Source organism: Gossypium raimondii, chromosome 1, assembly GCF_025698545.1.
Source record: "Gossypium raimondii isolate GPD5lz chromosome 1, ASM2569854v1, whole genome shotgun sequence".
NCBI lineage: Eukaryota > Viridiplantae > Streptophyta > Magnoliopsida > Malvales > Malvaceae > Gossypium > Gossypium raimondii.
Window position 1 is genome coordinate 49,658,174 of NC_068565.1, and position 72,089 is coordinate 49,730,262.

The following is a 72,089-nucleotide window of genomic DNA, read 5'->3' on the forward strand; positions in this document are numbered from 1 at the left end:
AAAATAACACGATACTCGAAATTTGGAATCCTCGAGAGAATGGAACCCTAATGTATTGGGTTCCATTTTTCCTCGTTGAATCTAAATAATCGAAAATTTTCTTCAATCAAAACACATAAACCAAAAACTCATTCTCGGGAATTCGATAAGTCGTGTCCTAATGTATTGGATGTGGCATGTCGTTTTCTCAAAATGAAGAGTTTAAAAAAAATAATAAGGGCGATATTCAATGCTCGGAATTTTGAGAAATTGTGTCCTAATGTATTGGGTTTCGATTTTTCATCTGACTTAAAGCAATTAAATATCCTTTTTAAACTTCACCACACAAGTTTTGAAAATCAAAAGACAAACTTATTCTCGAGGACTAAAAATGTCGCACCCTAATGTATTGGGTGTGTCATTTTATTACTCTGAGACAAGGAGGTCTTTGGCATCCGCATCAATTTATCCACGCATCTTTTATAAAATTAACATTAATAAAAAGAGAAGGATCGTATTTTAAAATCTTTTCAAATGCTCGACACTAAGACATTAAACAATCAACTCGGTACCAATTTTGGGCATCACGAGGGTGCTAACCTTCCTTGTGCGTAACCGACTCCCGAACCTATTTTCTCAAAACTCGCAGACCTAAAATTATTTTCAAGGTGACCCGATCACACCTCAATAAAAGATCGGTGGCGACTCCCATTTCTATTTTTAAAAGTCGATCCCCGTTTTTCAAATCAAACAAAAAAATGGTTTCGACAGCTTGGCGACGTCGCTGGGGACCATTTAGAGAGTCAAGATGTAAAATTGATTGCCTTTTTGTCTTATTGTCAAAAATTGAAATTTTGATTTGAAAAATTACGATCCTCTTTGCATTTGTTTGTATGATTACTGTAAATTGAGTTTTAATATCTTCACATCATATTGCATAAAGGCTATTCTGGTCTTACCCCTTTAAGTGGGAGTGAGAAGCTACTCCTTCGTGAGGTTTTCACCTCCGTGCAGGATAGTGGATCACTTCAGGGATACATCCGTACCTATGTCTTCGTGAGATTTTCATCTCCGTGCAGCCATAGGGAAATGTATTCCCCTGAACCGAACTCGGTCCGTATGAGCCTATAATGGGTAAGGATCGAGGAATCTGCTGGTTCGGGTACCTCAACTTTAGAATCGAGCTGCATGTAGAAAAACCTAGGAGCCCATCCTTGATCGTACTGCGAAAACCCTAGCGATTGCTCCGATAGGTGTTTGATTCTTTTTTTTACTTACTTAAAGTTTCGTTTTTTGTTGTACTAACTTATGGTGTTTTTTATGTTTGCATGTCATTTCATATTCAAAAGAGTGTCGATTCAGGTTCGATTACTAAATTAGAAAGCTTGGCATGGAGAACGGATTCTTGATAAAGTAGAGTACAATGCTGCTGTCCGTGTGTGGTCAGAGAAAACACAATCAGAGAAAGGAGATAGTCTAGTCGGGGGGTACACGTCGGAGTTATGGGACTACACCCGTATTAGTGTAACGCAAAATAGCCTTCAGGAATTAAAGGTAATATGGGACCATTGGAATGACGAAACTAAGCAATTGTTCAACTCTAGTTATGGGGATTTGTCGTATCTACTCATTATTAAGGTAGACGTACATTTGTTCCAGGCCATCGCTCAGTTTTGGAACCTCGCGTATGATTGTTTTACCTTTGGAAGGGTTGATTTGGTGCCCACTATAGAAGGATATACAGCTTTGCTACGTTGTCCAAAGATCCAAGTTGATAAAGTCTACTCTAGAGCCTTTAATGTTCCAACCTTTATAAAGAAGTTGATGAACATCACTGGAATGAGTGAGCAGTGGGTCACAGCACGGATCAAGCAGAAGGGGGAAAGAAAATATATCCCTTGGAAAAGCCTACAAGAGCTGATTTTGGGGCACCCTGATGCGAGGAAAAGGGTCGATGCCTTTGCTCTGATCATTTATGGGCTAGTAATTTTCCCTAAGGCACTACGGCACGTAGATGAAGCGACCTCAGATCTCTTTGACCGAATTGATAAGAGGGTTACACCAGTTCCGGTAATTTTGGCACAAACCTTCAGGTTATTAAATGCATGTTGAAAGGCCGGTGAAGGCAGATTCATTGGGTGTGTGAAGCTTCTACTTGCATGGTTCCACAGTCATTTTTGGAAAATTGATAAGGTTTCGTATTGAGTCTTCTCTGAAAATTATTCGACGTTAAAAGAGATAGCAGCTACGCCAAGGATAGATGACATCTCGGAAGAGAAATGGTTGGTCATTCTTCAAAATTTTCATGAGAATGACGTCAAGTGGAGAGCCCCACGGTTGCTTCCGGATGAGATCTTGTACCGATGTGGTAATTTTGATTGGGTCCCATTACTTGGAATCTGGGAAGCTGTTGGTTATGCTCCATTGATGGTGCTAAGACAGTACAGGTCAAGGCAGTTTATACCTGCAACCCAAGGCTTAACTGAGTTCGAATTCTCGTATAAAGATAATGGCTATAAAAAGAAGATTTGAGAGATAACCAGTGCATGAGACCAAACTCGATGGATGAAGAGATTAGTCGTAGGCCCGACGACAACTCCTAAATATAATGAATGGTGGGTTAGAAGAATCAATGATAACATCCCAAGGCCAAGTCAATGAGATAGTCAGTCAATAGAAGAACATTTGCGGGTTGTTCCCTCCGAATTGGAAATTATGAAGCAAGATTTTGAAAAGAGGAATACAGAGCTCGAAAAGAAGATCGAGCAGTTGGAAGAAGAAAAGATGCATTTGGGATTAGATGTGGATGTTCAAAAGTTAGAGACTGAGAAATTAAGAAAATGAAAGAACAAGACTGAGGAAGACTTGGACAGTTTGAAGACAGACTACAAGAAGTTGAGGTTATCAATAAGAACTGCTGGGCTAGGGAAAACTCCAGAACAATGGCGTTAAGAGATTCGGGAAAAAAAAGGCTAATGGATGGGAAAAGAAATTTCGAGAGGTTCAGACGTGAAATGGAGCTGTAGAAAAGAGTTTGTCAGAAAGCCAAAAGGAAAAATGTGAACTAAAAGATAGAGTGGCTAAGTTGGAAAGATCTTTTCATTAGTATCGAAGTCGAAATTCTGCGATGGAATTAAGGGCGAGCTTGGGCAAGATCGAAGAAATGAAAGGAAGAATAGAAGAGTTGGAATCGGCATTGCGAAGTTGTCAAATCCAGACTGAGTACTTGGAAACCAACGAAAGTCGTCAGAATGAGCAACTTCACCATCTTCAGAATCAAGTTTGAAAATAGAGATCGTATCATGGGAGAAGCCGTGGTTCAGATCCGGGAGGTAGCTCATCACCTGCAGACTTTGGCGGTACAAGCCGATGCACTGAGCGTAAAGTATGAGCTGGAATCAACTCGAGGACAAGAATTAGCTTCATTACTTAGGAAAATTAAAGTTCTGAGCATTAGGGCAAGAGCATATATGTAACCTGTTTTATGTAAAAAAATTTGTTTTCTAGTAAAAGTTTTCTAAAAGAAATTGAATCAGAATCGATGCCTCTTTGCATTCATGCATTGCATTACATTGCATCATATGCATTAAGGTCCACCAAAAGACCCTAATTGGTTAAAATCATTATAGTTAATCTGGAAACCAACAAAAACTCATCAACCAAGCACCGCTACGGTACCCATGCAAAATAAAAAATTATGGATCAAAGATTGGAAAATTTGGAGTGACTTCAAAAGGAAATGCAAGATCAGTTACAGATGCAAATGAATGAGCAATTGGAAAAAATTCAACATGACATGACAGAAAAGATGCTAGAGTCTCAAAAGGACATGATGACTGAGCTGACGCAATTACTAAAAGGAATAAATAAGGGGAAAAGTCCTATGATTAATGATGAAGAAGAAGACAAGAATGGACCCACCTATCCTCCAGGCTTTACGCCTCCGCATGCGCAGGTTCAGACTGAGGTGCATCCACGTAGATCCTCTGTTTCAATAAGGCCTCAACGGCTTCAAATTGATATTCCAATACCGATGAACTCCCAAGCTGGATCAGGTTCTAACCCTAGTGAGAACCCGGTTAATCTTACTGTCCCGGACTTCGATAAAGTAGCTGAGAAGGATAAAGAAAAGGAAGAATTACTAAAACAGTTTGAGGAGAAACGAAAATGGATTGAAGAGAAGTTTAAGGCAATAGAAAACATTGAAAGTTATCGTGGAATAGATGCAAAAGATCTGAGTCTGGTCCCGGATTTAGTGCTCCCATATAAGTTTAAAGTGCCAGAATTTGAGAAGTATAGTGGGACCAGTTGCCCTGAAGCCCATATTACAATGTTCTATAGGAGAATGACTGGGTACATTAACAATGATCAGCTATTAATACATTGTTTTCAGGATAGCCTCATTGGGGTGGTGTCTAAATGGTATAACCAGTTGAGCCGAACCAAAATCAGCACTTGGAGGGATTTGGCGCAAACTTTTATGATACAGTACAGTCATGTATCTGAAATAATGCCTGATAGAATCACTTTGCAGAACTTGGAAAAGAAATCAAACGAAAGTTCTAGACAGTATGCACAGAGGTGGAGAGAGATTGCAATTCAAGTTCAGCCACCACTTTTGGAAATAGAAATGACGATGCTTTTCATCAACACATTGAAGGCGCCATTTATCACGCACATGTTAGGAAGTGCCTCAAAGAGTTTCTCAGATATAATCATGAATGGCGAAATGATTGAACATGCTATTAAAAGTGGAAAAATAGATGGTGGGGAGAATAATCGAAGGTCAGCTCCAAAGAAAAGAGAAGGTGAAGTAAACAATGTGAACGCATACAGTAAATCAATTATAGTGAATCAACCAAGGAAGATGGTTGCTAATCAATAAGGCTCATCGAAACAAGAGTCGGGAATAAGGCAAAATACTGAGAAGCCCCAGTTCACTCCCATTCCAATGACATATAAAGAGTTGTATCAGAATTTATTGAATGCACATGTTGTTGCTCCTCGTTACTTGAATCCTCTACAACCCCCGTATCCAAAATGGTATGACACGAACGCATAATGTGACTATCATGCGGGAATTCAGGGCACTCAATAGAAAATTGTACTGATTTCAAGAAAGTAGTAAAGGACTTATTAAATTGGGTGTTGTCAAATTTGATGACTCACCCAGTACAGAAGGTCCATTGCCCAATCATGATGATAAGGGAGTAAATATGTTGAGCGAAGGTACGGGGGAAGAAGTCAAGACTGACATTGCTGAAGTAAAAACTCCATTGAAATGGGTCTGCAAAGAGATGGCAAAAAGAGGGTTATTTATTTCAGGTTTTGAAGAAGGGTATGAGATGGGAAATTATTATGAATTCCACCATAAAATAGGGCACGAAATCCCAAAATGTGAAGGATTCAGGGCTTTGGTTCAAAGCATGATAGATAACAAGGAGATGAGGTTCTATGAAGCTGCGGAAGAAAGGAGGAGCGTATGCGCGACAGAGTCGAGAATAGGGACTCCAAAAATAAATCATCCTGTAGTCATTATCTCACACCCTAGGAGTAATGAGGCTAGGGTTCAGGTAACACCAAAAATTGTAATCGCGAAACCGTCAAGTTTCACATATAAGGATGACAAAATGGTCCTGTGGAGTTACGGATGCAATGTGACAATCCCAGGAAAAGAAGTTGAGGGTAATATGGTAAAAGAATATCAGGAAATAGGTTCTTATATACGTAATGGGAAGCGTTATGACACTCAAGCAGAATTTCCAAGAGGAAAGACTCCGATGGTAGAACAGAGGAAAGTGAAGGCGGCGAAATCTGAGCCATTGGTTAATGAACCAATAAAAGAATAAGCAAAGGAATTCTTGAAGTTCTTGAAACATAGCGAATACAGTGTTGTAGAGCAACTGCATAAACAGCCAGCCCGTATTTCAGTATTAGCTTTGCTCTTAAGCTTAGAAGTACATCGAAATGTACTGATGAAGGTACTAAATGAAACATATGTGGCCAATGACATTTTAGTCAATAAGTTGGATCGGTTGATCAATAATATAAGTGCTGATAATTTTATTTTCTTCAATGATGATGAAATATCGTCTGGAGGTAAGGGTTTTACTAAAGCTCTACACATTACTACCCGATGTCGGGGGGACACATTACTGAGGTTTTAATCGATAATAGATCCGCACTGAACGTATTGCCTTTGTCCACTCTTAATCGACTACCTGTGGACAGTTCACATATGAAAGCCCGCCAGAATATAGTAAGGGCATTTGATGGAATGTAAAGAGGGGTTATAGGAAGAATTGAAATACCATTAAAGATTGGCCCAACTACTTATGAGGTGGACTTTCTAGTAATGGATATTAAACCTTCCTACAATTGTTTATTGGGAAGACCATGGATACATTCTGCAGGGGCAGTACCTTCATCATTACATCAGAAGGTGAAGCTAATATCATAGGGTCGATTGGTAACAATAAGTGCGGATGAGGATATCATTGCGATGGTAACGGGTGATACACCTTATGTAGAGACCGATGATGAGGCAGTGGAATGTTCTTTTCGGTCTTTAGAATTTGTGAACGCAACGTTTATCGCTGAAGGAAACATAACTCCGGTACCAAAAATATCAAAGACTACCGAGATGGGTCTACAGTTGATGGTAGGAAGAGGAGCTTTGCCAAGGAAAGGATTGGGAAAATACCTTCAAGGAAGGATTGAAGCACCCATGCTGAAGGGAAAGTTTGATTGCTTTGGCCTGGGTTACAAGCCAGATATGAAACAAAAGAGGAAAAAAGTAGAGAAAAGACAGGAGAGAAGAATGGCACGTTTGAGCGGAGAGGAAATCAAGTAAGAGCCTTTGACCTTTCCCCACATATCTAAATCCTTTGTGTCGGATGGGTTTATTTACCCTGAGCAAGGGGTGTCCAGAAGGGAAAGCATTGAAGAAATGTTGGAAAATGTTCACATCAATGCTATAGAGACAATGGAAAGAAGGACCTTGCTGGAGATTTGCCCTTACGAACCTGAGAGTGAGCTAAACAATTGGACTGCGGAAGAAATACCTGTAGTCTTTAGAGCTTATTCAAAGTAATGTTCAAAACATTCTTATTTTTTTTAGCCTAAGAATGATAAGAAATCCTTTGTGAAATAGGCTTAAGTCTGAATATCATTATTCTAATAAAATACATCTTTGCATTCATTTCGAGCAATTATTCTTTTATTCTTTCCAGGCAAGTAAATATTTTCCATTTGATTGATTGTCTTCCAAATGATTTTTTTCATTATATTTATAACCTGATTGTACAAATAATTGTTCATAAATTTATATATTTTTGTATATTCTTTGATGTATCCCCATAGGTCCTCAGATATCAATGACATGAGTGATGCTGTTTCAAATACGGGGTCTCTTTTTGAGCAAGACATGTGTTTGGAAGGATCTCATGACTTTGAAAATGACGAAGACTGTGGTGTATCTCCGGACTTGTTGAGAATGGTGGAACAAGAGGATAAACAAATCCTACCTCATAAGGAATCATTAGAAATTGTGAGCCTAGAGGAAGGAAAAGATGTGAAAATTGGAATTGATATCACTGCACAGACAAAACATGACCTCATCGAGTTACTCCGAGAGTTCAAAGATGTTTTCGCATGGTCATACCAGGATATGCCAGGGCTAAATACTAGCATTGTGGTACATCGTTTACCTATAAAAGAAGATTGTAAACCAGTTCAGCAGAAGCTTAGAAGAATGAGACCTGATATTGTGTTGAAAATAAAAGAGGAGGTCAAAAAGTAGTTCGATATTGAATTCTTACAAGAGGTCAAGTATTCAGAATGGGTAGCAAACATTGTCCCTGTTCCCAAAAAGGATGGAAAGGTACGAATGTACGTGGATTATAGGGACTTGAACAAGGCTAGTCCAAAAGGTAATTTTTCGTTGCCACACATTGATACTTTGGTAGATAACACAGCTGGCTACTCATTATTTTCTTTCATGGACGGCTTTTCTAGATACAATCAAATAAAGATGCATCCTGAAGATATGGTAAAAACCATATTCATTACCCTATGGGGAACATTTTGTTACAAAGTAATGCCCTTTGGATTGAAGAATGTAGGAGCAACGTATCAAAGGGCAATGGTCACCCTGTTTCATGACATGATGCATAAAGAAATTGAGATCTATGTTGATGATATGATTGCAAAATCTATAACTGATGAAGATCATCTCCGAGTCTTGAGGAAATTGTTCTTAAGATTGAGAAAATTTCAGCTCAAGCTTAACCCAACAAAATGCCTATTTGGAGCTAGATCAGGAAAGTTGTTAGGCTTCATAGTCAGTAAGAAGGGGATTGAGATTGACCCGGATAAAGTTAAAGCAATACGAGATCTGCCTCCTCCAAGCACTAGAAAGAGGTCCGAGGTTTCCTAGGAAGGTTGAACTACATTGCTCGGTTCATTTCACAATTGATTGAGAAATGCGATCTAGTATTTCATCTTCTGAAGAAACATAATCCAGGAGAATGGGATGAGGAATGTCAAAAAGCTTTTGACAAGATAAAGCATAATTGGCTAATGCTCCAATACCATCACCGTCTAGTCTAGATAGGCCATTGATATTATATCTAACGGTGTTTGACAATTCCATGGGATGCGTCTTAGGCCAACATGACGAAACAGGAAAGAAAGAAAGAGCAATATACTATCTCAGCAAGAAATTCACTGATTGTGAAATGAGGTACTCGTCCATTGAAAAGTTGTGTTGTGCTTTAATTTGGACAACTCGAAGACTAAGGCAATACATGTTGTATCATACGACTTGGCTGATTTCAAAGTTGGATCCTTTAAAGTACATGATGGAATCAACTGCTTTAAATGGGAGAATGGCTAGATGGCAAATTCTGCTCTCTGAATTTGACATAGTATATATAAGTCAGAAAGCTATAAAAGGAAGTGCAATAGATGATTTTCTAGCCAGTAGAGCCTTGGAAGACTATGAGTCTTTGAACTTCGATTTTCCAAATGGGGACTTAATGTATGTGGCAAACACTGAAGAAAACCCTCGAATAGACCACATATGGAAGTTAAATTTTGATGAAGCTTCAAATGCTATAGGTAATGGAATTGGGGCAGTCTTATCGCTAGCAAGTTGGACTTCGATTGCACAAATAATATGGTAGAATATGAAGCATGTATTATGGGTATTCGTGCGGCCATTGAATGTAAAATCAAAGTGCTAAAAGTGTATGGAGATTCCGTATTGGTGATATACCAACTCAAAGGAGAATGGGAAACCAGAGACCCTAAGTTGATCAGTTATAAAGAGCTGGTTCTTGAATTGATTGACGAGTTTGATGACATCACTTTTCGTTATCTCCCACGAGACGAAAACCAGATGGCTGACTCACTGGCTACTCTAGCCTCGATGATTAAGGTGAACAAATTAGAAATTATGAAGCCTATTCATATGAGCATATATGAAGTTCCGGCTCATTGCTACAATATTGAAGAGGAGGGAAAAGATGATCACCATTGGTATCAGAGTATACTACAATATGTGAAAAATCGAAAATACCCTGATCAAGCGACAGAAATCGACAAGAGAACACTGAGAAGAATAGCCATTGAATATGTCTTAGATAGGGAAGTGTTGTACAAGAGAGGGAAAGATCAAGTGTTGTTAAGATGTGTAGATGCCGTGGAGGCTAGAAAGATCCTGAAAGAAGTCCATGAGGGCATTTGTGGAACCCATGCAAATGGCTTTACAATGGCCAGACAGATCATGAGATTTGGATACTATTGGTCTACAATGGAAGGGGATTGCATTAGCTATGCCAAGAAGTGTCATAAATGTCAAATTTACGGAGATAAGATACGTGTACCTCCCTTACCTCTGCACGTTACGATTGCTCCGTGGCCATTCTCCATGTGAGGCATGGATGTCATTGGGCCAATATCACAGAAGGCTTCGAATGGGCATCGTTTCATCTTTCTGGTCATTGATTACTTTACCAAATGGGTGGAAGCTGCTTCATATGCAAATGTCACGAAATCGGCTGTTAGTAAATTCTTGAAAAAGGAGATAATTTGTCGATATGGAATGCCTGAAAGAATCATATCCAAAAATACGTTGAATTTGAATAATAACAAAATAGCGGAGGTTTATACTCAGTTCAAGATCAATCACCATAACTCGTCGTCATATCGCCCAAAAATGAATGGTGCAGTGGAGGCGGCCAATAAGAACATTAAGAGAATTGTGGGGAAAATGACTGAAACCTACAATGATTGGCATGAAAAGCTATCATTTGCTCTCTTAGCTTACCGAACATCTATTAGGACCTTTACTGGGGCAACACCCTTTTCTCTAGTTTATGGGATGGAAGCCATTTTACCCATTGAAGTGGAGATTCCTTCTCTTCGGGTATTAGCTGAATTGAAATTGGATGAAGCGGAATGGGTTCAGTCTCGATACGACCAGTTGAACTTAATCGAAGGGAAAAGGTTAAAAGCCATCCAACATGGTCATATGTATCAAAAACAGATGATGCGAGCCTATAACAAAAAGGTTCGTCCCAGAGAATTCCACGAAGGGGATCTGGTGTTGAAGAAAATTCTTCCTATACAAAAAGACTTTAGAGGAAAATGGATGCCAAATTGAGAGGGTCCTTATGTCGTAAAGAAGGCCTTTTCTGGTGGAGCTTTGATTCTAAGTGAGATGGATGGAAAAAACTTGTCAAATCCTGTAAACTCAGACTCAGTCAAGAAATACTTCACTTGATGGAAAGTGATCAAAGTGAAAACCCGCAAAGGGCGCTTTGATTCCTAAGAAAAAAGAAAAAAATGATGAAAAATGAAAAAAGTAAAAATGGAGAGGCTAAGGAGAAAACCTGCAAAGGGCACCTTAGTCCAAAGGGGATTTGAGTTGAAAATCTGAAAAGGGCTGCTCAAATATTGATCAGAATGGGGCATGAAGCGATCAGCGCAACACGAATCTTCAGGCATATGGTAATCTTGTTATACCTGAATCAACAGGGAAGGGTAGGCGACATCTTGGGGCATCGACAAAGCACTGTAGATCTCCTAAACATATGTCAAGCTCAAAATGGTCTTCAGAAAGTTTGTTAAGAGAAGTTCAAGTTGCGATAGCCGGGGCACCCAATTTTTCTATTACTTATATTGAATTTGTTGTTCTTGGAATACTTTTTTCTTTTCCAAGATATACGTTCCCAATCAATTTCTTTATTATCCTTCTTTACTATTTATGATAATTTATTCATTTTGAACTATGCCCAAAACCAACTTTGAGAGGATTGTGATAAAAACCACATATATTTCTACCATCGGGTTGCAGTGGGAGAATGATGGTACAATTTTTGCGCCCCAATGGATTAAACTTTGAGATTTACAGTGGGGGGCAACCTGGCTGGATATTTCTTCAGAAAAGCCAGTTAAGCAAGAAGGCATTGTAAGCACGTCAATGCTAAAGCCTTAATAAACTTCGAGTAATGACAAAGCGGAATCATTCTCAGAAAAATAAAATTTTGCATTCATGCAAACACCATTCACACATGTCTAGTTAGGAGCATTTGATTCATTTTGATCATGTCATCCTAATCATTAGGCATAATTAGGTTCATTATACAGGTTGTGTTCCCCAGAGAACAGATTAGTGAATATAACAGATCTTGTCTCCCTGAGCAATAGCGGAGCAGATCGAAGATGGTGAATCTTATCTCCCTGAGATTACAATGGAGCAGATTGAAGCCAGTAATCCTATTTCCCTGAGATTACAGTGGAGCAGATTAAAATAAATGATCTTATCTCTCTGAAGTTACAGTAGAGTAGATCGCATCAGGTCTTATCTCTCTGAGATTACAGTGGAATAGACCGAAGAATTACAGATCTTATCTCCCTGAGATTACAGCGGACAGATTGAAGCCAGTAATCCTATTTCCCTGAGATTACAGTGGAACAGATTAAAATAAAGGATCTTATCTCTCTAAAGTTACAGTAGAGTAGATCGCATCAGTTCTTATCTCCCTGATATTACAGTGGAATAGACCGAAGAATTACAGATCTTATCTCCCTGAGATTACAGCGGAGCAGATTGAAGCCAGTAATCCTATTTCCCTGAGATTATAGTGGAATGGATTAAAATAAAGGATCTTATCTCTCTAAAGTTACAGTAGAGTAGATCGCATCAGATCTTATCTCTCTGAGATTACAGTAGAACAGACCAAAAAATTACAGATCTTATCTCCCAGAGATTACAGCAGAGCAGATTGAAGCCAGTAATCCTATTTCCCTGAGATTACAGTGGAACGGATTAAAATAAGGATCTTATCTCTCTGAATTTACAGTAGAGTAGATCGCATCAGGTCTTATCTCCCTGAGATTACAGTGGAATAGACCGAAGAATTACAGATATTATCTCCCTGAGATTACAGCGGAGCAGATTGAAACCAGTAATCCTATTTCCCTGAGATTACAGTGGAATAGATCGAAGAATTTCAAATATTACTTCCCAGGCAATGCAGTGGAACAGAGTAAAACCACATCGGTGAATCTTGCTTCCCCGACATTGCAGTTAAAAAGATTAAAGCTACAACAGCGAATCTTACTTCCCAGGCGGTGCAGTGGAACATATTAAAGCCACATCGATGAATCTTGCTTCCCCGACATTACAGTTAAAAAGATTAAAGCTACAACAGCGAATCTTACTTCCCAGGCGATGCAGTGGAACAGATTAAAGCCACATCGGTGAATCTTGCTTCCCCGACATTGCAGTTAAAAAAATTAAAGCTACAACAGTGAATCTTACTTCCCAGGCGGTGCAGTGGAACAGATTAAAGCCATATCAGTGAATCTTGCTTCCCCGACATTGCAGTTAAAAAGATTAAAGCTACAACAGCGAATCTTACTTCCTAGGCGGTGCAGTGGAACATATTAAAGCCACATCGGTGAATCTTGCTTCCCCGACATTACAGTTAAAAAGATTAAAGCTACAACAGCGAATCTTACTTCCTAGGTGGTGCAGTGGAACAGATTAAAGCCACATCGGTGAATTTTGCTTCCCCGACATTGCAGTTAAAAAGATTAAAGCTACAACAGCGAATCTTACTTCCCAGGCAGTACCGTGGAATAGATTAAAGCCACATCGTGGAATAGATTAAAGCCACGACGGCGTATCTTGCTTCCCCGACATCACAGTTAAACAAGATTAAAGTTACGGGTTACGAATCCAATCTCCCAGACGTGGCGGCGGAGTGGATTGAAGAAATTCCTATACCTCTGAAGATGCAGCAGATGGAACGAGGCTACATAAAGAAGAAGCACCGAAGAAGTCAAGACCGGGCACAATTGGGCTTTTAGTCTTTGCTCCGTTCACGTTACACGACGACGAGCAAAAAGGGGCAGCTGTAATACCCAATTTATGCCCGGCCCATATTCATAAAAAAACAAATAATAAAATAAAATAGAAAAAATAAATGTCCAGTTTTGTTACAACAGCAGATCCAATTAATTTACCCAAACCCAAAATACAACAAACCCATTAAGCCCTAAATTAACCTGAAATACAAACCCAACACCAGCCCAATGGCCCAAATCTCAACCCAATACCTAAACTTAGACCCGATTATGAGCCCAAAACATAAGCAGAAACCCTAGCAGTTTAAAAAACGACCTCACCGCAGCAGAGCGAGCCTCCTCCTCACAAGCATGTTGCGTCCAAGACGCATGTAGCGCCTCCGTGCCAAATCCACGCGAGCCCCTTACACTCCAGCTGGCCTCCGTACCTGCAACAAACAAAAGTGGAAAAACAACAGCAAAGGATAGCAAGAAAATACAGTAAATAGTGAAGATTTTTCTGTAATTTTCTTTTGATTTCATTCTGTATTTTCGGCTATAAAAAGCCATTTTCCAAAATTTGTGAAGGGTTACACACACACAAAAAAAAATCAATACAAAAAAAATACAACAGCAGAAAATCAAAGAGTTTGGAAGGTGATCTTTTCTTTTCTTTCTTATTCGGTTTTTCATTACCGTTTTCTTCTTTTTTTATTTTTTAATCGTGTACAAAAAATGGTAAAAAGGGTCTTACCTGGTAACGCCTTCGGATCCGCGCGAGGAGGAGCTAAAAAGCCCCTAGGGGTGTAGCTCCGACCACCATGACGGTGTAATCGCGGCGAGGATCGACGGAGTTCCTAATGACGCTGAAGGCTAGGGTCGAAACCCTAGCAGAGGAAACACGAAGAAATTTTTTTAAAAAAAAACAAGGCTACTAATGTTTTTTTTAGAAAATATTGTTTAAATAATAATACCATACGACGCCGTTCTGGGCTAGGGTTCCTAGCATCCAAACGATGCCGTTTAGGCAACAACCCGAGGACCCGACCCAGATATTTGCGCGATCGGTCCATATATTTTTGATGTTTTCTTAAATCATTTTTTTATTCTTTTCAATTGAGCGCCATATTTTGCTTTTGTTTCGTTTTGGTCCAATGTTGCGTCTTGTTTCATTTAATTATTTAATATTCCTTTATTTTTAATACCATTATTTTAAATCTAATGTTATTTTACAATTAAATTTTTATCTAATATTGTTTCATGTTTTATATATATTAATGTTATAAGTTTTTTTTTTAAATTTAGGTATTATTACTTTATTTAAAATTCTATAATATATCATTATTAATAGTATAAATTTATCACATATCTTAATTTTTAAATTTATCATGTATCCTTATTTTGAAACTCAATGTATATTGGTATTATTTAAATTTATCACTTTATATATATTTTAGGTTTTATATTTTTTAATCCTACTTTATTATATATTTTATTTATTTCAACTTTTATTATTATATATATATATTATTTATATCAAGTTGTTCGCTCAATAGCTATTACTTATTTAAATTAATGTGTACTAGTATGATTATAAATTTTGATTTTCTTCTAAAATGTATTTAAAACTGTTACTTATATAGTGTCTGTTTTATTAACTTTATTTTGAATCTATTATGAATTCATATGAATTTATTTTAAAATTTTGTGCTTGTAATTTGTTATTATCATTCCTTCTCTTGTCTTTTAATATGTATTTTAGGGTTGATTGTTAATGCTTATGATTTTGAATGTTGATATTTGTGTTTGCATGATGTGTGTTGGATAATATGGCACACATATGTATTATATTATTTATTCGTATTTATTGGTTATTGATGATTATTAGTACATACTTTAGCTTATTGCTTCGTATTGAACATTATTATTCCATCGCGCTCCATTCGTTCAAAAGATTGTGTTTGATATGGCTTAAGTTTAGAAATCAAATTTTCAAAATAACACAATACTTGAAATTTGGAATCCTCAAGAGAATGGAACCCTAATGTATTGGGTTCCATTTTTCCTCGTTGAATCTAAATAATTGAAAATTTTCTTCAATCAAAACACATAAACCAAAAACTCATTCTCGGGAATTCGATACGTCGTGTCCTAATGTATTGGATGTGGCATGTCGTTTTCTCAAAATGAAGATTTAAAAAATAATAGTAAGGGCGATATTCAATGCTCGGAATTTTGAGAAATTGTGCCTTAACGTATTGGGTTTCGATTTTTCATTTGACTTAAAGCAATTGAAAATCTTTTTTAAACTTCACCACACAAGTTTTGAAAATCAAAAGACAAACTTATTCTTGATGACTAAAAATGACGTGTCCTAATGTATTGGGTGTGTCATTTTATTACTCTGAGACAATGAGGTCTTTGGTATCCGCATCGATTTATCCACGCATCTTTTATAAAATTAACATTAATAAAAAGGGAAGGATCGTATTTTAAAATATTTTCAAATGTTTTACACTAAGACATTAAACAATCAACTCGGTACCAATTTTGGGCGTCACGAGGGTGCTAACCCTTCCTTGTGCGTAACCGACTCCCGAACCTATTTTCTCAAAACTCGCAGACCTAAAATTATTTTCAAGGTGACCCGATCACACCTCAATAAAAGATCGGTGGCGACTCCCATTTTTATTTTTAAAAGTCGATCCTCATTTTTCAAATCAAACAAAAAAAATGGTTTCGACAGCGATGCATGCCAATTTTGTAGTGTATGTTTTTTTTTTTTTAGGATAGGTTTGGTAGTGCATGTTTATTTTAGTAGAATTGTTAGAATTTTGTATTAAGATAGATTTGTGTTGAAAGTAATATTAAGATTGGTTTGACTAGTGTATTTTTTTATTTTAATAATAATTTGTATGTTTTAAGATATAAAAGTGAATATTATATGTTTGTTTGAGTAATTAGATTTTTATTGATTACGAAAATGGGCTTCAAAAAGAAGTTGTCGTTATTTTTATATTGTTTATTTATTAAATCGATGATTAAAATTTTAATTGTTTGTGCATATATCGATATGGATTCTTTAATTACTACATAAGATTACACAGCAAGAAAGATCACACGTCGGTCACAAGTCCGAGTTCCAATACCCAATAAAATTTTATATTCATATTTATATATTTCAATAATTAAATTTTAATAAAAATATTTAATTTAAATTTAAGCCGGACTAATTCAATATAAAAAAAGAAATTTGTCTAAGAACAATCCAATCAAAGTCTGAATGAATGGATCACGACACATGAAAAGACAAACACTATTTTGGCTTTTATAAAATGTGCCGGTGATTCCAAAAAAAAGGAAAAACTTCACGTGTGGTTGCAAATTAGACCTGTCCATGGGCAGGTCTATTGCAGATTTTTTTAAAAGTGTAAGCCACACAAATTTCCTTTTTTGTTATTCCTTCATTTCTTTCTTTCGTTCTTTTCCACGTTCTCCTTTTGTTATTTCTTTCTTTTTTTGTATTTTATTCCTTTTCTTTCCTTTTTTATTCTCAACTCAAAACTTTAGTCGTCGCATGTTGCCATTCACAGTTGCCTTTCATGCTGATGTCTTGTTCACTTTTACGATTCAAATTTCCTATAAGTCGACTTCAAACCCTCTAAAACAATGACCAAAGCTTCAAACTACTCTTTCTTCGATATCTATTTTACACCGTCGGATCATTGTTAGCCAGAGACATGTTGTTTCCCGCGGTTAAATATGCCACCTCACCGTTCAGATCACCAAACGAAGTCTCGAAACTCCAAACCCAAACTCAAAATTCTCTTTTTCTTTTTTTGCTTGTTGTTGATTCAATCTAAAAAATAAATTATTTTTTCTTTTTTAATTTTTTTTAAATTCAAACCGGTGCCGCCTGATACATTGGCGGCACCACCTTAAAAAATAATTTTTTCCTTTATTGGTATGTGATCTGAATTTAGAGGGAGTATGGGTATTTTTTAAGTGTTGTGACACATTAGCAGCACCACTTAAAAAGTTTTTCTCTAATGAAATTAATGAAAAGTTGAGGGAAATTTAAGAGGGTGCCACCTAACATAATGACTCAATCCATAAATCAACTTAAAATATATTTCATAAATATTTTATATATATATATAAACAGGAAATCAATTGTACAAAAACATCAGTCTGCACACATCTCCACGTGATTCATATTTGGATAAGCAATCGATTTCAGGTTGAGTGAACTCCTTGCATCACCTTTAGCGGCTTAGGCTCGCTCAATGGGACCATCACCATTTACATCGAGCTCAAATTGACTTTGGAAGCAACTAAAACGTGAAGTGCCAAAACATGCTACCCACACGTTTTTCATCTTACATGCTAATCAGCAGTGTCTTTACCCACATAAGTTCAATGAACCTGAACCCTATCCTTTGCAATGGGATTTTAGGGGTTAATGGTTCATACATATTAAAACCAAGTATGGTTGCATTAATCTGCTCCGATCTTTGTATGATTTCAACAATCTTCCTTTTATTCGATGTATTAGTGTTAATTGAAGAAGCTTTCGAGTTTTGTTTCCAAATTGTACTTTCATATTAATAAATTTTAATATGGTTTCTTTTGAGTTTTTTTCTTATATTTCTCAGCTGTTTATTTTTTTTTTTAAAAATACTCCATTATAAGTTAAAACAAAGAACAAAAATACAAGAGTTAGTGAAATGTAAGGAATTTCGGGCGCATTATTTGAAGCTTTAAGTCAAAAAGAGAGACAGTCTCTTCCTTTTGGTCCCTTCCCTCCACCCACCATTTCTTTTTACTTTGCTTCCTCATTTATACTTATTTTTCTCATTGCCATCAAAACTAAAATAATTAATAAAATAAAAATAAAAAAGTGTTGAGGAAGGCTAACTCTTTGAGAAAATTCTTGGAAGTTTTTGTTCATCGGTGCTAATAAACCTCTTCATCAAATGGTATTATCTTTGGTAAGGGTTTTGTCTATTGATATATTATCATTTGGGGCTAGGTGCTTTATATGTTATTCGGTCTGAGCCCTTTAAGATATCATTAGCTACTATTTCTATCTAATAATTATAGATTTTGTTAATTAATTTGAAGTAAAAAAAAACTTCAGATTATATGATTTTTCAGTAAGTCCAATCTCTTCTCATCACTTTAACGCATTAGATCTGCATGTTTTTGTCAATTTATGTATAAAAATTGCACTTGAAGCCACATTTTTCAAAGGCAGGGCTTAAAACAAACTTAAAAACCTATAGATATTCACGTCTGCACAGTTTAAAATTTTTTAGGTAGGCTTCCAACCACAAATTTCTAGATATTCTCAATAATTGAGGGCAATTTTATTATTATTATATAGAAACACCAAAGAAAGAAAATTATGCAAAAATATATTTTTCTTGCCACATCAAAATGCTTAAAATTTAAATTCTATAAAATAATAGGCATCATAGTTTTTATACCTCCAACTTTACAAAAAAATTAGTCATCCATGTAATTTTTCGCTTCTTTTAGCCATTGAATTTGTATTTTTGTCAAATCATCCCAAAAATAGATGAAAAATTAACGTTTATTAACTTTATTGATGTGACATACACATTTTAATAAAATTATAAAATTATAAAATAATATAATAATAAAATTGTATTTTGATTCTCACAAGATATTATAACTCAGTTTCAACCCAAAAAATCTAGCTTCACCCATATACTAATTAATTATAAGATTATATATTATAAAAATAACATACTTAATCAAATATTAAAAATTTCTAAATATTATATATATATATATTAATGAATTAGATTGTAAAAAAGAAAAGAAAAGAATTAGACTGTATATTCCTTAAGATAATTCAATAATAAATACATATATTATCTTAATAAAAACAAGATTAGGAAAAATGAAAACACATATTATTTTACCTCTTAGCTACCAAAGACTTAGTAGCTACTCATAGTCTCTCCCAAATTTATAAATAAGAGAATAATGCGCATTAACACACTCGGCAACAATGTCCATACCAATTGAATTAAGACTCAATTGATAATTTAATTGAGTTAAAGAGAAGATTCTATATAGATGGATGTATAATAATATTTTATATTTATAAAATTGATTACATGGTTTTATTTTGTTCGTGCCTAAATCTTAGTTTTAGGATGATCTTAATATAAGTTATTTTCTTAATACTACTAGTTTCTAATGTCACATGCATTATAGATATGATTTTACGCGTTTAATATTTAATCAAGGTTTTAAATATTATATTTTAATTGCAGTAATTAATTTAAAATAATACTTCTTATTTGAATTATTGAATATGATTAAAGTATATTAACTTATCAATTCAAATATTATAATAAAAAATTTTGAAATCATAATTAAAACATTTTTAACATATTCAACATATAACATAATTTTAATTTATGTAATTGATGAAAAGTAACATTTTAAAATGATAACTAATTAACATAATTAACTTTAATATCAATTTATTGATAATTAAGATGCTTAGAATTCTATTTAGTAATAACTCTAATTAATATGAATAAAATTAGCACAACTTTTTAGTCAAATGTTTTAACTAATAATTGTAATTATAGTTATACTTAAATTTTTCCTATATTTTAGGATTAGATTTCTATTCAAGTATTAACTTTATTTTAAAATTAGCACAATATTTTTAACAAATAATTTTAAATTAAATTATAATTATTTTTAAATATGTAATTCTCACTACTAAATTGAATAGTACATCCAGAATAGTCCTAAGAAGACATGATCCCAAGCAGATACTTGGCATGTCCCCCCTCTTCCAGGCCCTTCACAAGGGAAACAAAAAATTGAGATTTACTTTATCCGATATCAAATGCGAGCTGCGAGCAAATAGAACACCTTTCAGGAGTATCAATACCATCACATGAATCGTAAACGCATGAATGTGATGGACCAAAAAATATGCGGTTCCTAATGGAATAGATAACAAAGCAACTTTGTCCCCTGCCACTAAATCACCACCTTCCCAGATCAAACTGGTGCTCGTTATTGCACTAGGTGCCTAATTATCCCTAAACCCAATGTGAGTTTTTCAATTTTGCCTTGTCCCCCGCTATGATCGAATAAGAATGGATAAAAGGCTTGTGGGATTGACATGGGATTGACATGAGGGGGTAGAGATGGCTATATTTCTAGGAGTGAACTCCAGGCGAATATGAAGCGCATGGATACAAGTTATGCCTTGGAATGAAAGACAATTCTGAATCGGCTTTGATGTGAGATGGGTCCAAAAAAATGGGGGTTCTAGTTATAATCTAGAAACGATTCGTGTATATATTTCACAAAAACGTGAAATCAAAATAGGCAACAAAATAGCCGAAAGGCATGGAAATAAAGGGATCATTTCAAAAGTTTTACCTAGACAGGATATGCCTTATTTGCAATACAGAAGACCATTTGATATGATCTTTAATCAATTAGGAGTACCTTCACGAATGAATGTAGGTCATGTAGGAACAAGGTTCAAGTCTACCAGTCTATTAGGATGTCTCGGTTGTATACAAATGATCATCTATCTATGCCCTCATTCTTGTTTTGGTCACCCCACTTTAAAAATATTCAATTTAGGCACTAACGTTTTAATTTGTTCGTGTTTTGATCACTTGCAGTTAAATTGATAACGATAGGCCTTTTTCTAATTGGTATAATAACACATTTAGTCCTCAATACTTACATATTCTATCAATTTAATTCTAGTTCTACATAATTCAATAAATTTAATCCTTCAACTTTACAAATTCTATCAATTCGCTCTTATTTCAGCTTGTTAGTCGAGAAGTTTTTTTGGGGGTTTTACAAATTAATATGTGGAATGCCGCTGCTTTAGAAGTTGAAAGCTTTGGTTAGAAAGTTTGAGTATCAAATTGATAGAATTTGTAAATATGAAGGCTTAAATTTACTGAATTATTTGGAATTAGGATCAAATTGATTGAATATGTAAGTATTGACGCCTAAATGAGTTATCGTACCAGTTAGAAAAATACTTGGCATCGAAGAAACTACCAACCACATTGACATCAATGACCTTCTTAAAGCTGTCACCATTTGAAGCAATGACTCTCAACTTACCCTCGCTTCCAATACCGTCATTATTCAACATGATATCAAGCTTTCCATACCTAGAGACTGCTAACTCCACGACATTTTGGACGTTGGTTTCGCATGTCACATCGTAATGGATATAGCTAATGATATATGGGGTTCTGAGTTCTTTGCAGAGATATTAGCCTAATTCATCTTGGGTATTGTTAAGAAAGTTGTTGTTACTAGTTCCATGTCCTGTTATAATGAAATTGTTTCTATACTTGGGCCATCAAATTGGGTCTTGAATAGGTTTCGTTTGTGCTAAGTTCGATCCATTTGAATATGGCATATTTGACAAAACACAAAACATGGTTCAACTAGGATTTTAAAGACTCCCAACCGAATTGCTTAATGTGATTGGATAAGTATGAAAGCCTTATTATCTCCCAATTGAATTGCTAGAGGTGATTGGATAAGCATGTAAGTCTTCTTATCTCTTAGTAATTAAAATGCTAGTTCTTAGAGATAAATATCACATTCATTTAAGGGAGTTCAACTATGACTCTTCAGCTTTTAATTAACTGGTCATATTAAGAAGTTTAAAATGAAGATAGTGTTTATCCTTATCCTTATTTCTTGAGAGAGTTTTGAGTTGTTAAAAGATTGATTCATGAATACTTTTATTTGTTAAATAATCAGGATAATTAATGGATAATTTCAGTTTTTAAATAGGAGTTTAAAGTTTATCAAAACTCTGTTGGATGAACTCTTGTATCAAACTATAGTGACACTTTTTTAGGTATTATTTGGAGAGGTTTATTTACAATATTGTGAGGTATTTGGGTGATTGATTTGTGGTAATTGGGGTTGATATTGGGCTTACTAGTACTTCTTTGTGTAAGAGTAGATTGGGCTTAAACCAATAGGTAATTTGGACGATTGTTAAATAAAATTATTCGCTAGACAAGGCTTTGCAAACGTAGGATAGTTGTATTAGAACTGCGTTAACAAACATTGTGTATTATCTCTCCTTATATTGCTCATTGCATTACTTTGCATTTAATTTTTCTATTCATTTCTGTTCTAACGAAAAATAGAACGAAATTTCTATTCATTTACGTACCTATGTCTTCGTGAGATTTTCATCTCCGCATGGCCATAGGAAAATGTATTCCCCTGAACTGAACTCGATCCATATGAGCCTATAATGGGTGAGGATCGAGGAATCTGCTAGTTCAGAAGGTAGAGATAATCTGTAAGCTACATGACCAATTCTTTTAATAATTTCATACGGCCCTATAAACCTCAGACTCAATTTTCCTTTTCTGTCAAATCGTAGCACTTTTTTCCACGGTGAGAATTTTAAAAACACTTGATCGCCAACAACAAATTCTATCTCTTTTCTTTTCAAGTTGCATCCGATTTCTAACAATTTGAAGCAGCTTTCAAACAATTACGAACAACACGAACTTTGTCTTCAGTTTCACGAATCAAGTCTGCTCCAACTAACTTGGATTCACTCAATTCTAACCAGTATAGCGGTGTTCTGCATTTTCGTCCGTATAAAGCTTCAAATAGTGTTATTTTAATACTGAACTGGTAACTGTTATTCTAAGCAAATTCAGTAATTCTAACCGGCAGCTCAATGGAAGCACTTGCAAGAATGCGTAGTTTACGTTATATTTTTTATGTCACAAAACCCAAAGAAACAATACTTGATTATTTTTATTTTGTTTAGTGACAGAATTTGATACAATAACATATGAAGATGCAATTGAAGATGTCAAATGGAAGAAGGCTGTAACACCCCTTACCGAGACCGTTGCCGGAGTCGAGCACGAGGCATTACTTAGCTTATCTTACTAATTCGAAGCATAAAAATTTACTTTGAAAATTAATTTCACTGTTTATAGCAAACTTGTCCAATCGCGTAGCAGTTAATAAATTGATTATAACTTGAGCTACAGGACTCGAAATTTAATTATGTAAATTTTCCCTGAAGCATAAAAATTTACTTTGAAAATTAATTTCACTGTTTATAGCAAACTTGTCCAATCGCGCAGCAGTTAATAAATTGATTATAACTTGAGCTACAGGACTCGAAATTTAATTATGTAAATTTTCCCTGAAGCTAGACTCATATATCTTCCTACCATAAAATTTTTAGAATTTTTAGTTAAGCCAATTAGTACAGTTTATTAGTTAAAGTCTCCCCTGTTTCACCACTCAACTGTCCTGACCTCTTGTCACTAAAAATAAGCTTTCTCATTGTAGGATTTTCATATGGTGTTCTCACTTATTCCTACAGAAAATAGACTCAATAAGGAATCTAGGAATATAAATTAAAACTCATAAATATTTTTTTAAAATTTTTAGTGATTTTCTAAACTCAGAACAGGGGACTCCAAAAATAGTTCTGACCCTGTCTCACCAAATTTCACATATCTCAAAATATAAAATTCCTTTTGCTAAACCGTTATTTTTCCATGAAAATAGACTCAACAAGCTTTCATTATATATATCATTCACCCTCTAATTCATTTTATACTATCCTAGGTGATTTTTCAAAGTCACGTTACTGTTGCTGCTTGAAATCTATTTCTTTGCAAATTTTACTCTTTCAAGATTTCTATGCATAATTTATCACCTAAACTTTTATAACAACAAACACCTTCATACTTAGCCATTTTAACAACCATTCATCATCAATTACTTACATATCATTCTTTAGCAAAATCATAAATACAAACATTCAAAATAACCAAGTCCCTATACATGCCATAACCCAAACATGGTTCATCATAAAATATCGAGTTGTTGTCGTTGATAGTGTGGACGATCTCCGACGTCTTTAAGTTCCCGAAAGTAGCTTTACAATACTATAAAAGAAATAAAAATAAAATAAGTAAGCATATAGCTTAGTAAGTTTACTAGCAAATAAATAACAACATTTAACACAAATAATCAAACTCAAATGTCAAGATCTCTAGATTACTCTTTATTTAATCTCATTCTCGTTCTCTTGCTTGTTTACTTAGTTAACTCGTGATCGTAACTTATTCTTCTCTTGCTGAAACATTGAGTATCAATTGATAATATAACAAGTCCTTAACTCTTATTACTCATCTGAGCTTACCATTTATGCTTTTAAGTGAACTTTCATTAACATGATTCGTTTACTAGCCCGTTGAACCACATTGGAATAATAAGGATTCTTGGGTCTTTTCTGATAATAACATGTCAAAGCCATGTCCCAGACATGGTCTTACATGGGATGTTCTCATATTGGTGTCCATGCCATGTCCCAGACATGGTCTTATGGGGGACCTCTCATCTCGGTGCCAATTTCATGTCCCAGACATGGTCTTACATGGGACCTCTCATCTCGGTGCCAATGCCATGTCCCACACATGGTCTTACATGAGACCTCTCATCTTGGTGCCAACGCCATGTCCCAGACATGGTTTTACATGGGACCTCTCATGATCTCAAGGATGCCAATTCCATGTCCCAGACATGGTTTTACATGGGACCTCTTTACCCAAATGTCATGACATTCGTATCCAATACCTTCCTTATGTTTCAACGGGACTTTTTAACACTATTTCTCTATCATCTCATACTTGAGTCAACATTAAATAATTTTATAAAATAAATACATAATTTCTGGAAAATAGCAGCATTAATAATAATTATTTAAATATTGTATTTATTTACAGTAAACTTACCTCGATACCAAATATAGCCCAATTCACCAACTTAGTGTTCAACTTTATTCTTCCCTTTGTCTAACCTCGAGTTTCATTCTTCTTGATCTAAAATAGAAAATTTAAATTATCTAATACTCACATTTATCAAAACAGCCCTCGACTCTAACTTTGGAAAAGTTACGATTTTGCCCCTAAACTTTTACATAATTACATTTTTTGCCCCAAGGCTCGGAAATTAAACTTCATCTCATATTCTTATGTTTTATGACATGATGAACATTTTTCCCTTCTATGGAAACATTAAATTACCACTCTAACATGTACTTATGAACATTAGGTATTTTTACCGATTATGTCGTTTTACTCGTTTTCACTTAAAATAGCTTAGCAAAAGTTGTTTAACATAATTTAAAGCTTTATATTATACCATAAAACATCAAAATAAACACATTTCACCTATGGTTATTTTTCCAAATATGAACCCTAGGTTAATTTATTGCTAAAATAAGCTAAATTAAGTTACCGGGATTCCAAAAACGTAAAGAACATTAAAAACGGGGCTTGGGATCACTTACTATGGAGCTTGGAAGCTTGAAAACCCTAACCATGGCTTCCCCCTTGCTATTTTCGTTCATCATGGAGAAGATGAGCACATTTTGCCATCTTTTTCCCTTTTTAATTCTTTTTATTACTAAATTACCAAATTGTCCCCAACTTAAAATTTTCCTATTTCACTTATCTCATATTCATTTTTGTCTACCAACTTAACCAATGGTCTAATTACCATATAAGGACCTCCAATTTAAAGTTTCATAACAATTGGATACCTCTAACATGTATAACTCAACTTTTGCACTTTTTACAATTTAGTCCTTTTGACTAAATTGAGTGCCCAAACGTCAAAATTTTTGAATGAAATTTTCATGAAATCTTTCCGTGAAATTGTAGACCATAAAAATATAAGAAAAATAAATTTTTCCTCATTGAATTTGTGGTCCCGAAACCACTGTTCTGACTAGGCCCAAAATCGGGATGTTACAAAGGTAATGAATGGAGACATTGCAACAATAAGAAGAAATGACACATGGGAGCTAATAAGTCTAGTAGAAAGACATAGTCCAATTGGAGTCAAATAGGTGTACCAGAAAAAAGACCAACAAAGAAGGAAAAGTGGATAAATACAAAGCAAGACTAGTTTTAAAAGGCTACAAGCAAAGACATGAAGTGGACTATGATGAAGTATTAGCTCCAGTCGCCAGAATTGACACTATAAGGCTTCTCAATGCAATTGCAGCACAAAATAAACAACAGATTAATCAGATGAACGTGACCATTCCTTAATGGCTACCTAGAAGAAGAAGTCTATATCAAAGAACCACTTGGATATAGCAAACAAAGATAGAAAGACAAAGTCTATCGCTTGAAGAAAGATTTGTACGTACTAAAGCAAGCCCCGAGAGCATGGAACACAAGAATAGATGAATACTTTTAGAAGAACGGGTTCATGAAAAGCCCATATAAGCATGCCTTATATACGAAGAAAAATGGAATTGGTGACATTATGACCGTGTGCTTATACGTGGATGATATGATTTTCACGGAAAACAATCCAAGTATGTTCAATGACTTTAAGAAAGTTATGACTAAAGAATTTGAAATGAAAAATATTGGTGAAATATCATACTTTCTTAGAGTCGAAATGAAACAAATGAAAGATGGAATATTTATGTCTCAAAAGAAGCATGCATAAAAGATTTTAAGAAAATTCAGAATGTAAGATTGCAAGCCCATAGCCATGCCAACAGAACCAGGCATGAAATTAAGTATTGATTCATGTAGAGAGCCGGTAAATCCAACGTTGTTTAAAAGTATTGTTGGAAGTTTAAGGTACTTGACTATCACGCGACCAATAGTTAGCAAATACATGGAGAAGCCAGAAAAAGATCATCTGATTGCAGCAAAGAGAATTTTAAGATATGTTAAAGGTACGATAGATCATGGTTTATTTTATACACACTCACAAAGTTCAAAATTGGTTGGTTATTCATATAGTGATTATGGTGGTGACTTGGATGATCGCAAAAGCACATCTGAATATTTATTCCAATTTGGCTCCGCGGCATTTTCATGGTCATCGAAAAAGCAACAAACAGTAGCCCTCTCAACATGTGAAGCAGAATACATGCTTGTTGCAACATGCACATGTCAAGCAATTTGGTTGAAGAATATTTTGGGTGAATTATCTATTATATAAAAAGGTCCAATCACAATTTATGTTGACAACAAGTCCACAATATTTCTTGTAAAGAATCTAGTGTCTCATAGTCGAAACAAGCATATCAATACAAAGTATCGTTTTATTCAAGAGCAATTCAAAATAAAAATGTAGAGTTAATTTACTGCAAAACGGAAGATCAATTGGCAAATATTTTTAAAAAGCCATTGAAAGCAGACGTACTCCACAAACTCAAAAAAATGCTTGGAATGAAAAGCTTGATTTGAGGGGAGTGTTAGAAGTCAAACCGAATTCTTAAAGTCAACAAAGATTGAATTGATTGAGGTAGCAACCTTATCTTTGACTAGGTTGACTAAGCATGAGTTTTAATCATTATCCATGATAAATAGATAAGCTTGACGACATGGAAGTTTTAGCAGTAGCTACTATAGAGAGAAAAGAAAAAGTTGTATTTGTATTGTATAACATTTGTGTGTAATAAAATTATTGTTTCATCTATTATTTCTCTATTATGCTTCCAACAAGGCAAATATAGGCAAATATCGGGTTTCAATAATAAACACAATTTTTCTTTTCACCTCTTAGCCACCACAGACTCATCGTATATATATCTCTAAATAAAGAAAAACTTAACTTTCAATTTTTTTTCCTTTTCTGTGAACGTTTCATTTCTTTGCCATCGATATTTTCTTTATACATAGTTCTCATACGTGCACAACATGCAAAAATATATTAGTTTAGTTGATTGAGTCTTAATTTGTTTGGTATTAATATTGTTGTTAGTGCAAGAATATGTAAATTTGAGTACACTAAAACGCATTATCTTTCTTTCAAGGACTAGGAAATGACTATAAATAATTCTAAATATTGTATAAAAACAGATATAATAAAACCTTTAATAAGATTAATGTTTTAAAAATTATTAGGTACATAGTACATAGTACACCTTATCCTTTAATAAATTTGACTTTTATTTAAATGATTGTACTTAAATGAGACTATTGAATAATCGTACGTGGATGTCTAGAATTGTTGACAAATAGATAATCTAAAAAGAATGTGTGGTTCTATTATTTATTACCAATATTTATAATATTAAATAATAATTTAGTTTGATTTATTTTAGTATAAATCATAATGTATATACATAATTATCTAAAAAAGGAAATTTTCAACTTTCTTTATATTATAACTTTTTACATTTGGCATTAAATTAAGTTAACACATGTTTATAATTTTTTAAATCATAAATATTAGAATTTTTTATCTAAAAGGAAAATTTTAACCGTTTTCACATTTTTTACATTTTCCATTAAATTTATAATTATTATGATAATTTATGTAAATATAAGATATATTAAGAAATTTAAAAAATGAAATAATTAAAAACCCTGTACAATTTACTATTAAAGTTGTTCCACATTGAGGATGCATAATTTAAATATGGATGCCTTCATTATTTTTTCGTGCAATAATTTTGATGCTTTCAATTATAGGACAACAAAGCAATAGATTTTTACTATGGTGGGGCAATTAAGTCATTTTGCTTTTTGTTAAAATAAGTAAGGTTAAGGATATAAGGAAGATAATTATGATGTTTACATTAATCTACCACAAGTGAATTACAATAAGTTAAGAAATCATATGAAAACATGAAATAATTAAAAAGAAAAAAGAAAAATGCCAATTTAATGATTCAAAAAAGGAAAACAAAGAATCAATCAAACTTTGGATGACAGGCTCTTGATAACATTGGACAGGGAAGGATTGGTGGTACTATAGCCTCCATCGATGATCATATTGAGTCCACTTACGTACTTAGCATCATCACTTGCCAAATACAAAGCCGCTTGAGCCACATCTTCTGGTTCCAGCACCACCCCTTTCAAGTTCGACCCCATGGCTATCAGTTCCTCCACTTTCTCCTTCTCCAAGTTACCGAACGGTCTCGTTACCATCGGAGTCGCCACACCGTGCGGCGAAATACAGTTTACTCTTATCCCATATTGCCCCAACTCCACCCCTAGATTCTTAGCCAACCCCACCAACGCGTGCTTCGATGTCACATACGCATGCCCAACATCGGCACTACCGATCACTGACCATACGCTTGTTGTAAACAGAATGCACCCTTTCTTCGCCGGTATCATCACCCTAGCAGCATGTTTAGAACCCAAATACCCTCCAAAGATATTGATATCAAGAACCCTTTTGAATCTCTCATCGTTTGAAGTAACTATATGCTTATCGGGACTGGATATACCGGCATTGTTGAACATTATATCAAGCTTCCCATGCTTCGAAACGGCGAAATCAACGGCGTTTCCGACATCAGAGTCTAATGTAACATCGCAATGAACATATGAGATGTTTTCTTCTCCAAGTTCTTGAGAAATAGCTTGTCCTAAATCATCTTGAATGTCTGCAATGACAACCTTAGCACCATGTTGAACAAATAACCTTGCTGTAGCCTCACCTATGCCACCAGCACCTCCAGTTATCAATGCAACCTTCCCTTCAAGCCTGTAATGGAAACAAAGGGTTAATTGATGAAAAATGTATATATACATATGAACAAATCTGGGTTTTTTTGGTTACCTTTTTTGGGTTGAAACAGCCGAAGAACTGGTACTCATTTTTGCTAAATGAAGAGTTTATTAAGTGCTTGCTAATGAAGCTTAAATTCCACTCTGGTTTTTATTGAAGGTAGATATAATAAACAAAGGCAAGTTGGATTACTATAAAAGTTGATTTATTCAAAGCTTATACACTTCCTCGCATGTGATATTGTCAACAAGGCTACGCAGCCTTTGAATAATCTTATTCTTTTGCCGGAGATGTTTGAATAATCTATATTATGTAAAAGTGGGTCAATTGCATTGCGTGTTGTTGTTTTGACACGATGATTGTGCCGAAGGTTTAGGTAACAGTTTAATCAGTGTTTTGTTTTTCTTTGCGGTGATAATCATTGATTGTATATCCAACGAGCCTTTGACCTGAACATGTTGAATGCTAAAAAGGTTATCTCCATCAGACACTCTCTTTTCGCCCATTTTTCATCCATTATCAAAATATTTTGGTCCACATTCAAAGAAAGGCCCATTAGAGAATTTTATAGGCTTTAAAACCCTAAGGCTCGTTTTAAGCCCACTAGAGACAAATATTCATTTCCTTTCTTTTTTGGAAAATTAACAATTTTGGAATGCTTATCATTTTTAACCCTTCTTTGCTTTGTAGGTTTCTCCTTAACTGTGTCATTCCAAAAGTTCATCTCCTTATTATAAGCAACTTCTTCCATTTCAATCCCTCATTAATTCTCGTTGAGAACATTAAAACGAGATCCTCCACCATTATCGTGTTGAATATTGTTCACCTTTTCCCCCATTCTTCGCCCTTTCCGTCATTGTCAGCGTTTAACTAGCATCCAAAGCCCATAGTTCTGATCTTCCACCCTCCGCTGGAGATCGTGAATCTCCAAAATCAATGAACTATGAGCAATATCGTTCATTGGCGGTGAGGGTCGATTCTTTGGACACGAATCAAAGCTATGCCCATGAAGACCACATCGAAAGCAAACATTGGGGTAGAGATTTATACTCAATTCATTACACTCGCCCATCAATTCTAACTTTTGATAACGGAGGTTTCCTAAGATCAACACAAACAGTCATTCGAGCAAATCGTCCCCTTTTAGCACTATATGTATTTTCTTTAACACTGGTCCAATTGCTTGACCAATAGCTCTCAAGATATAGTTTGAATAATAGCCTTCTGGTAGTCCAGGTAGCCTTACCCAAACAACTTGAGTGTCAACCTCATTCTGGGAAGTCGAGAATGTAGGTGACCATGGACGAACAATCAAGTATTGTCAAAAAATCACCCATGGGCCATTGGTCAAAACATTATTATGATCCTCTTCATCATTAAAACGAGCAAGATAATAATCGTTTTCCAAATCCATAAGTTGAAAAGGATGTTTGGAATTCCATAACATTGTGACCTCGTTCAACAAAGCATTGAAAGCAATCTTTCGTCCCAAAAGATTGACGATGATTGTCCTTGTCATTTTCCTTTCAATATATTTATGAACCCTTTTAAAGAAGGTAATCGATCAACCATCTTCGTCGTCACATCACCCTTTTGGAGCTCAAAATCCTCCACCTTCCGAGATGAATCAGAGGTGGTAGAAAATCCTATCCGGGTGTTTTTGTAGGACACCTCGGCCATAATAGCCTCCGGTATCTTCCTCCCATTCTCATCCACCGTTGGATAATCAATATCTGGTAACAAGTTAGGTTGCCATCTTACTTTCTTTGTAGCGCGACCGATGCCGGTATTCGAACCAACAAGATTGACACCAATCACAAAATTCGTCACAAGCAACATTTCACTCATCTTAAGTTGATAGTATTATCAATGAAATATTATTAAAATAAAACCATGTTGACCGTGTGAAACGAACATTCGTGAAATATATATTCTTTCAGTATTATACAAATATTGTAATAATGATTTTGTCTTTTATTATATAATACTTAAATTCCTAAAATAATTGACATGTTTTAATCATTCTTATTATTTTGAGAAAGGTTACTTTAAATGACGTAAAAATATATTATTTAATAAATTAAAATATATATACTTATATTGCAACGATTTTGACTGATAAAAAATATCAAACTTTCAACTTTTCAAAACTCAAGTATTCAACAACAAACATCATGCATGATGCATATAGGGTCAAAGAAAAAAAATGTGGCAGCAACAAAGAGAATACTGACGTTGAAAAGTACAAAAGAAAAAGATATTCAAATGTATATATATATATGTTTGTGTGTGATTCAAAGGAGAGGCCTGCTGCTTTAACCAACAAAAAAAAAAAGAAAAAAAGAGAGAAGCCTGCCAAAGGGGCCTCGTATGAAAAGTGAAAACCCCCTCCTGCAGAAAACCCATGAGTCACTAATGACCCAAAATCAGAGCATTCCACAGCATGATTTCATTCATGGTTTCATAAACCCACCACTTTACACCCCTAAAACCCTATGAAAGTGGAAAGGGTTCTGAACTTGATATCTTTCTCTAGGGCCTGAGCTCTTTTTTTAAGTTAGACCCCGAATTTTACAATAATTTTCACATTTAGGCCTGAACTCTAAGGCTTTCAAAAATTAACGTGGACAAAAAAACAATTCTAACCCCAATAAAAAAAATAATTGTCAATTTCAAAGGCTAACTTGGAGAAAAAAATTTCAGACTCCAATTTAGACGTAATTATCAAATTCAAACCCCAATATAAAAAAATTACCAAGCTCAAGACTCAAAAAATGATTTAACGCAACTGAAAAAAAAAATTAAAGAGGAATCCCAACATTTAGCCTATTGCCCATAGGTGTTCATCTCATATATCACAGGTCATGTTGTGAGTTTAAGTCGCAAAGATCTGTGAGTAATGATTTGCTGTAGGTGTACGAGTTCTACCAAAGAGAGAGAGTAAGTATAGGCCTATGGAAGTTACAAGATAATGACTTAGAATAAGTTTTCCTATTCAAAATCTATATACCTAGAACCTTTATTGATTCTGTAGTTCTACTTTGCCAAAACCACATCTAGTATTTGTTGTCAGCATCACTCAAGAGAGAAATGAATTAATACTTGAAACTAGATGGAACATACAAAATTGACCCTTAGTCTCAAGTGAAATTTTCTATAATTTGCAGTCATTTTCCAGCCCTAAGAAGGCTTGAGAGGTGTAACAATGCTAAATGCTTCACCCTTGTTCAATTCCTTTGAACCATGGGAGTATTGGTCAAGTTCTTCAAACTCAATCCAACAATTAAACCTTTGGGAACCAAAATTGCCCTTAGGGTGTGTCAAATTGCATGACAATTTGTAGTTTAGGAACAGAGGGGGCATAGCCAATAACAAATTCACTTAATGAATTAAATCCAACTGCAACCAGGTACTTTTCTTAGACCCCGCTCCTTCATTTTATTCCTCAAACGAGAAACATTCACCCATTGCTCTGCAGCCGCGTATATGTTGGACAACAGCACATAATTAGCAGCATTCAGTGGCTCCAGCTCATGCAGCCTAGCAGCAGTCAACTCCCCTAACTCAACATCACAATGCAATTTACAGGCCCCAAGGAGAGCACCCCAAGCACCAGCATGAGGTTCCACAGGCATAGATTTTATAAGATCGTAGGCTGCTTTTAGCCGTCCTGTTCGACTTAAAAGATCAACCATGCAAGCATAATGATCCGGCGTAGGAACCATGGAGTATTCGTTTTTCATGATTTCAAAATAATGCCAACCTTCCTCAACAAGGCCAGCACCGCTACAAGCATTCAGAATAATAGTGAAGGCTACTTCATCTGGAACCAGCCCTTCACTTATCATCCTGTTGAAAAGCTCAATAGCTTGAGCCTCTTGGCCATGGATAGCCAATCCTTGTATCATTGAGCAATATGAAACCAAATCCCGTTTTGGCATCTCCTCAAACAACTTAGCTGCTCTAGCCATGTTTCCACACTTTGCATTCATATCAATAAGAGCTGCCAAAACGTGTGCTTGGCTAACATCAATATCACTTCGGCTTAGATAACCATCAACCCACATAGCCAATTCCAAACTACCCACCTGAGAACAAGCAGACATCAAGCTAACCAGAATATATTTATCCGGTTTAACATCCATTTCTGACATTCTAATAAACATCTTGACAGCCTCATTAGGTTGACCATTTTGTTCATATCCCGAAATCATTGCTGACCACACAAAGATATCTCTCTCCGGAGCCTGCTCAAACAAAAACATTGCTGATGCCATATCGCCAGCCTTTGCATATCCATCAATCATCATCGTATAAGAAATCACATTTCTTTCAGGCATCTCATCAAACACTTTCCGAGCAGTCACTAAATCCCCTGTTTTGACCCACCACCCCATCAAAGCATTCCATGTAGCCACATTCCTCTCCGGCATCAAATCAAACACTCTCTTAGCTTCCACAATATCACCAACATTAATATGCCCAACAACCAAAGCCGTCCAAGACACAACATTTCGCTCAGACATTTCATCAAACACTTTCTTCGCATTCAATATTTCCTTAATTTTCGCATAAAAACCAACCAAACTTGTCCCAACAAAAACATCTTTTTCGCATCCACTTTTTAAAGCTAACCCATGAAGCATTTTCCCTTCCCATGCCTTAACCTCACTCGAACAAGCTTTGATCACCAAAGGGTAGGTGTACTTATCAGGAAGCCCACCTTCACTCTTCATACGGATAAAAAGCGACAAAGTTTGAAAAAAAGAGGAATTTTTAGAGTACCCATTGAGAAGACAGTTCCAAAGGAAAGTGCTGGGCTGGAGAAAGCTATTGAAAATGGAAGTGGAGAGAGAAAGGGAAGTGGAAAGGGAAATACAATGGCTGATGAGATATTGATCTTGGTGCAGGCCCTTCTTAATTATGTGGGCGTGGATTTGGTGAAGCTGGTTTTGGGATTTGCAAGACCTGAGAAGGGTTGGGAGAGAAGGAAGAGTATGGGGGAAGTGATGGAGAGAAATTGGCATGGGAGGGAACAGGGTTTACTCATTAGCGTGTGGCAAAGCTTTCTTTCCCTTTCCTCGAATTCGATCGAAAGAGTGCGGCTTTGCGCCTTTTCTTTTAGGTCTTTGTTTTTCCTATCCGGACGAAGAGTTAATGTGTATTTTGCAAAATAGAAAACCCAAGACTTGTCTCTCCATGTTTTGAAGTATGAACCTTTGTCATTATGATCATAAGACGCAATTGAGAGATTAGAACCATAAAATATGAATCGGTATTTGGTGACAGGAGTCGACTCTCTTTTAGGAGAAAGTTTTAAAATGTTATCCGTCCACTAATTGATAAGACCTTTAAATTGAGGTATTGTGTCTGAGGTATTAACCATCAGTTTTAGCTTCGGTTTTATCTCTCGACTCTGAGGAGGCCCAAAGGAGTTCACAGAGTTTGAATAATATCTCACCACTAAGGAAATGTTTAGCATTCGGCCAGGTTCAAATTCATGCCCTTAAATGACATTATTGGGTAACAACAATACCACTTAGTTGTAAGGGTAAGTAAACTTTGATTCGATTCAAAAAAATTGAAAAAAAAATTAAATTTTCAATCATTCAAATCGAATTAATTGAGTTAATCAGATCAACTTGAATTTTTTTTAGAATTTCTAGTTTAAATTAAATTAAATTTTTAAATTCAAATAACTCGAATAATTCGAATAAATTAAATATCAAACTCTTTCCTTCCCTTCCCTCCAATCCCCTCAAATCCTTTTGCTTTTCCTCCAAAATTTTAATTTCCTCAAACCCCAAAACTTTTTTTCTTTTAACTTTCTCCTCAAATAGAAGAGAAAGATGGGAGAGAAGGAGAGAAGAGAAAGAAAGGAGGAAAGGGAAAAAGGGGGGTCGCTGGTGACCGTCGCACCACCGGGGGGAGACGGCTGCGTGAGTTTAGAGCTAGACTTCTAAGAAAAATTAAGGAAAAAAAAAGAAAGTACAAGGAAGGAAAAAGAAGAAAAAAAGAAAAATAAAAGAAAAAAATATAAATATAAATATAACAGTCGAGTCGACCCGACCCGCGCAGCCCGACCCGGGCCAACCCAGCAGGCCACCAATAACAGGCCTGCAACAGGCCCAGCAGGCCCAAAACAGTAGCCCAGCAGAAAAAAATAAAAGCAGGCCGACCCAACAACCCAGCAAACCGACCCGCAACCCGACCTGACCACCCAGCAGCACCCAACAGCAGCTAGGCAGCACAGCAGGCCCACACCGCGCAGCCCAACAGCAGGCGGCCCAACAAAAAGAAGAGAAGAAAAAAATAATAGCAGGCCCAGAAGCACAAGCCTGACCCAGCCCAACCGGCCAGCCCATTGCTCAGCAGCAGGCCTCAGCCTAGTGCCCAGCAGCAGGCTCAGAAGCACCCAGCCCAATAGCAAGTAGGCCAGCAACAGCCAGTAGCCAACTGCAGAAAAAAAAGAAAAAAGAAAAGAAAACAAAAAGCTCGAGTTGTGTATCCCGATTCGGTCAAACCCATAACTTTGGGTTTTCGATAAACTCCTGTTCTTTTTTTTTATATTTTATTTATTTAGTCCCTATATTTAACTATTATCTCATTTTAATTAAATTAGCATTTTCATGGCCTTTTTTAAATATTATTTTGTTTATTACATTTTATAATTTTAACTTTAAATAATTTCAATAAATAAGGCAACGAATCGATTTGACATTAAGCAATTGATTTCATCGCTATATTGGGTGAATATCATCGGTTCGTGTTAAATACGAGACGCCCTTTTAAAAAATCAAAAAATTCAAAAATTTTCAAGTTTTAAAATTAAATGTTTATTTTTCTGGTTATTTGTGATTATTAAAATTTCGTTTTTAAAATGTATATGATAATATGTAATTTATCAAAATTCTCGTTTTTTTAATAAAAAATTGGATCACGACCAAATATTAAATTGAACTCGTATTTTTAAAAATTAAGACAACACACGCTTAATGAGATAACAATTTTGGGCGTCACGAGGGTGCTAATACCTTCCTCGTGCGTAATTGACTCCCGAACCCTAATTTTCTTTGGATTTTGATGTGGACCTAAAATTGACTCTTTCTTTTTTAGAAAATTTTAAAAATAATTTTTCTTCTAAAAAGAGAATTTTGTAGGTGTCCGATCACACCTAAAGAAAAAGAATCGGTGGCGACTCCCTTTTTTAAATAAAATCGAGACTCTATTTTCAAATTTTTAATAATCACTTCGACTAGCGCCCGTGCAAAAATTTTTAGGTCGCTACACCTAGCTTTTTGCATTTTGTGTATTTTGTTAAGGGACAATCAAGGTTCCACTGTTGCTAGCCTATTTGATCGTGATTAGCGTCTTTTATTAATAATAAAAATAAAAGTTTAAAAAGATGAATATGTGATTACTGATCCATTGTATCGATTTACTGGACTGATCATCGAATCGTCTTGGAGCTTGTTAATCGAATTTTTTTAATAAAAAACTTAACAAACCAATGACTTAAATAAAAAATTTTAAACAATTCAATTATTATTTTGTAATTTTTTAAAAACGAGTGATCAAAATATAAACTTACTAATAATTTAGTGATTTTAAATGTAATTTAACTTTTAAAAAATTAAAACCACAAATTTCTTATTTTTTTTATTTGATTTGTGTTGACACCTTTTTTTTGTGAAATGGGGTCGACTTGGATTTTGAAAACGAAAACGAACACGGGAGTCGCCACCAATCCTTTTTGATAATGTGTGGTCGGGGCACCTTGAAAAGTGGTTGTTTTTAATAAACAATTTAATTTTATTAGAACAACGATTTTTGTCCACGAAATTTAGAAAAACGGGTTTGGGAGTCAGTTACGTACGAGGAAGGATTATCACCCTCGTAACGCCCAAAATTGGTACCTAGTTGATTAATTAATGTCTTAGTGTCGAGAATTGGAAACTTTGAAGAGATTCAAAATACGTTCCTTGTATTAAAAACTTGTATGAATCAAATTATATGTTAAGACCCTCTCATTTCGGAGAGAGAAAATGTCATACCCAATGAGTTAGGGCATGATATTTCACATTCTCAAAAATGAGCTAGTCCTTAAAAAAAATCATGCAATAAAATTCAAAAGGATATTCAATTGTTTAAGTCAGATGAAGAAATTGTAGTCCAATACGTTAGGGCGCGATTTCTCAAAATTCCAAACATTGAATATTGCCTTTATTATTTTTTAGAAAAATCCTCATCTTGAGAAAACAACATGTCATATCCAATGCATTAGGACACAACGTATCGAACTCCCGGTAAAGAACTTTTTATTTATGTTTTTTGATTAAAGAGTATTCTCGATTATTTAGATTCAACGAAGAAAATTGGAACCCAATACGTTAATGTCCAATCCTCTCGAAGATCCCAAATACCGAGTATTACCTTTATTTTCAATTTTTTTTTTACAAATTTGGGTAAAAATTGATGTAATATTAAATTTGATATATGAATAAATGTCGCATTAATAAATGACAATAATGAATACGACAATGTGAACATAAATAAACACAAGCAATCACAACAGAAAATAATAAATAAAGAAAAAGGACAAATCGATTACATATAAAATAACAAGTAAATAGACAAATAAAACTAAAATGTTTCTTTTTTAAAATGATAATGGACATATAAATAAATGAATAAATAAACACCAAGTGAAGCAATTATAACAACAAAGAGAATAGATAAAAATTATAAAATATAAATATATATTTGTACATTGTACAGGCCCTATTTTGCCCATGCCCAAGCATAAATAAATAAAACCCAAAATAACAAAAATATTTATAAAGCCCAATATGATCCAAATCAGAAAAATCATAAACGGCCCAATGGAGCCCAAAACTAAATTTTTTTTCAGAAACCTTAGGGTTCCCTCCCCTCCTCTTGTGCCGTTGGCCCCTTTCGGGTCACCTGAGGTGCCTCGTCCCGAGGTCTGCGTCTGTCCTCTGGTCTCTTGCACCAAAATGGCAAGGTCACCTCCGTTGACCTTGCCTAGCCCTGCAAAACAAGATGAAGAGAAAGAAAAAGGAAGAGAAAGAAACAGAAAAAGCCAGTAACACAAGAACAATGTAATACGGCTATAAAAGCCAAACAAATTAATGTAATAGATACATTTTTCGGAGAATCGAATACAAAAAAGAGATCAGTTCAAGGTTGATATTTTAGTTTTTATTTTTGCTAGTCTACTGTTTATATATATATTTGTTTATTATTGGCATACTAAAGTAAATAAACAAAGAAAAAAGAAAAACTGACCGGATCTTCGAGCCTGTACAACCGAGGACGACCGAGGGAGCCACCTCCGATGATAGGTGATCGGAAACCGAAAGATTTCTTGAGATTCGGGGTCTTTTTGTCAATATTTTAGAGATTTTTGGGGTATAATTAGGTTTAAGGGCTTTAAAGGAATCAGACCGAAGGTTTAAATTTTTTCCGGCCACCGCATACAATGGTGCCGGCGCCGGCGACTAGCTGCCGATGCGGCGGCCGATTGCCGGAGCCCTCGTCAGAAGTTGGCCGATTTCTAAACAGGGGAGAGGGCATGAGAGGTTTTCTGAATTTTTTTTTAAAAAAGTGGGGGAAGAATGAGTTTTTTTCTGAAACCTTTTTATTTATATAGCCTCACTAAACGGCGCCGTTTTGGGCCAAAGGTTTAGGCGCCAAAACGGCGTCGTTTTGGACTAACCCACACGCTGACCCAACCCACTTCAGGGGATCCGCGTGTTTTTTATTAATGGTCTATTTGCGCGAATAGTCCTTCCGCCTTAAATAATTTTACAATCAAGAGCCTTTTGTTTTTTTAAATTGACACATTAATTATTTTGCTTTACAATTTGGTCCCTTGAAGCTGTGCGTTTTGGAGGAGAAGGGAAAATTCCCCTTCCAGTCCCTCTATGTTATTCGTGCATTCAATGTGGTCCTTCCTCTTTCTATTTATTTACGATTTGACCCCAAATTTTATTTTTTAATTCAATTTAGCCATTTGTTTGTATTTTGGTTATTTTATTATTAAAAATAATAAATTATTATCATCATCATCATTATTATTATTATTATTATTATTATTATTATTATTATTATTATTATTAATTTTATTGTTATTATCATCAGATTTTATTTATAGTTACTATGTATATTTTAAATATATGTATCTTATTATATTATTATTATATAATTGCTTATATTATTTGTTTTTTATTTTATTTTCATTTTTTACTTCAAATTGTGCTATATATATACATATATACATGTTTAATATTTACATACATGTACACGCTTACATTTTTCATATATATATTATAACTTATATACATGTATATATTTATATACATATTTTAAATTTATATATATATACATACTTACATGTATCCTATTTTATTTTCATAAATATATATATATACACATATTTATACATATTCTTTATATTTTAAAATATACCCCTCTTTTACATACATAGTTTTTATATTTTATAATTTGTATATACATATTTTTAGTATATTTTACAATTCACACACATATATATACTTTATATTTTTATAACTTTGTTAATCTCTTTTATTTATGTCTTTATTTTTTTAAAAGAATATTTCAATCTAATTTATTCACATATTTGTTATTCGCATGTTATTAATTCGTCCTTTTTATCCATTCATTTTTATTGTTGTTGCTCGTATTAATTTTTACTATCGCATTCAATATTGCTTTGTACGCATATTAACCTCGTGTTTCATTTCTACTGTTTCGTATTAGATTAATTTGTTTCAATACATAAATTACGATTTTTGAATAAGCAAAATCTCGTATTTAGATTCGAGAAGGTCGTACCCTAACTTACTGGGTCTCGATTTTCACAATAAATTTAAATACACGAATCCTTTCAAACTCAAGTTTTAAACGATCTCGGGAATTAAGAGAAGATCGTGTCCTAACTTACTGGGCATGATCATCTTTTTTCAAGTTTTAAACGATCTCGGGAATTAAGAAAAGTTTGTGTCCTAACTTACTGGGCATGATCCCTTTTCTATACCCGAGATAATTAATATCTTTTTAAATAAGTAAATTTTTGGCATTCATTCGCGCATTGGGAATTCAGGACATTGTGTCTCAACTTACTGGATATAATTCTCTTTCTCGAATAACGTGAAATATGCCCTTTTCCCGAAAATTTTCAACATTTCAATAAAGGATCGTATTTTAAATCTCTTCAAAGTTTTCAATTTTCGACACTAAGACATTAAGTAATCAACTAGGTACCAATTTTTGGGTGTTACGAGGGTGCTAATTCTTCCTTGTACGTAACCGACTCCCGAACCTGTTTTTCTAAATTTCGCAGACCAAAAGCATTGTTTTAATAAATCTAAACCGTTTATTAAAAACAATTGTTTTACAAGGTGACCCAATCACACCTCATCAAAAAAAAGATTGGTGGCGACTCCCATTTTCGTTTTATTTTCAAAAAAACCAAGTCGACCCCGGTTTATCAAAAAAATTGTGTCAACATACATATAAGAAAAATATATGTATGTGAATAAAAGAAATAAATATAGATATATATGTAAAAAATATGCATATTTTAAAATGTAAAAATATATAAGTATGTATATAAAATTATGAAGCATAGAAAATATATAAAAGTATGTGTATATATATATTTATAAAAATTAAGAAATATGTACGTATATGTATATATTTTAAAATGTATGCATGAATATATATATATATAACAAAATTTGAAATTTAAAAGGTATAAATGAATAAATAATAATAACACAAGATTAATGGTATCATATAATAATGATAATAACATTAAAATACTTAATTAAATAATAAAATAGCTAAAAAACATGGACTAAATTGAAATAAAAATGAAAAAAATGGGGCAGATTCGAAAATAAATAAAAGGGGAGGACCACATTGAATGCGCGAAAAACAAAGATGGACCAAATGGGCAATAATCCTGTCCCTCCAAAACGCACAGCTTTAAGGTGGATCGAATTGAAATCTGAAAGAAATTCCAGGGCCAAACTAAAAAAAACTAAAGGAAACTTGATTGCAAAATAATTAAAAAGTGGAAGGGCTGAATGCGAAATAGACCCTTCCACAAAAACACGCAGATCCTGCTAGCGGGTCGGGTCGGCTGGATCGAGTTAGGTCAAAAAGACGCCGTTTTGGGCATCTGAGACCACCCCAAAACGGTACTGTTTTGGTATCCTATAAAAACCCTAAAATTTCCAAAAAAATTCATTTTAACCTCTTACTTAAAAAGAAAAAAGAAAACTCTCCAAAACTCTCCCCTTACCCCCTAAGTTCGGTCCAGGGTCCGGTCATCTTTCGGTCACTGGTCATCATCTCGACTGCAGGCCGCCGGCGACGGCGCTACCGTATGCGGTGGCCGAAAAAGGCTAAAATCTCCGTTCAATCCTTTCAAACCCCTAAACCCAAATCTGAGTTCAAAAACCCCGACACATTAACAAAAATGCCCTAAAAGCTCAAGAAACCTTTCGGTTTTCGATCGCCTATCCTCGAAGATGACTTCCTTGGTCGTCCACGATGTTGAAGACCCAAATACAAGTTCGTTTATGACTCCCTCTTCCTTTTTGTTTTACTTTTATATATGTAAATATAATAAAAACAAAATAACTGTAGATAAAAAAATGAAGCGAATATTTAAAATAGCGGTAAATGTAAACCTTTCGGGCTTTGTATTGATTTTTGTTCTTTTTCTATTCGATTTTCTCCGTGTAAAAAAAAAACATGACTTTTTCGTGGCTTTTATAGCCACGATTACATTGCTATCACTGTTCTTTTTGCTTTTGCTTTCGTGCTATTATTTCTATTGCCGTTCATGTGTTTGTCTCCCTTTTGGCTTTGTTTGCAGGTCTGTGGCAAAGTCAACTTGCCGTTTTGGTGCAAATGGACGCTACCTTGGGCGACGAGTGCGCTACGGAGGCACATGGGCAGCAATGGCGCATTAGGGCACTAGGGTTTCTGCCTTACCGAAATCAATAAGGTTTTGGGCATGTCGGGCCCTGGGTCTTTGGGTTTTGATTTGGGCCATGTGGTTTAGGCTGGTATTGTAATGGACTTATTTTTATTGGTTTTGGGTCTTTAGACCCAGGTCAAAATTGACCTGTTACAGTTGCCCCTCTTTGCTCGTTGTTGTGTAACGAGAATGAAGCAAAGAGTTTTGAAAGGTCAATTTTGCCTGGTCTTGTCGAATCTTGACTTCTTTGCGTGCCTTCTCTCTTCATTTCAGTCCATTGTGTCTTGTTGCTTCGATCCACTCCACTGCAACTTCAGAAAGAGGTACGACTTGTAGCTTCAATCTACTCTGTCGCAACTTCAAAGGGGACGATATTTGTTGTTTTAGTCTGCTCCACTACAACGTTACGGAGATAAGACTTGTTGTTTCAACCTACTCCACTGTGACTTCAGGGAGATAAGGTTTGATATGATAAGATCCGTTATCTACAGTCTTAATGTCAGGGAGAGAAGATTCGCTGCCTTCAGCTTTAATCTGTTCCGCTACAACGCTAGGGAAAAGAAGACTCGCTGTCTTCAGTCTTAACGCCAGGGAGATAAGATTCGCTGCCTTTAGCTTTAATCTGCTCCGCTACAATGCCAGGGAAAAGAAGACTCGCTGTCTTCAGTCTTAACGCCGGGGAGATAAGATTCACTGCTTTCAGCTGCTTTGATCTGTTCCACTACTGCTTAGGGATACAAGATCTGCAATCTTCAACCTACTCCACTACTGCTCAGAGAGATAGGACTAGTGGCTTAAATTTGCTTCTCTACTACCTTGGAAAGATAAGATTCGCTGTCTTCTCCGATCTATTTAACTGCAATGTCGGGGAAGCAAGATTCACTATTGTAGCTTCAACTTGTTCCACTGCACCGCTAAAGATGTAGGATTCGTTGCCTTCAGCTTTAATCCACTCTACTTCAACTTTAATTTATTCCACTACAATGCTATGGAAACAAGATTCGCTACATTCAACTTTAATCTGTTCCACTACAAAGCCAGGAAAATAGGATCTGTGGTTTTACCGATCTGCTCTCTAGGGACCATGACCTGTAGAATCCATTGCATGGACCTATTTGTACCTAGTGTTTAGGATGTCATAATTAAAATGACCCAAATGTTCCTAACTAGATGTCTATGTATGATATTTGCATGAATGCAAAATGTCATTTTTCGAGAATGATCCATTTTTAATGTTTGAGTTGTCATTCCTCTTTATTCATCAAGGTTTTAATCACTGATGCCTACTTGTTCAACTGGTATCTTCAACAGAAAAACCAAAGAATTAGTCACAATTTAGATTATTCTTTCTCAAATGCTTCCAACCCCTAAGTTTGGTTAGTTCTAAATAATAGCCCTGTTTCAGGTCCTCGTACTATTTAGAAGCTTCTAGAGTAATATGAAAAACTTCTTTTGCTTGAATATTATCAGTCCAGTAATCGTTATTTGAATAAAAAATGCTTGAAAAAGATTATCAAAATGAACAAGATGAAATTTTGTTGAGAGCAAAGCTCGAAATGAATGAATCAATCAAGATAGCAAATTTTGCTAGAATACAAAATGAGAATAAATTAATCAATATGGCTTATTTTTTCAAAAATACAAAAAATGAATAAAGTGGAAATAGGTGCCCCAGATATCGTAGCATAAGCTTCTCTGCCCTAAACTTCTTGATGACCCTTTTAAACTTGATATGTGTTTAGAAGTGCTAGAATACTTTGTTGATGCCCCAAGATGTAGCATCTCTCATTCTTATTAATTTGGAGAGGACAAGACTACCGTATGCCCTACCTTCGATCAAAAATTTGAATTGCCCTTTTCGTGTGTTTTCAATTCAAAACCACTTTAGTCTTAAGGTGCCCTTTGCGGGTTTTCACCTTGGCCTCTCCTTTTTCTTTTCTTTTTTTTCTTTTTTTATTTTTCTTTTCTTTTTTCTTTTTTCTTTTTTTCCTTTTTTTTTGAAATATTCTTTGATTGAATCTGAACTCATAGGACAGATAGGTCCTTGTTACCCTTTTCAGTCAAAATCAACACTTTTCCAGATAAGCCCTTCCTCGTAAGGTTCTTCCCAGTTTGACATCCACTTCATTCTGAAGTCTTTTGTAAAGGAGAGGATATTTTTCGATACCAGGTCCCCCTCATGGAATTTTCTAGGGCGAACTGTCTTTGGTGAGCTCGCATATTTTATTTTTGGTATATTTGACCATTACGGATAACTTTGAACATTTCTCTTTAATCGGGATCGGATCTAAAAGACTCAAAGATAAAGAATCTCGACTTTAATGAGCAAAACCATAATAATCCAAAGCAAAAGGCATTGCCCCAGTAGGTCTCTTTTTTTATTTTCTTTTTTCTTTTTTTTTCCACCGCGCCATTCATCTTGGGGCGATATGGTGTTAATCTTAAACAGACTGCAAAATTCTGATGTCGTGCGGTTGTTCAAATTTAATGCATTGTTTGATATGATCCTTTTGACATTCCATACCAACAAATGATTTCTTTTTCAAGAGTTTGCTGACCATCAACTTTGTGACATCGGCATATGAAGCAGCTTCTGCCCACATAGTGAGGTAATCGATGACCATAAAGATGAATTGATAACCGTCAAAAACCATAGGTGAGATCGACCTAATGACATCTGTGCCCCACATAGAGAAAGGTCATGACTTCCATTGATTCTTTGTTAGATAGGATCTTGTTCTCCAGTCCTTAACAAATCAGGAGATAAGCTACAGTCTCGGTTGTCTTCAAAGTCCTAAGGTTCCTCTGGACACATATCTTGTTTAAAAGGAGGTTCTGAGTCAATAGCAATGTTGCTTATATCATTGACATCTAGAGACATGTTATAGGGACAAAAGTATATCTAAAGAATAAAAGAATCTAAGAATATTTGTCTGTATAGTATGATTATGAATGAAATGGAAACAATACAAGAATATTTGCTCGAAGTGAAAAACAAAAATACATTTTATTGAAATAAAGATATTGAACATAAGCCTATCTCACAAAAGGATTCTTATTGCTCTTAGGCTTAGAGCAATAAGCGTGTTTTAGACATTACTCAGAATTAGGTCTAAAAAGCATAAGGATCTCTTCCACAGTCCCATTGTTCAAAACACTCCCAAGTATGTAAGGACCAGTGCTTGATAATTTTTTTCCCTGGCCCCTTCTTCGGATACGACGTTAACATTCAAATTCCCCAACCTTCCTTCTGGGCCTTTAGTCTCTTCAAGGAATTCAAACTCCTTATTATCCAGTAGGCTCTGCACCAAAACTTTGAATTCAGCGCACTCTTGGATTTGATGGCCCCCTTTAGCGTGGAACTCACAGTAGCTCATCGCTTCTCCGAGTTTCTCCCCTAAACCCTATGTGATTAATCCTTTTTCTACCATATTTTTCCAAACCTCCCTCAGCGGGGTTTTCACTTCTGCTACATCTGTCTTGATTCTCCTCCTTGCCTTCTCGATTATCGCGTTTAAGGGTGTTCATTTGGTTAACCAACCGGTTAACCGACCCAAAATAACATTAACATAATTAACCGACCTTTCAAAATTTTTAACCGTTAATCGAATCAAAATTTTTCGGTTAATTTGGTAACCGAATTAATCAAAAATTATATGTTTTTTATTTTTGGTTAAAAATTAACAGAATTAACCGAATTACCTGAATTAACCGAATTACTTGAATTAACCGAATTACCCGAGTTACCCGAATTAACCGAATTAACCTAATTGAATCATACATAATTAAATTATTTTTAGACTTTTATACTTTAATTTTAGTCTTAGTTTTAGAATTTTATTTTTATTTATTAAATTATTTGTAATTTTTATGATTGGGTTAGATTGGGTAATTGGGTTGGGTTGAATACTTGGGTTTGGATTGGGTTTAGGTGAATAGTGGGTCTATTTATATATTATAATTTTATTTATTAATTTTTCAGTTAACCGACAGGTTTCAAATCGAATTAACCGTTAACCGAAAAATTAAAAAATAATTAACCGACCCCGACCGAAAAAATTCGTTTAACCGACCGATTAACCGAATCCGGTCGGTTAACCAAATTTTTTCAGTTTTACCCGAATTTTGCACACCCCTAATCGCGTTTACCTCTTTGTCAGAATGGTTGGGTAACAGATTTTTTACACTGGATGGATCACTGAATTTCACAATACCCATTTTGATGAGTTTTTCGACCATCTTTTTGAAAGCGGTGCAGTTCTCAATCGAGTGCCCTATGATTCCCGCGTGGTACTCGCATTGGGCATTCGCGTCGTACCATTTGGGGTACGTGGGCTGCATAGGTTTTAGGTAGAAAGGAGATACCACATGTGCGTCAAATGAGCTTTGATATAGCTCTCTATATGACATCGGTATAGGCGTGAACTGAGGCCTTTCTATATCCATATTCGTATAAGATTCTCGTCTTAAAGGGCCCTGATGGCTAGTGGTTTTTGTCTTTGACTGACCCACAATGATTGGTTTTGAGTAGCCCTTGTTATACTTGCCCGCATTATCCCCATTATTCCTCTTATTCTTTGAGGCCTTTACAGTATCTGGGTATTCTACCTTCGCTTGTTTTGGATCATCAGGGGCAACAGGCTTAGCTAGATTGCTCCTTAGATTGGATCCTGATCCTGTTGAGAAAATCACCGGTGTCGAGGTACTAGTCTGGTATTATGGTCGGATGCTAACAGTTACCCTTTATGGATATGTATTTGGTTGTGCCTGGATGTTTGTTGGGGTAAAGCCTGGAAAATAAACAGGGTCTTCATCATCCCCAAAGTGGACCGCTGTGTTTTTTCCTTTTTCTAACCTTCTATCCAATAATTGGGTTAACTGGCTCATAAGATTTCTTTGGACCTCTAGCATCTGATCCTTCATGTCTTGTTGAAATTTAGTCAATTGCTCTTGCATCTGTATCTCTCCAACCTTTGGTCCATTCCTTTAGCTTCTGTTCGGGTACCGTGAGGGCGTTGGTTTTCCTGATTAACTCTGAAATAATTTTACTCAATTAGACTCTTTTGGTAAATTTTAATGCATACAATGTCATATAATGCAAATGCGTGAAATGAATGCAAAAAAGACGTTGACTCTAATTCAATTCCATTTAGAAAACTTTACTAGAAACCAAATTTCTTTACATAAAACGGATGCATGTACGACTTCGCCCTCATACTCCAAGAAACAACATCGATCTTTCCCTTTGTCCGGATGTTTAAGATAAATCTCGTAAATTTCCAATGGATGCCACTACTAGCTCCTTCTTGCTTGATCCTGGTTACGATCCATCGTCTGTCCATCCTCGTAATGCTCATCAGCTTTTTTAAGGAAGTCGAAATGTCAAAGACTCTCAGATAATTAGCTTGAATCTTCGGGCCACGAAGGACAGTCATGTACTCTTCCATCACCCTTCTTTTGTTATGTTTCTTGGAATACATTCGGGCAGCCATATTATCTTCCACTTTATTAAGAAATTCGGTTTCCATGACAGGCTCTCTAATTTAGTAATCAAACTTGAATCAACACCTTTTTTCTAAGATGAAAATGCAATGTAATCATAACCAAAACAAAATGAAATGGGTTAGTACAAAGCAAAAGCAAAAGCAAACAAGAAAAATAGAGTACCTATTCGGGTGACCACTAGGGGTTTGAAGTGGTTCTACCTAGGGTGGGCTCCTAAGGTCTTCTACATGTGGTTTGGTTTTAAAGAAAGGGTACTTGAACCAGCAGATTCCTCGATCCTCACCCATTATAAGCTCATATGGACCAAGTTCAGTTTAGGGGAATACATTTCCCTATGGTTGCACGGAGATGAAAACCTCACGAAGACATAGGTACGGATGTATCCCGAAAGCAATCCACTATCCTGGACGGAGGTGAAAACCTCACGAAGGACTAGTTTCTCACTCCCACTTAAAAGGGTGTGACCAACGGTCACGCAATGCAATGTACAGAAAGATACCAAAACTTAAACTAACACAACAATTATAAACTACAATGATGAATATCATAGTAAAGACAGATGAAATGCAATGAAAGGATTGTATATTTAAATCAAGTTTTCGATTTTTGACAAAAAGACAAAAAAAATAATTAACTCGTGGCTTGACTCTCTTATTTTGCTTCCACAGCGGAGTCGCCAAGCTGTTGACACCATTTTTTTTGTGAAACGGGGTCGACTTGGATTTTAAAAATGAAAACGAACACGGGAGTCGCCACCAATCCTTTTTGATAAGGTGTGACCGGGCAACCTTGAAAAGTGGTTGTTTTTAATAAACAATTTAATTTTATTAGAACAACGATTTTGATCCACAAAATTTAAAAAAACGGGTTCGGGAGTCGTTTACATATGAGGAAGGATTAGCACCCTCGTAACGCCCAAAATTGGTACCTAGTTGATTAATTAATGTCTTAGTGTCGAGAATTGGAAACTTTAAAGAGATTCGAAATACAATCCTTGTATTAAAAACTTGTATAAATCAAATTATATGTTAAGACCCTCTCATTTCAGAGAGAGAAAATGTCATACCCAATGAGTTAGGGCATGATATTTCACATCCTCAAAAATGAGCTTGTCCTTAAAAACAACTCATGCAATAAAATTCAAAAGGATATTCAATTGTTTAAGTCAGATGAAGAAATTGTAGTCCAATACGTTAGGGCACGATTTCTCAAAATTCCAAACATTGAATATTGTCTTTATTATTTTTTAGAAAAATCCTGATCTTGAGAAAATAACATGTCATATCCAATACATTAGGACACAACGTATCGAACTCCCGATAAAGAAATTTTTATTTATGTTTTTTGATTAAAGAGTATTCTCGATTATTTAGATTCAACGAAGAAAATTGGAACCCAATACGTTAGGGCTCAATCCTCTCGAAGATCCCAAATACCGAGTATTACCTTTATTTTCAAATTTTTTTTTTTACAAATTTGGGTAAAAATTGATGTAATGTTAAATTTGATATATGAATAAATGCCACATTAATAAATGACAATAATGAATACGACGATGTCAACATAGATAACACAAGCAATCACAACAAAATAATAAATAAAGAAAAAGGACAAATCGATTACATATAAAATAACAAGTAAATAGACAAATAAAACTAAAATGTTTCTTTTTAAAATGATAATGGACATATAAATAAATGAATAAATAAACACCAAGTGAAGCAATTATAACAATAAAGAGAATAGATAAAAATTATAAATTATAAAATATATATATGTACATATAAGAAAAATATATCTATGTGAATAAAAGAAATATATATAAATATATATAAAAATATACATATTTTAAAATGTAAAAATATATAAGTATGTATATAAAATTATGAAGCATAGAAAATATATAAAAGTATGTATATATATATTTATAAAAATTAAGAAATATGTACGTATATGTATATATTATAAAATGTATGCATGTATATATATATATATAACAAAATTTGAAATTTAAAAGGTATAAATGAATAAATAATAATAATAATAGCACAAGATTAATGGTATAATATAATAATGATAATAACATTAAAATACTTAATTAAATAATAAAATAGCTAGAAAACATGGATTAAATTGAAATAAAAATGAAAAAAATGGGGCGGATTCGAAAATAAATAAAAGGGGAGGACCACGTTGAATGCGCGAATAACAAAGAGGGACCAAATGGACAATAATCTCGTCCCTCCAAAACGCACAGCTTTAAGGTGGATCGAATTGAAATCTGAAAGAAATTCCAGAGCCAAATTAAAAAAACTAAAGGAAACCTGATTGCAAAATAATTAAAAAGCAGAAGAGTTGAATGCGAAATAGACCCTTCCGCAAAAACACGCAGATCCTGCTAGTGGGTCGGGCCAGCTGGATTGAATTAGGTCAAAATGACGCTGTTTTAGGCATCTGAGACCACACCAAAACGGTACCGTTTTGGTATCCTATAAAAACCCCAAAATTTCCAAAAAAATCATTTTAACCCCTTACTTAAAAAAATAAGAAAACTCTCCGAAACTCTTCCCTCAGGCCCTGAGTTTGGTCCAGGGTCCGGTCACCGGTCGCCGTGTTGGCTGCCGGCCGCCGGCGACGGCGCCGCCTTATGTGGTGGCCGAAAAAGGGTAAAATCTCCGGTTCAATCCTTTCAAACCCCCTAAACCCAAATCTAAGTTCAAAAACCCCGACACATTAACAAAAATGCCCCAAAAGCTCAAGAAACCTTTCAGTTTTCGGCCGCCTATCCTCGGAGACGACTTCCTAGGCCGTCCATGACGTTGAAGACCCGAATACAGGTCCGTTTATGACTCCCTCTTCCTTTTTGTTTTACTTTTGTATATGTAAATATAATAAAAACAAAATAACAGTAGATCAAAAAAAATGAAGTGAAGACTTAAAATAGCAGTAAATGTAAACCTTTCGGGCTTTGTATTGATTTTTGTTCTTTTTCTATTCAATTTTCTCCGTGTAAAAAAAATTACATGGCTTTTTCGTGGCTTTTATAGCCACGATTACATTGCTACCACTGTTCTTTTTGCTTTTGCTTTCGTTTTGCTATTATTTCTATTGTCGTTCCTGTGTTTATCTCATTTTTGGCTTTGTTTGCAGGTCTGTGGCAAAGTCAACTTGTCGTTTTGGTGCAAATGGAGGCTACCTTGGGTGACGAGTGCGCTACAAAGGCACATGGGCAGCAACGACGCATTAGGGCACTAGGGTTTCTACCTTACCGAAATAAATTAAGGTTTTGGGCATGTTGGGCCCTGGGTCTTTGGGTTTTGATTTGGGCCATGTGGTTTGGGCTGGCATTGTAATGGACTTTATTTTTATTGGTTTTGGGTCTTTAGACCTAGGTCAAAATTGACCTGTTACAATGTGTTAAACCATGATTTAAATAATAAATTTCTACTTGAATCAAATGTTAAAATATTTAAATTTAATTAATTTACTTATATTAAGTTCACTTAATGGGGGTTTTTTACTAAATTATTATAAAAAAATAAAAAAAATAACCAAAATATTATAGCTTTTTTATTTACCAAAATATTATAAATTTTTTTATTTACCAAAATATACTAAAAAACAAAAAATAGAAAAAAAAAACCTGCACCGATTTGACAACACCCTAGTGGTGCCAAGGTGATTGGCGGCACCAATGCTATAATGGGACCGCTCGGTAGTGGGGGGGGAGAAGGAGAGGGCAAGAAAGAAAGAAAGAAAGGAAAAGAAAGAAAAGGAAAGGAGAGGAAAGAAAGAAAGAAAAAGAAGGAAAGAAAAGGAAAGGAGAAGAAAAAAGAAAGAAAAAGAGGAAAGAAAAGGAAAGGAGAAGAAAAAAAGAAAGAAAACGAAGGAAAGAAAAGGAAATGAGAAGAGAGAAAAAAAAAGAAAGAAGAAGAAGAGGGAAGGAAGGAAAAAAGGTAATTTTATTATAAATTTAATTTTTGTAATATTTGTGTGTTACAAATTTATGTTATTTACATTACAAGTATTTTATTATTTTATTTAGCATATATATTTTATGAAATATATTTAGAATGAAAAAATTCATGGTATGTACATTGTATGTTGATTAGGAATTTTTTATGAAATTTACTTAGGATGTTGAAATTAGTTGTTTTAGGAAAATAGCATTAAAAGTAAAATGATAAAGAAATATGTTTAAGAAAACATAAAATACGAAAAGAAAAAACGAAATTGTATATTCACGAAAATAATAAAATGCCAAAAAAATTTATATGTAATAAATTTCAAACATAATGCACTGAAATAATGTAAAATTATAAAATTAAAAATTACGATATTTTTAAAATAATAAAATGCGGATAAAAATACGAACAAATGGTCAAGTAAGAGTGTATTAGTAAATTTTTAAAATCCAGAAATAATTAGTACAAGTAATTGAAACAAAATGTATTGAAATAATATAAAATGATAAAATAAGAAAATAAAATATTTTTATTGAAAGTAATAAAATCGGAAAATAATTCGAGCAAAGGGCAGGGATAAGGGTTTTTTTCGAGTTTTTTACCAAAATATTACAAAAAAAACCAAAATATTATAAATTTTTTTTATTTACCAAAATAATAGAGAAAAACAAAGAGGATAATTGAGGGGAATAAAAAGGCGGCAGCAATGGAGAGGAATAAAAAGGCGGCACCAATATGTGGCTAATTGCCTTCTAAGCCCTCCTTATTTAGTATTTTATTTTATTCCCCTTCAACACACTAAATTAATAAATTTCAAACATTATGCACTGAAATAATGTAAAATTATAAAAGACTAAGTTTATGATATTTTTTAAAATAATAAAATGCGGAGAAAAATACGAACAAATGGCGGAAGTAATAGTGTATTACTAACTTTTTAAAAATTCAGAAATAATTAATACAAAATATTTCAAACAAAATGTACTGAAATAATATAAAATAATAAAATACTGAAAATAATATATTTTTATTGAAAGTAATAAAAATCGGAAAATAATATGAGCAAAGGGCACGGATAAGGGTTTTTTCTTAGACCAAATTAATTTAAATAACACACTAAATTAATAACTTTCAAATATTATGCACTGAAATAATGTAAAATTTAAAAATTAGAAATTATAATATTTTTAAAGGAATAAAATGCGGAGAAAAAAATACGAACAAATGGTCGAAGTAAGATTTTTTTACTAAATTTTTTTTCAACTTTTAAGCATCGCAATGGCTCCATTGATTCAAACCGATAGACACATATCCGATGCGGCTAATAACGCGGTATGATTTATTATTTGTTAATCATGGGTTCTATTTATTTAAAAAAGATATACGCAGTATATACAAATAAATCATGTTATCGTAATATTTTTTCTATAATTTAACACTATCAGGACTCGTACCGAGTATTAAGGGGCCGTGTGAGTGTTTTAAAGAAAGCTCCGGATGCACGATTGATGCCGTACTTGGAGCTAGTAGGATTTGGGTTAGTAGCATTGATCCGATCCTCCGACTTGCGCTTTGATTTATTATCTGAGCTAGTGGAGCAGTGGCGCCCGGAGACCCACACTTTTCATTTTTCCTGCAGGGATTGCACGGTGACTTTGGAGGATGTTGCATTGCAGTTTGGGCTCCCAATTGACGGGAGTCCCGTAACGGGAGTATCTTCATTTACCGATCCGGCTGCACTTTGTTATCAGCTCCTAGGAGACTCGCCAGGGGACGGTGAGTCATATTTTTCCGGCATAAAATTTACATGGTTGAAATCCAAATTTGGACAATTATCAGCGACTGCCATTGAAGGTGAGTTGATGTGCGCTGCTCGAGCGTACATCATGCATATCGTAGGGGGAGTACTCATGCCTGATGCAAACGGCAACAAGGTGCATTTGGTGTACTTGCCCCTGTTAGCTGATTTGTCCACTGTTAGTTCGTATAGCTGGGGCTCCGCCGTTCTAGCAGTGTTGTACCGGGAGCTTTGTCGGGCGACAAACCCGGATGTTGTAGACATGGGCGGATGCCTCTTACTGCTGCAGTCATGGGCGCTCTATCGGATGCCATTTTTGGCATCCGTTAGTCACCAACCGTATGTGTATCCACTGCTGAACAGGTGATAAAATATAAATTGTCATTATTTGTAGTCATAATATATTGACTAATGTTACCAACCCTAAACTCTATATTTTTTTTGTAGGTGGAGTGTTCGTCCAGGTATCGGGAGGTCGTATATTGTCTCGATATACCACCTCATGATTGAACAATATACCCGGGAAGGGGTAAGCTGCTATTCTAATATTCATGACATCTATTCTATTTCTATATCTTACTCACACGTTATGGCTCTAACTTGTTACAATGTTATTAATCATGCAGTTTATATGGATGCCATACCGTAGGCCAAAAAATTACAAATGTTGTACCCTCGTCTGCATACGTTGATTCCCACATATGGTGCAATAACGCACCAATTATTAATTTCAACATGGTCGAGTGGTATCACGGAGATCGGGTGCTACGACAGTTTAGCTGCATCCAACCTATCCCGGATCCGCCGTGCGAGGTGAGGGAAGTTCACGGCATAAATAAGAGAGGAAAACCGATGTTCAATTGGGGAATTAAGCACCATAAATTTGTGGTACTGTGGAACGATCGATTGCGTCGAAAACCTCAAATGGTTATGGCTACAGACCCGCAACCATCATTAGAGTATACACAATGGTACTATAGTTGCGGGAAGCCATATATACTTGGAGGCCAGTCGACTGTAGTCCCCCCGCACGAGCAGCAACCTGGGGGATCGGACGCAGCGGGCCTAATGGATCTGAATTCTGTGGCATATTATGCTCCGAAACTAGAGCCCGAGCAGGAGCCCCAGCTCTCCCGAACAATCACAGTCACATGTGGATTCAGATGGCTATCATCCGGATTGGCAGGGCGGTGACTATTTTGCGAGCTTCTCAGGGGGCGAATACGCCTACGAGTTTGAACTCTTTGGATCCGACCCGCCGCAGTACGGCATGCCCAGCCCGTCTGACCCGTATCCGCAGCATCATGGGACTCATTCCGGTTCAAGTTCATCGGTACCGAACGAGGCACAGGATTTTTCCTCTATGTTTGCCACACCCCCACCTGCACCGAATGATGATGTTGGTCGTCGCCCAGAACGTGATCGTCGACCTCCGAATAGGTATTCCCTTAGGACAACACCATCGAACCATCAATTTTAGGGGTTTAATGCACTTTTTGTATAAATTTAATTTTTCTAATTTAATGTTTGCTTACTTCTGAAATTTTTTGTATAAATTTAATTATTCTATTTTTTCATTATATTAAAGCTGAATCCAATTATAAATGCCTCCATTTTCGATATAATTTTAATAATTCCAAATGCACACATGGTATTTTATAACTTAATTTGGATACAATTTGGATACAATTTAAGCATAAGCATAAGTTGAATAATAAAAAAATATTTCAAATGAATTATACTTTTTATAACAATATACATAAAAATTTTACAGCATTAGGTCAATTCCGACTCGATCCGGACGACTGTCCAACATGAAAGTTTTGGTTAGGGCATTTATTCCGACTATGACCACTTAACCTGCATATTCCACAATGCTTTCCGTCAGATTTCTCGCTAATGTCCATCTTATTACAGATTCTGCTTGACTGCGGACGACCCTTTGGATTCCTTCGTAGCCCTCTGTCTAGGAAAAGCTCGAAAGTCGTCGGCCGCACCTCCCATGTAGATAGGTCAGGCAGGACAGGGAACTCATTCTCCCAGACACGCAATGTGCACTCCAGCGTGTACACATCATCGACATATTGTTCAGCATCAAGGTTGACTTTAGCGCACGCTGCCACAACATGTGCACAGGGATAATGAAGTGTTTCGAACCTCCTGCACTCGCACCGTCTGTTCCGGAGATCAACTCCGTCGGACCTAGTTGGTATACCAGGTCGACGACTAATGGTCTTAGTAACTCAAAACGTTTCCAGTCGTCGTGAATATATTTCCACGTTCATTGACCTCGCCAATCAACGGTTTGCGACCATTGCATCCCTGACATGTTAGACAAACACGTGTCCCGCCTGCATCTGGTCGACTTGCTACTGACCCATTCTTGGCATCAAAGTAGCCAGCCTGTAGAAAGTAGCAGAAAATACCGATGCAATCGGAAGATGACGTGCTTTCAACAAGACAACGTTGATCCCTTCGACTAAGTTTGTGGTCATTTGGCCATAACGAAAGCCCTCGTCAAAACTTTGAGCCCATTGCCACGGCTCCATTGTGCCCAACCATTGTCGGAAAGATATGTTTGTCTGCCTCTCGATGTCACTCTCAAGTAGGATCATTCTTTACCGGAAAATATGTGGCTCTAACTCGTACGCTGTATACGTATTAAGGAAAAATAAGTTCTAGTAAGTCGATAACATTAAACATTACAAATTATATTAAACATATAAGGTTATAATTTACCCATTGCCACGACTTTTCTCTTCCAGTCTGCATTCTTATAATCTTTATAGAAGTTAGCCGCAATGTGACGGATACAGTAAACAAATCTCCATGGCACACCGGAACGCCTAATAGCTGCAATTAAACCCTTCCCTCTATTGGAGATGATGCAAATGTTATCGTTCCTAATAACATACCTCTGTAGATTTATGAGGAAGAATTCCCAAGACTCTATATTCTCTTTATCTACGATAGCAAATGTTATCGGGAGCACGTTTCTGTTACCATATTGAGCAACCGCAAGAAGTAGGATCTGTGTATATTTTCCATACAGCCAAGTCCCATCCACCTGCACAAGTGGCTTACAGTGGGGAAATGCCCGCACACATGGATCGAACGTCCAGAACATCCAATGGAAAAATTTTTTTATCGGCTATTACTGGTCGTCCGGGCCGTAATATGGCCATGTCTGCAACTCAATTACAGTTCTCAGTATGTACTCCCGCATAGCAGCTATCCAACCTTGAAGCTCGTTATACGATGAATCGTAATCCCCATACAGTTGCTCCATCGCCATCTGTTTAGCTATCCATGCCTTTCGATATGAGACTCGATACTGGAATCGTGCTTGCATTTTGGCAATCAGTACAGAAACTTTAATGGTCGGAATGTCCTTCACCATTGGCATGATACACGTACAGATAGTTTTTGAATCAAGTTTTCCATGATCTTCTGTCATACGTGTTGATATGCATGTATGATGACCAACAAATTTTCGTATCTCCCACATCCGAGAACTTCTAATGAATGCAGCTCGTACTCGCCAATTGCAGCCTTTCGCTGCCTTCCAACACTCCCCAACATATATTGTCGGAGTAGACACGGAGACTTTATAATCCACTGATATGTTCATGCTGTACCATTTAATGGCATATACGCACTCTTCTTTACAGCTGAATCTCTGGCCTATGAATAACTCCTCATCATCAGATGTTACGGCCAGCCCGTGAGAATGAACTATTTCAGGGTACTCCGGAAACTCATTTATATACGCTGCGTCGGGGTCTATAAGCGAAATGTGTGGCCCAGGAATATTGTGTATCAAAATACGCTGCATCTGCTCCCCGACCGAAGAAGCGTTAATGCCTTCATCGTTGTTGACATATTCATCGTCAATATCATTAGGTACATCGTCCACATCGGGATCACCGTCACTATCGACCTCTTCATCCCAATGATCGCCATCACCTTCTTCTTCGCCAGCACCTTCTTCTTCACCACCAACCATATCAACATCGGGTGTAATATCCAGGTCAATACCGATCCCACCCATAGTCGATGCATTATCAACGTATGATATTGGAGCCACCATCCACGGTTCTTCAGCTCCGTCTTCTTCATCAGATGCATTGACATCTTCATTTTGCTCCATACTGACTAACTTTACAAATAAGTGAATCGGTGCATTCTTATCACTCTCATTCCCACAGTAGAGATCGACCATTGTCTCCACGTCTTCGTCGTCTACAAGTTCCATTTCATTAATTTGACCGGATTTGTTTAAACGGAAACTTGTAGAAAATTTTGATATCCTTCTCCCACAACGTCTAAGAATTTTTGCATTAATCCTTGCCTTCATTTCATCGAACGAGACATTTCTATTAAATCTCATTGCTATTTGTTGCCGACATTCAAATACACATCAACACTTGTTGTCAAGATGACTCCATCGAAATAAACGCATACAAAAAACTTAGCATCCATCTTCAATATTTAATCTGTCAAAAACTAAACAAAATCTCATAAAAAATCTCGAACGGTAAATAAATTACTTAAAAAAAATTAATGTTTCGATATGCAATTTTGTACATGAAAACCGTTTAACCACTAATCTTAATAACTAACATAATATAATATTAATAATTTTATACTCAAAATAATACACACTAAAATTATTAATTAGGGTTTTACTAAAAATAATAACTAACTAACTTTAATAATACTAGTTTTTACTAACTAGTTTATTTTGGTAAATAAAATAATAACTAACCATAATAATAATACTAGTTTTTACTAACAATAATACTACTAAGTAACATCTTAATACCTTAATAACATCTTAATACTAACAATAACAACTACAACAACAACAACAACAACAACAACAATAACAACAACAACAACAACAACAACAACAATAATAATAATAATAATAATAATAATAATAATAATAATAATAATAATAATAATAATAATAATACTAACTAAAACTATCAATTTGAGTTTTATTAATCTTAATAACTAAACTAAAACAAAAAATAATACAAATTATACAAAACAATAACAACAAGATAATCAATTATTTTTTAAAAAAAATACCTTCTTTTTTTTCTTCTCTTTCTCACTTTTTCTCTTTTTTTCCGCAGCACCTCTTCTTCTTCTTCTTCTTATTTTTCTCCCTTCAGCTGGACAGAGCTCGTGTTTATAACACGAGTAGTGCCGCCAATCAGTATGGCACCATTGGTGCCGCCAATCTCCTTGGCACCAACGGTGCCGCCAATCACTTTGGCACCTTTGGTGCCGCCAATCACTTTGGCACCACCAGGGTGTTGTCAAATCGATGCAGGTTTTTTTTTCTGTTTTTTGTTTTTTTGGTATATTTTGGTAAATAAAAAAAGTTATAATATTTTGGTAAATAAAAAAAGTTATAATATTTTGGTTATTTTTTATTTTTTTATAATAATTTAGTAAAAAACCCTCACTTAATGTATATTAAAAATATTCAATTTTTAACATTAATCTTATTATAGGTTCTTATCATATCTATTCTTTTTGATACAATGTCTAGAACTATCTATATCCCCTCCCCAACACTTAAATAAGAGGATAATGCACCTCAGCGAATTCAAACTCTCATCCTCATGCACTAACAACAATTCAAATACCAATCAAATTAAGACTTAATCGACGAAAATGATTTAATTTAAAGTATAATTTGTTTGTTAATGCCATAATCATGTTGTATCTTAGTTTATAACACTTTGTGCATATCAAATATATATTTAGTGAAAATTTATTCTTCCGTATCATGTTTTCATTATCATTTTAGATTCAAATATTGCAAATAGATATAGTTTTAACGATTTAATACTTCGGTATACATAATTTTTAACACATTTAGATATTTGGTTGTATTCATTTTATAATTCCTGACATGACATATTTTAATTATTTTCGAGTTTTATGTCATAATTTGTATAGTTATAATGATTTAATTTAACCCTAAGTTTATTTAATAATTGAATTATTACACCAATTAATATCATACTAGGGTGAAACCAAAAAAAAGTTAGGGAGACTCGAAATTAAATTGTAATTTTACAATAATAAAATGTAATTTCACCATTTTAATAGTTTATATCTCAGATAATTTTTAAAGAATAAAATAATTTTTTATTATTTTTAAGGGGCCAAAGTGTAATTTTACTTTTATTAATTTAAAATTTTAAAATTTTAAAAAAATCTAAATGAAATTTTGTTCATTTTAGAGGTGTCAAGTCCTGCCAACCCTAATTTCGCCTTGTATCATACGTTAATAAAAGTATATGTTTAATTAAAATTTTAACTTAATTTGATGAAGTGTAGCAAAAGAATGCCCAAAAGTAGTTGGCCTCTTTTTATTTTGGACTATTCTTCATGGTTTAACTTTTGTAAAAGCTCGAGCTTTGGTGATGGAAGAAATGGGACACCATGCAAATTGCATATTCCAGTAGAAAGAACAATAAAAAAATTGGACAGACGTGGCGGTTTACCACGTGGTCATATGCATGATGGCAAGAGAGATGAAAACTTTGCAGGCAATTCTGACATCACAAGATGCAGAGTACCGGTGATCACAAGGTTGGCTTTGTGTAGCTTTCTGTATATTTTATATTATAGTATCGTTATCATTGTTTTTACATTAACAAATAAACATTATCTATTTAAAGAGATATCGGATTGTAATAGAGTGTCAAGTAGATGAATATGTTGAATTTATCATTGATTCACGTTTGGCACGTTTCCCCACTCATTTCAGTTCATTACATATGTATAATTTACAAATATTGGATGTACTCATCCCACTTTGTTACTTATTTTAATATTTTTAATGTTTTAACAGTTTAATAAATATTTAAATATAAAATACATGATTTTTTAATATATTATTACATTCTTATCCTTTTAATAGTTATACATACAAATACAAAGATAAAATTACAATTTAATATAGTAAAGCGAGATGGGGTAAGGCAAACCTTTACTAGGACCATTGACCCCGTGATTAAAGGCCATTTACTAGGGACCAAGCGGGCATAGAATAATTCATCACTCGTTTGCTTCAATCTTTGGAATTAACTCTTTGACAGCTATATAAATTCTTGGAATTAACATTTTTTTGTGAATTTAAAAAAAATATATTCGCTTGTAGATTTCAACTTTGTTATTTTATTTTTATTTTTATTTTAAACCTTTGTTTTATCTATTAAAAAAATATAAGTTAAATTGTTAATACGATTAAAATTCTTCAATTAAATTCACATCCATTATAACATTTCTTTTATATGGCTACTCACAAGAGTGAAGTTAGAAATTTTGTTAAGGGATCGAATTAAATAGTATATTTTATAAGAGCTAAAATACAATTTTATCATTTTAATAGTTTATATCCTTTTAACTTTTAAAGGACTAAATAAAAATTTACCATTTTGAAGTGTCAATGTGCAATTTTTCCATTTTAGGGGTAGGGGCCCTACCAAAATAGTCACTTTTGTTACATTTTACTCACTTATGTTTAAAATATTGTGTTTTAGTCACTTACGTTATCGTGTTGTAACATTTTATTCACTGAGCTAGTAATAGTTGTACAGTCCAATTTTGCCCACTACCCAAACATAAAACCCAATTACAACCCAAACCCAAGACCCAACAAATTAAACCAAGCCCAAATACCCAACAAGCCCAAAACTAATTTATCAAACTAGGGTTTCAGCTTTTCTGAAACCCTAGTACTGCCGCCGTCCCTAGCCTACCCTAGCGCCGCCGCCGTCGCTTCATCAGTGCAAGTGGCTACCTACTCTCTACCACCGCCCAACTGCTCACCTGCAAACAAATAGAGAAAGCAGCGACAACAAGTAAAGAAAAATAGAAAAATTTGTAAAATGGCTCTATATAAAGCCATTCGAACATCACCAGAGGGGGTTCTTTTTTTTTTTTTGGTTTTTTCTTTTCATCTTTTTTTTCTTGTAACAGACGGACACCAATCAAAAAAAATAAAAAGCAAAAGTTTGAAGAGATCCAAGGAAATAAGGTGTTAAGATCTTTGTTTTCGTTTTTATTTATTTTTCTTTATTTTTCCCCTTCGAAAATACGTATATATATACTTTCTTTATTTCACTCTTTAAAAAAAACAGTTTATATATATACAAATAAATAAGAAATAAAAAAGTAAAAAAATTACCTTTGAATTTTTCGGCCACCGTGTACGATGGCCGGCGCGACGGCGTCGACGGCGGCTCTCCTCGTCGGATTCTGGGCTGAGGGAGAGGGAGAGAGAGAGCCTTGAGAGGAAAATTTTCTGGTTTTTTTTGGAGAAGAAGAGAAAAATGAAAAGTTAAAAAAAATTGGTTTTTATAAAGAGAATAAAACGGCGCCGTTTTAGGCCTCCCCTTTTTTGACCTGCGCGGTGACCCGACCCAGGGGGAAGGATCCGCGCGTTTTGCTTTCAGGGGATATTTGCGCCATAGGTCCCCCTCCTTTGTGTCATGTTCGATGCGATCCTTTTTATTTTTTGATTTTGGCCACATAAAATTTTCTTTTGTTTTAATCTGATCCAGAGACCATGCGCACGGGCCTACCAGAACGGCGCCGTTCCATCAACAGGGAATATTGCCTTTCAAGTCCCCTTCCTGTTGCGCGCGTCGTGATTTAATCCATTTTTTTATTTTTGATTTCGCCCCTTAAGATTTTGTTTATTTTCAATTTAATCTTTTTTTTGTTTTAGCTATTTTACTGTTAACTAACTATTTTTAATCTTGTTATTACTATTATATTATACCATTAGCCTTATATTATTATTGTTATATTTTTATTTTTACTTATTTAAATTTAAATATACTTGTCCTATTATTATTACTATTACAACTATTTATATATACATACCTTATTATATATCTTTATATCTTATTATGTATATATATCTATCTCTTTTAAATATTTTCTAGCTTATATATATACATACGTTTTGCTATATATATATATATATATATATGTCTAGCTCCGTTATACATTTATTTTATTTTATTTATTATATATATATATACATACATATATTATTTATACTTTATATATACACCCGTATACACATACACACTTGCATATTTATATCTCATGATTTTAAATATATATATACATATATTCTTCTTATTTTTATTTTTACGTATATACACATATATATCTTTTATATTTTTTAGTTTTATATTTTTTGTTTATTTCTTTATTTACATTTTCATTATTTGGAATGAATGTTTTAATTTTGTTGCTTATATGCTTGCAATTGTGTATTATATTAGTTTGTCTTTGTATTTATTTTACTTAGTAGCCCTCGCTTGTATTATTTTGCTTATATCATCATCATTCCATTACACCCATTTTATTTAGATTTCAAAAAAAAAGAAGAAATTTTAAAAATATATAAGTAATACTCGGTATTTGGAATCTTTGAGAAAATCGAGCCCTAATGTGTTGGGTACTGATTTTCTTCGTTGAATCTAAATAATCGAGATTACTCTTTTAAAAATAATAAAAAGCTCATTATCGGGAATTCAGTACGTTGTGTCCTAACGCATTGGATATGACACGTTGTTTTCCCGAGATGAGGATTTTTTTAAAATAATAAAGGCAATATTTTGCGTTTGGAAATTCGAGAAAACGTGCCCTAATGTGCTGGGTCTCGATTTTTCTCGTTCAACCAAATAGCCAAATATCCTTTCAAAAATTCCAAAATAAGGCAATGTTTTGCATTTGGGAATTCGAGAAAACATGCCCTAATGTGCTGGGTTTCGATTTTTCTCGTTCAACCAAATGGCTAAATATCCTTCCAAAAATTTCAAAATAAGACAGTGTTTTGCATTTGGAAATTCGAGGAACGTGCCCTAATGTGTTGGGTTCCGATTTCTCGTTTAACCAAATTGCCAAATATCTTTTTGAATTTTAATCCATGCAATTCGAGTTTTTTTTAAGGATCGTATTTTAAATTTCTTTAAAGTTTTCAGTTTTTCGACACTAAGACATCAAGTAATCAACTAGGTGCCAATTTTGGGCGTATTGAGGGTGCTAATCCTTCCTCGTGCGTACCCGACTCCCGAACCCATTTTTCTGAATTTCATGGACCAAACTTGTTGTTTTAATAAAATCAAATCATTTATTAAAAACAACCACTTTTTGAGGTGATCCGATCACACCTCATCAAAAAGGATCGCTGGCGACTCCCATTTTCGTTTTCATTTTCCAAAACCCAAGTCGACCCCGTTTTCATAAAAAAACGTGTCAACAGCTTGGCGACTCCACCGGGGAACCAAAATAAGAGAGTCAAGCCACGAGTTGATTATTTTTTGTCTTTTTGTCGAAAATTGAAAACTTGGTTTAAATGTACGATCCTTTCATTGCATTTCATCGGTCTTTAGTACAATTTTCATCGTTGTGGTTTATGATTGCTATGTTAGTTTAAGTTTTGGTATCTTTTTGCATTGCATTGCATGACCTTTGGTCACACCCTTTTAAGTGGGAGTGAGAAGCTACTCATTCATGAGGTTTTCACCTCCGTGCAGGATAGTGGATCGCTTTCGGGATACATCCGTACCTATGTCTTCGTGAGATTTTCATCTCCGTGCAGCCATAGGGAAATGTATTTCCTTAAACCGTACTCGATCCGTATGAACCTATAGTGGGTGAGGATCGAGGAATCTGCTGGTTCGGGTACCTTTACTTTAGAACCAAATCACATGTAGAAAACCTTAGGAGCTCGCCCTAGGTAGAACCACTTCAAACCCCTAGTGGTCACTCGAATAGGTGTTCTATTTATTCTTACTTGCTTTTGTTTTGTACTAACCTGTTTTTTTTTTTTTGGTTATGAGGCATTGCATTTTCATCATAAAAAAGAGGTGTTGATTCACGTTCGGTATTTAAATAGAGAGCTTGTCATAAGGAAATGAGTTTCTTGATAAAGTGGATAATAATACGGTTATCCGAATATGGTCCAAGAAAATGTGATAAGAAAAGGATGATAGTTTAATGGAGGATTACACGACCATTGCTCCGTTGCCCAAGGATTTAAGATGATGAAGATTATTCAAGAACCGCTGAACTTTCTTAAAGAGGAATTAACGAGCATCACGAGGATAAGCGAGTAACGAGTCGTGGCTCAGATCAAGCAAAAGGGAGATGGAAGAGACGTCATTTTTCAGAGCTCGTGAGATTCATCTTAACGCGTGAATGAAGAAAAGGATCGTTGTCTTGTAATTAAGGGCAAGGTCATATATATATCCGCTTTATGTAAAGAGATTTATTTTCTAGTAAAGTTGTTCTAATAAGAATTGAACCAAGAATCAACATCTCTTTTTGCACTCATTTCATGCATTTGTATTACATTGCATCATATGCATTAGATTTTCACGAAGTGACCCTAGTTAGGTAAAATTATTTCAGTTAACCTGGAAAATCGATACCCTTACGGAACTCGAGCAAAATCAAAGAACATATATCAAAGATTAGAAAAACTTGAACAGCTCCAAAAAGAGATGCAAGATCAGATACAAGAGCGGTTGGAAAGAATTCAGCAAGATATGACAGAAAAGATGCGAGAATCCCAAGATGACATGATGGCACGGTTAACACAGCTGTTGAAAAGAGGAAACGACAAAGGAAAAGACCCTATGGTTAATATTAAAGAGGGAAATAACGATGAACCCATTTACCCTCCAGGCTTTATCCCTCCGCACGCGCATACTCAAGCTGAGTTGTACCCACAAAAATCCTCTGTTACAATTAGACCCCAGCAGTTTCAGACGGGTCCTTCAATTCCAATGAACTTTCAAATCGGAATAGGTAATAATCCCGAAGAGAATCCTACCAATCTCATGGTTCTTGATCTCGATGACGTTGCAGAAGTGGAGAAAGCAAAAGTGGATCTGTCAAAGCAATTAGAAGACCGGTGTAAATGGTTAGAGGAGAAGTTTAAAGCCATGGAAAACGCTGATTACCACCAAGGAATGGATGCTAAAGATTTGAGCTTGGTACCTGATTTGGTCCTCCCTCCCAAATTTAAAATGCCGGAGTTTGAGAAGTATAACGGGACAAGTTGTCCCAAAGCTCATATCACTATGTTTTGCCGAAGGATGACCGGATACATCAACAATGATCAACTGTTGATTCACTGCTTTCAGGATAGTTTGATCGGGTCAGCGGTTAGATGGTACAACCAATTGAGTCGGGCCAACATCCACTCATGGAAGGATTTGGCGCAGGCTTTTATGAAGCAGTACAGCCATGTGATGGATATTACCCCTGATAGAATTACGTTACAAAACATGATTTTATTTTACTATTATATTATACCATTAGCCTTATATTATTATTGTTATATTTTTATTTTTTACTTATTTAAATTTAAATATACTTGTCCTATTATTATTATTATTACAACTATTTATATATACATACCTTATTATATATCTTTATATCTTATTATGTATATATATCTATCTCTTTTAAATATTTTCTAGCTTATATATATACATACGTTTTTTATATATATATATATATATATATATATATATATATATATATGTCTAGCTCCATTATACATTTATATATATACGCCTATAAACTTTTATTTTATTTTATTTATTTTATATATATACATACATATATTATTTATACTTTATATATACACCCGTATACACATACACACTTGCATATTTATATCTCATGATTTTAAATATATATATACATATATTCTTCTTATTTTTATTTTTACGTATATACACACATATATATATATCTTTTATGTTTTTTAGTTTTATATTTTTTGTTTATTTCTTTATTTACATTTTCATTATTTGGAATGAATGTTTTAATTTTGTTGCTTATATGCTTGCAATTGTGTATTATATTAGTTTGTCTTTGTATTTATTTTACTTCGTAGCCCTCGCTTGTATTATTTTGCTTATATCATCATCATTCCATTACACCCATTTTTATTTAGATTTCAAAAAAAAAAAGAAGAAATTTTTAAAAAAATATATAAGTAATACTCGGTATTTGGAATCTTTGAGAAAATCGAGCCCTAATGTGTTGGGTTCCAATTTTCTTCGTTGAATCTAAATAATTGAGATTACTCTTTTAAAAATAATAAAAAGCTCATTATCGGGAATTCAGTACGTTGTTTCCTAACGCATCGGATATGACACGTTGTTTTCCCGAGATGAGGATTTTTTTAAATAATAAAGGCAATATTTTGCGTTTGGAAATTCGAGAAAACGTGCCCTAATGTGCTGGGTCTCGATTTTTCTCGTTCAACCAAATAGCCAAATATCCTTTCAAAAATTCCAAAATAAGGCAATGTTTTGCATTTGGGAATTCGAGAAAACATGCCCTAATATGCTGGGTTTCGATTTTTCTTGTTCAACCAAATGGCTAAATATCCTTCCAAAAATTTCAAAATAAGACAATGTTTTGCGTTTGGAAATTCGAGGAACGTGCCCTAATGTGTTGGGTTTCGATTTCTCGTTTAACCAAATTGCCAAATATCCTCTTGAATTTTAATCCATGCCATTCGAGTTTTTTTTAAGGATCGTATTTTAAATTTCTTTAAAGTTTTCAGTTTTTCGACACTAAGACATTAAGTAATCAATTAGGTACCAATTTTGGGCGTATCGAGGGTGCTAATCCTTCCTCGTGCGTAACCGACTCCCGAACTCATTTTTCTGAATTTCGTGGACCAAACTTGTTGTTTTAATAAAATCAAATCGTTTATTAAAAACAACCACTTTTCGAGGTGATTCGATCACACCTCATCAAAAAGGATAGGTGGCGACTCCCATTTTCGTTTTCATTTTCCAAAACCCAAGTCGACCCCGTTTTCATAAAAAAAAACGGTGTCAACAATTGTCATTAACGGTGTAACAGTAAGCTGATGTGGCACGTTAAATCATCATTTCAAACGAAAATTTTAGATTAAATTCTACAAATAGTCTATATTTTTTTTCATTTTCAGCAATTTAATTTTTTTCTTTTATATTCTTTTAACTTTTTTTTATCTTTATTTTTCATTCTCTTCTATTTCCCCCTCTGTTTTCCTCCGTTCTTTATTTCTTTTAACGTAGTTTTTGCTAAAAAAATGTCACCATCAAAATTGTAGTTGTCCTTCGTTCTTTCATATGGTTTATATACAAGTATGAAATTTTAAAATGTCAATTTAAATAATTGAATCTGTAAATTTAATTTGATATTATTGGATAACAATTGATGGCCAAATTGGAAGAAAATGTTAGACAAGGAACAAGTTGCGCACCCCACCAAAAATGTCCTTTTCTTTCTTTTAGGCTTAATGATAAATTTAGTCACTAACATTTACATGTTTTTATCAAAATGGCCCTAATTGTATTTCTGAGCATTTTTTTTTTGCCATCAACCTTTATTTTTTTTATCAAATTACTTTTCCTAACAAATTTGATGAAAGTACAGTTAAAAAAGTTAACAGGATAATGTGGAATATCATATGTGGAATATGATTAATTAGATGTAATCTATTACTTAGATAACCCAATAAAATAATTACATGTGGAAAATAATAAAATAAATAAATAATTCATGAAGTTAAAAAAATAACTCTTAATTTAAAGAAAATAAACGTAATTATCTAAAATAGATTTTAAAATGAATGCACACATAGGGCTGTGCATAATTCGGTTAACCCGATTTTTTTTCGGTTAACCGACCGAGTTCGGTTAATCGGTCGGTTAACCGAAAAAATTCGGTCAGGGGTCGGTTAATTTTTTTTATTTTTTCGGTTAACGGTTAAATCGGTTCGAAACCGGTCGGTTAACTGAAAAAAATCGGGTAAACCGAATTTTGTAGGGTAGGGCCTAAAATAGGTCAAATTAAACCCGACCCAATTTTTTCTCAAGCTCAACACCGAACTTTTTGGGTAATTTTCGGGTAATTCGGGTAATTTTCGGGTAATTCGGTTAATTCGGTTAATTCGGTTAATCGGGTAATTCGGGTAATTTTTAACCAAAAAATAAAAAACACATAATTTTCGGTTAATTCGGTTAACCGACCTTATTAACCGAAAAAAATTCGGTTCGGTTAACTTTTTTTAAAAAAAATTCGGTTCGGTTAACGGTTAAAAATTTTGGAAGGTCGGTTAATTCGGTTATAGCAATTTCGGGTCGGTTAACCGGTCGGTTAACCGAATGAACACCCCTATGCAGACATTCAATATTTTTAGTATAGATTACATCTCATAAAAAATATTCCACATATGAAATTCCACATCATCCCGTTAACTTTTTTAACGATACTTTCATGAAATCTGTTAAAAAAAGCAATTTGAAAAAAAAAAAAAGGTTGATGGCCAAAAAAGGCTCAAAAATACAATTAGGGCCATTTTGACCAAACATGTAAAGGTTATTAGTGACCAAATTTATAATTAAGCCTTTCTTTTATTAAATTTCTTCAAGGTTAAAATTTGCAATTAATCCCTATGCTTTGATAAAATTTGAGACCTAATCTCTATACTTAAAAATTTTTACTTTTCTAATTTAAAATCCCAGAATAATCATTAACTTTGCATATTAATTAGATTGTAAATAAATATGTGACATAAGCTACCAAAAGGGTATTGATTGGACTATAATTTTCAAATTAAAAAAATTAAAAGTACAGAGATTAAATCTAATATTCTGAAAAATACAAGGACTAATAGCACATTTTAACCTTTCTTCTATAACAATGGTCTAAACCATTTCCAAACCAACACCCAACTATTTCTTTCTTATCCTGTTTTTAAATAAGTATTTCTTCAATTATTTTATTCAAAACAACACAAGTTAATGTTTTTTCTTTCTTCTTTTTAAGATTCTGTTTGTCTTTCCACTATTCAATATTAGAAAAGAAAAACCAGATAAGTTCATCAAAATCATGAGGATAGAAGCAAATTTAATCTTATTTTTCTGGGCTTTCTCTATTTTTTCTTGTTTGTGTTTTTCAGTATCTTCAGTCAATTTTGGTTATAGATTTCATTCTTCAGCCATTAAAGCAGAGCAAGTAAAGCTTCCTAGAAAAAGTAGCGGTACTAATAAGCTTTACAAAACAAAATATTTCACCCAAATCCTTGATCATTTCAACTTCAATCCCAAAAGTTACCAAAAATTTCAACATAGATATCTAATCAATGACACTTATTGGGGTGGCCCAAAGAAAAATTCCCCAATCTTTGTTTATACTGGAAATGAAGGAGATATTGAATGGTTTGCTCAAAATACTGGATTCATGTTCGACATTGCACCACATTTTCAAGCTCTTCTTGTTTTCATTGAGGTACGATTCATTAACAACACCCCCCATTTTTTTAAAAAAATTTTCCTTCATTTTCTCGGTGACCAAACAAAAGGGTATATGACTATGTTCGATGATGTGAATTTTGCAGCATCGATTTTATGGAAAATCGATTCCGTTCGGCGGTGATAAAGATGTTGCTTACAGTAATGCTAGTACACTTGGATATTTGACATCGACGCAGGCTTTGGCGGATTACGCCACTTTAATAATTGATCTGAAGAAGAACTTGACGGCGGTTGATGCCCCCGTGGTGGTTTTCGGCGGTTCATACGGTGGAAGTATGATTAAGATTCAATTCAAACAAACCTTGATTTCTTTTCTTTTCTTTTCTTGTTTAATTTTAATGTTTTGGGCAGTGCTGGCAAGTTGGTTTAGATTGAAATATCCGCATGTCGCCATTGGAGCTCTGGCATCCTCTGCTCCAATCCTCAACTTTGAGAACATAACATCCCCATATAGCTTCAACAACATCATTACTCAAGATTTCAGGGTTATTTCTCTTAACTCTATTTATTTATTTTAGTCTAATTTTTTTTGGTAAATTCTTAAAAGGTTAAATTACATTAGTAGTCACCCAATTATGGCTTTTTTAGTTACTTAACTATGAAAAGTTATAAAATAGACATTCAACTATTCGATTTTGTCTTTTTTTATCACCAGTGACTAATTAAAAAAAGAAACACCCAAAATTCAAGTTAATTAGGTGAAAAAGAGAAAATAATAATATCGTTAGGTGACTATTAATATAGTTTGCCCATCCTTAAAATAGTAAAAAACATAAATTGACCTCTATAATTCATCTCAATTTCAATATTGAGCAAATTGGTTCCTTTAGGAAAATAGAGCAATTTAATCATTGTTAATTTTAAAGTGAGCATTTAAGGACAATTAATCACAACATTATTTTTTTCATCAATTTTACGTAATTTTAATTTGTATGATAATAAATTTAACTTTCAAAATTTACACATTTATCTAGTTTATATTTTTGAGTTAATATTTTTTATATATTATTTTTAGTTTTTATATTTATCCATTTTTCAGATAAATTTTTATAATCATGCCCAAAATATGTAAATATTGAAGGATTAATTTGTTATTCTATTAATAAAATTTTATGTACAATTAATGAAAATATTAATGATCGTGACTAATTGTACTTAATTGCTTACTTTTGAAATTGACAAAATTAAATTGTTTCATTTTTTTAGGAGACTAATTTGCATAATATTGAAATTAAAAGAGAGTGAAGAGGTGGTTTTACTTTCAACAAAATATTTAGGTAAAAGTTCACGTGCATGCAACACTATTTCATGTTCAAAATCGATCAATTAGACCATGTGTAGTCAACTTCTTCATTTTTTGAAAAATTTACAAATTTATGCATTATTACCACTTTATAAAAAAGGAAACCCTTAATTTAATGAAGCTCCTTTTTTTTCCAATTAAAAAATCCCCCTCACTAAGT

General features: G+C 34.4%; 3 protein-coding genes across 4 annotated transcripts in view; 1 reads left to right on the forward strand and 2 right to left on the reverse strand.

The window, feature by feature from the left end:
• Positions 1-28,967: 28,967 nt before the first annotated feature.
• Positions 28,968-30,191, reverse strand: LOC105786318 (short chain aldehyde dehydrogenase 1). The gene is made up of 2 exons (XM_012612695.2): positions 29,989-30,191; positions 28,968-29,913 (listed from the first exon to the last, which is right to left on the reverse strand). Exons 1-2 carry the CDS (start codon positions 30,024-30,026, stop codon positions 29,112-29,114), a joined length of 840 nt encoding a protein of 279 aa, XP_012468149.1. The 5' UTR covers positions 30,027-30,191; the 3' UTR covers positions 28,968-29,111.
• A 2,547-nt stretch (positions 30,192-32,738) lies between these two features.
• On the reverse strand, positions 32,739-35,261 carry LOC105786319 (putative pentatricopeptide repeat-containing protein At5g37570). The gene has a single exon (XM_052635287.1). The coding sequence runs from the start codon at positions 34,962-34,964 to the stop codon at positions 33,327-33,329; it is 1,638 nt and encodes a 545-aa protein (XP_052491247.1). The 5' UTR covers positions 34,965-35,261; the 3' UTR covers positions 32,739-33,326.
• A 34,821-nt stretch (positions 35,262-70,082) lies between these two features.
• LOC105786320 (uncharacterized) overlaps positions 70,083-72,089 on the forward strand; it is a 6,579-nt gene continuing 4,572 nt past the window's right edge. Inside the window, exons 1-3 of one of the 2 annotated variants that reach the window (XR_001131361.2) lie at positions 70,083-70,600; positions 70,710-70,899; positions 70,978-71,111. Coding sequence is in view for 1 of the 2 variants with exons in the window: in XM_012612697.2 (XP_012468151.1) it covers positions 70,202-70,600; positions 70,710-70,899; positions 70,978-71,111 (723 nt within the window). In the remaining variant the exon portion in view is untranslated. The remainder of the gene's footprint in view (positions 70,601-70,709; positions 70,900-70,977; positions 71,112-72,089) is intronic. The other variant, XM_012612697.2, reaches the window with a different exon arrangement.

What these genes read in the sequence shown, in the direction of transcription:
- LOC105786318 (XM_012612695.2), bottom strand. Translation starts at nt 30,026, where the DNA reads ATGAGTACCAGTTCTTCGGCTGTTTCAACCCAAAAAAG. An exon ending in GCTGTTTCAACCCAAAAAAG is followed by an intron (nt 29,914 to 29,988) that starts GTAACCAAAAAA and finishes TTTCCATTACAG; the next exon opens with GCTTGAAGGGAAGGTTGCAT.
- LOC105786319 (XM_052635287.1), bottom strand. Translation starts at nt 34,964, where the DNA reads ATGCCAATTTCTCTCCATCACTTCCCCCATACTCTTCCTTCTCTCCCA.